This window comes from Pristiophorus japonicus, chromosome 9 (genome assembly GCF_044704955.1).
Source record: "Pristiophorus japonicus isolate sPriJap1 chromosome 9, sPriJap1.hap1, whole genome shotgun sequence".
NCBI lineage: Eukaryota > Metazoa > Chordata > Chondrichthyes > Pristiophoridae > Pristiophorus > Pristiophorus japonicus.
Genome location: NC_091985.1, coordinates 159,396,184 through 159,468,272, shown reverse-complemented (window position 1 = coordinate 159,468,272; position 72,089 = coordinate 159,396,184). Strand labels below are relative to the sequence as shown.

The 72,089-nt window shown below is 47.3% G+C and overlaps 1 long non-coding RNA gene across 1 annotated transcript; it reads left to right on the top strand.

The window, feature by feature from the left end:
- The first annotated feature begins 31,490 nt into the window (after window positions 1-31,490).
- On the top strand, window positions 31,491-38,204 carry LOC139272732 (uncharacterized). The gene is made up of 3 exons (XR_011594951.1): window positions 31,491-31,587; window positions 35,979-36,066; window positions 38,023-38,204. It is a non-coding gene; the product is annotated as an uncharacterized lncRNA (long non-coding RNA).
- Window positions 38,205-72,089: the final 33,885 nt, after the last annotated feature.

The following is a 72,089-nucleotide window of genomic DNA, read 5'->3' as shown; positions in this document are numbered from 1 at the left end:
TTAGAGAGAAACTGGAGAAAGATGTGAGGTCAGGGCAAGGGCAGGAGGGAACCTCAGAGGACGCTTGGCCTGGTGGGCTAGGGGAAGGAAGGGAAGAGGCAGAGCTGGCCGAACGGATGGTCTCAATCTTAGAGACAAGCTCCTTGTGATATATTCTTACAACATCACCAGGAAACACACTACACAAGATGTTTCCAATACAGAAACTGTCATCATGTGACCTTGCCACATGATCCTTTATTATTTACATCAGTAGTTGCAGTACATCAGTAGTCCACTGGGGGGAGCAGTAGCCCATTAGTGGGAGCTCTAGTACACTCTTCACATCGATTGTCGGAGGTGAGGGTGGAGACTGGGGAGAGGGGTTTAAAAAGGCAGTTAGCAGGGGAGAATAGGAGTCAGCGTTTATCTTTGCATTACAGGATGATTCTGGAATAGTGAGCAATTTTGGCAGACCAGAGCAGGACTCGATAGTGCTTTATGTGGTCCAGCCAGATCTGATGGCTAAATGGCTAAACCAGTTGTCCACCATATCCATTCAAGTCTGTGTCCCTTGGACTTAAGGGAGTGGAGATCAGGACTGTACCGGGGGAATGGCCAGGGTGAGAGAGAGTAAAGGTTTTAATAGGAACTGGGGCATCAAGGGGGATGGTGAGGGTGTGGTTGAGCAGATTGGTAGTTGCAGAAATGTCATGGTGAATGGAGGACCAAAGGCTGGGCAGTCGTGATTACATAAGTGCATTTGTAAGAGAGTTGGGAGAGAGCTTTTTCCAGGGGCGGACACAGAAGGAGGTATGGTTGGTGGTGGGGTGGGGCTGGGGGGGGGTGGAGAATGATTCGAGGAAGTGGTCAGAGATGGCCTTATCTGCGATTGTATGTGAAAAGTAATTGTTATGTATGTATGTAAAGCTCACAAATATGTAAGACTTGTCACTAGGGGGAACACCTGTGGGAGACCTAAGGGTCACCTGTGCACCCTGGGGCAAGCAGGTATAAAAGGTGATTCACCATGCTGGTTGTTATAAGAACATAAGAACATAAGAATTAGGAACAGGAGTAGGCCATCTAGCCCCTCGAGCCTGCTCCGCATTCAACAAGATCATGGCTGATCTGGCCGTGGACTCAGCTCCACTTACCCGCCCGCTCCCCGTAACCCTTAATTCCCTTATTGGTTAAAATCTATCTATCTGTGACTTGAATACATTCAATGAGCTAGCCTCAACTGCTTCCTTGGGCAGAGAATTCCACAGATTCACAACCCTCTGGGAGAAGAAATTCCTTCTCAACTCGGTTTTAAATTGGCTCCCCCGTATTTTGAGGCTGTGCCCCCTAGTTCTAGTTTCCCCGACCAGTGGAAACAACCTCTCTGCCTCTATCTTCTCTATCCCTTTCATTATTTTAAATGTTTCTATAAGATCACCCCTCATCCTTCTGAACTCCAACGAGTAAAGACCCAGTCTACTCAATCTATCATCATAAGGTAACCCCCTCATCTCCGGAATCAGCCGAGTGAATCGTCTCTGTATCCCCTCCAAAGCTAGTATATCCTTCCTTAAGTAAGGTGACCAAAACTGCACGCAGTACTCCAGGTGCGGCCTCACCAATACCCTATACAGTTGCAGAAGGACCTCCCTGCTTTTTTGTACTCCATCCCTCTCGCAATGAAGGCCAACATTCTATTCGCCTTCCTGATTACCTGCTGCACCTGCAAACTAACTTTTTGGGATTCATGCACAAGGAAGATGCCCCTCTCTTGGCGCAGGGCAGTCATCATCCTGCTGCCTAAGAAGGGCGATCTCCGACTCCTTAAGAACTGGCGCCCGGTCTCCCTCCTCAGCACGGACTACAAAATCTTCGCCAGGGCGATGTCTGCTCGCCTTGGTGCCGTGCTGGACCACATGATCCACCCCGACCAGTCCTACACGGTCCCGGGCCGGACAATCCACGATAACATCCATCTGGTCCGGGACCTCATCCATTGTTCCCAGGAGGCTGGTCTGTCGGTCGCCTTCCTATCCCTCGACCAAGAGAAGGCGTTCGACAGGGTGGATCACGACTATCTGCTCGGAACTCTGCGCGCTTTCGGGTTCGGGACGCATTTCGTCGCCCGGATCCGACTTTTGTACGCCGCCGCGGAGTGTCTGATTAAGGTTAACGGGTCCTTGACGGCGCCCCTTCGCTTTAGGAGAGGGGTGCGCCAGGGATGCCCCATGTCCGGCCAGTTATACGCTGTTTGCGTGGAGCCTTTCCTGCGCCTCTTGCGGACGAGGTTGACGGGACTGGCTCTGCAAGGGCCGGGCGTGGAGGTCGTCCTCTCGGCTTACGCCGATGACGTGCTCCTCGCGATAGAGGATCCCGCTGACCTGCGGAGGATGCGTGAGTGCCAGGAGATTTACTCGGCCGCGTCCTCCGCCAGGATCAACTGGGAGAAATGTTCCGGACTCCTGGTGGGTCAGTGGCGGGTGGACTCCCTGCCAGAGGAGCTCAGGCCTTTTGCCTGGAGCACGACCCATCTCCTCTATCTGGGAGTCTACCTTAGCCCCGACGAGGGAGCCTGGCCGGCGAACTGGCAGGAGCTGGAGGCCAAGGTCGCCGCTCGCCTAGGGCGCTGGACAGGACTGCTCCGAGTGCTGTCCTACAGGGGTCGAGCGCTAGTCATAAACCAGCTGGTGGCCGCAATGCTGTGGTACCGGCTGGTCACTTTGACCCCTCCCCCTGCGTTTGTCGCCAAGATACAGAAGAAGCTGGTGGACTTCTTCTGGAACAACAGGAAGCACTGGGTCTCTGCCGCGGTCTTGAGTCTCCCGCTTGAGGAGGGCGGTCAGTCGTTGGTGTGCGTCAGCGCCCAGCTCGCGACTTTCCGTCTTCAGACCCTGCAGAGATACCTTTACGTCGAGCCCCCTCCTAGGTGGTGCGCTCTGGTGAGGTATTTCTTCCGCCAGCAGCTCGACCTCAATTATGACACGCAGCTCCTGTTTGTGAACTTGGGGGGTGCCAGGACCGCCCTCCGGGAGCTGCCTGTCTTTTACAGGGAACTCATCAGGGTCTGGAACAAAGTCTCCACCAAGCGCAGCTCTCCGCCGGCTGGAGTGGCGGCCGTCCTGCAGGAACCGCTGCTCGGGAATCCGTACCTCCACGGCCGAGGTTTTATGTGGCGGTCGGAAGAGAGGGCTGTGGCTGGTGAGGTGACCAGGGTCAGGGACCTGCTCGATGGCGGAGGAGCGGGCTGGATGGCGCCAGACACGCTGGCGCGGCGCCTAAATTCTGCCAACGTCCGCCACGCGGCCGATGCCATCGAGTCGCTAAAAACAGCTCTGGGCCCTGACTCCGTTAGGTGCATCGAGGAGGCTCAAGCACGTGGGGAGATCCCGTCCGAACTGACCCCCGTCCGGACGGAATTCCTCATCGGCGCCAAACCCCGGAACCTCCCTCGGGGGCCGGCGCCTCACAACTTGAGCCGCCTCGGGGAAATCCCCTCCGTGCCTTTCAGTTCCGCGCGGAGGGTTTTCCTGTACGGGCTGCTCCTGCACACCCTCAACTTTGCCATCCTCGCCGGCCGTCCGGACACGCCATGGCGTACCATCTTGCCGTCCGGAGGAGGCGGGGGTCCCCGATGGAGGGCACTCTACGCAGGGGTCCTCCCACTATTCATCGGGGACTTGGCCTGGAGGGTGGTGCACGGAGCAGTGCCGTGCAACAAATTTTTAAGCCAGTTCACGGACTCCCAGGCCGCCTGCAATTTCTGCGGTCTGGAGGAGTCCGTGTTCCATGTTTTTATTGAGTGCACGAGGTTGCAGCCCCTGTTCCATTATTTGAAGGGGCTGCTCCTGAAATTCTGGCTGCACTTCAGTCCCACTCTCCTGATCTTTGGGCACCCTGTGCGGAGGGGAGCGGGTAGGTCCGAGGGCCTCCTCGTAGGACTGCTCCTGGGCACGGCCAAGGGTGCCATCAGCCGGTCCAGGCAGCGGGCGGTCGAGGGGGTCGTTCAACCTGACTGCCTGCCTCTCTTCCGCTCTTACATCCGGTCCAGGGTGTCCTTGGAGATGGAGCACGCGGTGTCCACCGGTACGCTCGCGGCCTTCCGCGAGAGGTGGGCACCGGAGGGACTGGAGTGCATCATCACGCCCGGCAACCAAATTTTAATTTGATTTTACGTTTTTAAGTTTAATTTGTTTTCATTGCCGGTGCTTTTAGTGTCCCCCTCCCCTTTTCTAGGGGGCACTGGAAAAATTTGATTTTAGCGCCCCCAAAAAAAAACCAAAAACCAAAAAAAAAGGGCCTTGAAAATGTCTGCTGTGTCACCCAGGTCGGGTGGCATGGTTTTAATGTTTTATGTTTTTGCAGGTTAACTCAAAAGAGTTTCATGCACAAGGAAGATGCCCCTCTCTTGGCGCAGGCCAGTCATCGTCCTGCTGCCTAAGAAGGGCGATCTCCGCCTCCTTAAGAACTGGCGCCCGGTCTCCCTCCTCAGCACGGACTACAAAATCTTCGCCAGGGCGATGTCTGCTCGCCTTGGTGCCGTGCTGGACCACATGATCCACCCCGACCAGTCATACACGGTCCCGGGCCGGACAATCCACGATAACATCCATCTGGTCCGGGACCTCATCCATTGTTCCCAGGAGGCTGGTCTGTTGGTCGCCTTCCTATCCCTCGACCAAGAGAAGGCGTTCGACAGGGTGGATCACGACTATCTGCTCGGAACTCTGCGCGCTTTTGGGTTCGGGACGCATTTCGTCGCCCGGATCCGACTTTTGTACGCCGCCGCGGAGTGTCTGATTAAGGTTAACGGGTCCTTGACGGCGCCCCGTCGCTTTAGGAGAGGGGTGCGCCAGGGATGCCCCATGTCCGGCCAGTTATACGCCATTTGCGTGGAGCCTTTCCTGCGCCTCTTGCGGACGAGGTTGACGGGACTGGCTCTGCAAGGGCCGGGCGTGGAGGTCGTCCTCTCGGCTTACGCCGATGACGTGCTCCTCGCGATAGAGGATCCCGCTGACCTGCGGAGGATGCGTGAGTGCCAGGAGATTTACTCGGCCGCGTCCTCCGCCAGGATCAACTGGGAGAAATGTTCCGGACTCCTGGTGGGTCAGTGGCGGGTGGACTCCCTGCCGGAGGAGCTCAGGCCTTTTGCCTGGAGCACGACCCATCTCCTCTATCTGGGAGTCTACCTTAGCCCCGACGAGGGAGCCTGGCCGGCGAACTGGCAGGAGCTGGAGGCCAAGGTCGCCGCTCGCCTAGGGCGCTGGACAGGACTGCTCCGAGTGCTGTCCTACAGGGGTCGAGCGCTAGTCATAAACCAGCTGGTGGCCGCAATGCTGTGGTACCGGCTGGTCACTTTGACCCCTCCCCCTGCGTTTGTCGCCAAGATACAGAAGAAGCTGGTGGACTTCTTCTGGAACAACAGGAAGCACTGGGTCTCTGCCGCGGTCTTGAGTCTCCCGCTTGAGGAGGGCGGTCAGTCGTTGGTGTGCGTCAGCGCCCAGCTCGCGACTTTCCGTCTTCAGACCCTGCAGAGATACCTTTACGTCGAGCCCCCTCCTAGGTGGTGCGCTCTGGTGAGGTATTTCTTCCGCCAGCAGCTCGACCTCAATTATGACACGCAGCTCCTGTTTGTGAACTTGGGGGGTGCCAGGACCGCCCTCCGGGAGCTGCCTGTCTTTTACAGGGAACTCATCAGGGTCTGGAACAAAGTCTCCACCAAGCGCAGCTCTCCGCCGGCTGGAGTGGCGGCCGTCCTGCAGGAACCGCTGCTCGGGAATCCGTACCTCCACGGCCGAGGTTTTATGTGGCGGTCGGAAGAGAGGGCTGTGGCTGGTGAGGTGACCAGGGTCAGGGACCTGCTCGATGGCGGAGGAGCGGGCTGGATGGCGCCAGACACGCTGGCGCGGCGCCTAAATTCTGCCAACGTCCGCCACGCGGCCGATGCCATCGAGTCGCTAAAAACAGCTCTGGGCCCTGACTCCGTTAGGTGCATCGAGGAGGCTCAAGCACGTGGGGAGATCCCGTCCGAACTGACCCCCGTCCGGACGGAATTCCTCATCGGCGCCAAACCCCGGAACCTCCCTCGGGGGCCGGCGCCTCACAACTTGAGCCGCCTCGGGGAAATCCCCTCCGTGCCTTTCAGTTCCGCGCGGAGGGTTTTCCTGTACGGGCTGCTCCTGCACACCCTCAACTTTGCCATCCTCGCCGGCCGTCCGGACACGCCATGGCGTACCATCTTGCCGTCCGGAGGAGGCGGGGGTCCCCGATGGAGGGCACTCTACGCAGGGGTCCTCCCACTATTCATCGGGGACTTGGCCTGGAGGGTGGTGCACGGAGCAGTGCCGTGCAACAAATTTTTAAGCCAGTTCACGGACTCCCAGGCCGCCTGCAATTTCTGCGGTCTGGAGGAGTCCGTGTTCCATGTTTTTATTGAGTGCACGAGGTTGCAGCCCCTGTTCCATTATTTGAAGGGGCTGCTCCTGAAATTCTGGCTGCACTTCAGTCCCACTCTCCTGATCTTTGGGCACCCTGTGCGGAGGGGAGCGGGTAGGTCCGAGGGCCTCCTCGTAGGACTGCTCCTGGGCACGGCCAAGGGTGCCATCAGCCGGTCCAGGCAGCGGGCGGTCGAGGGGGTCGTTCAACCTGACTGCCTGCCTCTCTTCCGCTCTTACATCCGGTCCAGGGTGTCCTTGGAGATGGAGCACGCGGTGTCCACCGGTACGCTCGCGGCCTTCCGCGAGAGGTGGGCACCGGAGGGACTGGAGTGCATCATCACGCCCGGCAACCAAATTTTAATTTGATTTTACGTTTTAAAGTTTAATTTGTTTTAATTGCCGGTGCTTTTCGTGTCCCCCTCTCCTTTTATAGGGGGCACTGGAAAAAATTTGATTTTAGCGCCAAAAAAAAAAAAAAAAAGGGCCTTGAAAATGTCTGCTGTGTCACCCAGGCGGGTGGCACGGTTTAATGTTTATGTTTATTTTCAGGTAAACTCAAAAGAGTTTCATGCACAAGGACCCCCAGGTCCCTCTGCACCTCAGCAGGTTGTAATTTCTCCCCATTCAAATAATATTCCCTTTTACTGTTTTCTTTCCCAAGGTGGATGACCTCACACTTTCCAACATTGTATTCCATCTGCCAAACCTTAGCCCATTCGCTTAACCTATCTAAATCACTTTGCAGCCTTTCTGTGTCCTCTACACAACCCGCTTTCCCACTAATCTTTGTGTCATCTGCAAATTTTGTTATATACACTCTGTCCCCTCTTCCAGGTCATCTATGTATATTGTAAACAGTTGTGGTCCCAGCACCGATCCCTGTGGCACACCACTAACCACCGATTTCCAACCCGAAAAGGACCCATTTATCCCGACTCTCTGCTTTCTGTTAGCCAGCCAATTCTCGATCCATGCTAATACATTTCCTCTGACTCTGCGTACCTTTATCTTATGTAGTAACCTTTTGTGTGGCACCTTATCGAATGCCTTTTGAAAATCTAAATACACCACATCCATCGGTACACCTCTATCCACCATGCTCGTTATATCCTCAAAGAATTCCAGTAAATTAGTTAAACATGATTTCCCCTTCATGAATCCATGCTGCGTCTGCTTGATTGCACTATTCCTATCTAGATGCCCCGCTATTTCTTCCTTAGTGATAGTTTCAAGCATTTTACCTACTACAGATGTTAAACTAACCGACCTATAGTTACCTGCCTTTTGTCTGCCCCCCTTTTTAAACAGAGGCGTTACATTAGCTGCTTTCCAATCCGCAGGTACCTCCCCAGAGTCCAGATAATTTTGGTAGATTATAACGAATGCATCTGCTATAACTTCCGCCATCTCTTTTAATACCCTGGGATGCATTTCATCAGGACCAGGGGACTTGTCTACCTTGAGTCCTATTAGCCTGTCCAGTACTACCCCGCTAGTGATAGTTATTGTCTCAAAGTCCTTCCTTCCCACATTCCTGGTGACCAGCAATTTTTGGCATGGTTTTTGTGTCTTCCACTGTGAAGACCGAAGCAAAATAATTGTTTAAGGTCTCAGCCATTTCCACATTTCCCATTATTAAATCCCCCTTCTCATCTTCTAAGGGACCAACATTTACTTTAGTCACTCTTTTCCGTTTTATATATCTGTAAAAGCTTTTACTATCGGTTTTTATGTTTTGCGCAAGTTTACCTTCATAATCTATCTTTCCTTTTTTTATTGTTTTCTTAGTCATTCTTTGCTGTCGTTTAAAATTTTCCCACTCTTCTATTTTCGCACTAACCTTGGCCACCTTATACGCATTGGTTTTTAATTTGATACTCTCCTTTATTTCCTTGGATATACACGGCTTGTTATCCCTTCTCTTACCGCCCTTCTTTTTCACTGGAATATATTTTTGTTGAGCACTATGAAAGAGCTCCTTAAAAGTCCTCCACTGTTCCTCAATTGTGCCACCGCTTAGTCTGTGTTCCCAGTATACTTTAGCCAACTCTGCCCTCATCCCACTGTAGTCCCCTTTGTTTAAGCATAGTACGCTCGTTTGAGACACTACTTCCTCATCCTCAATCTGTATTACAAATTAAATCATATTGTGATCACTCATTCCAGGAGGATCTTTTACGAGGAGATCATTTATTATTCCTGTCTCATTACACAGGACCAGATCTAAGATAGCTTGCTCCCTTGTAGGTTCTGTTACATACTGTTCTAAGAAACAATCCCGTATGCATTCTATGAATTCCTCCTCCAGGCTACCCCATGCTATTTGATTTGACTAATCGATATGTCGGTTAAAATCCCCCATGATTACTGCCGTTCCTTTTTCACATGCCTCCATTATTCCCTTGATTATTGCCCTCCCCACCGTGAAGTTATTATTTGGGGGCCTATAAACTACGCCCACCAGTGACTTTTTCCCCTTATTATCTCTGATCTCCACCCACAGTGATTCAACATTTTGTTCATGAGAGCCAATATCATCTCTCACAACTGCCTGATATCATCCTTTATTAACAGAGCTACCCCACATCCTTTCCCTTCTTGTCTATCTTTCCGAATCGTCAGATACCCCTGTATGTTTAATTCCCAGTCTTGGCCACCCTGCAACCACGTTTCTGTAATGGCCACCAAATCATACCCATTGTAATGATTTGTGCCGTCAACTCATTTACTTTATTTCGAATGCTGCGTGCGTTTAGGTAGAGTGTTTTAAAACTAGTTTTTAAACCATAATTTTTAGTTTTGATCCCTCCTGCAACCCCTTTATATTCAATGGCCCTTTTTGTTTTTTGCCTTGAGTTTCTCTGCCCTCCACTTTTACTCATCTCCTTTCTGTCTTTTGCTTTTGTCTCCTTTTTGTTTCCCTCTGTCTCCCTGCATTGGTTCCCATCCCCCTGTCATATTAGTTTAACTCCTCCGCAACAGCACTAGCAAACACTCCCCCGAGGACATTGGTTCCGGTCCTGTCCAGGTGCAGACCGTCCGGTTTGTACTGGTCCCACCTTCCCCAGAACCGGTTCCAATGCCCCAGGAATTTGAATCCCTCCCTGCTGCACCACTGCTCAAGCCACGTATTCATCTGAGCTATCCTGCAATTCCTACTCTTACTAGCACGTGGCACTGGTAGCAATCCTGAGATTACTACTTTTGAGGTCTTATGTTTTAATTTAGCTCCTAGCTCTTTAAATTCGTCTCATAGGACCTCATCCCTTTTTTTACCTATGTCGTTGGTACCAATGTGCACCACGACAACTGGCTGTTCACCCTCCCTTTGCAGAATGTCCTGCACCCACTCCGAGACATCCTTGACCCTTGCACCAGGGAGGCAACATACCATCCTGGAGTCTCGATTGCGGCCGCAGAAACGCCTATCTATTCCCCTTACAATCGAATCCCCTATCACTATCGCTCTCCCACTCTTTTTCCTGCCCTCCTGTGCAGCAGAGCCAGCCACGGTGTCATGAACTTGGCTGCTGCTGCCCTCCCCTGATGAGTCATCCCCCTCAACAGTACTCAAAGCGGTGTATCTGTTTTGCAGGGGGATGACCGCAGGGGACCCCTGCACTACCTTCCCTGCACTGCTCTTCCTGCTGGTCTTCCATTCCCTATCTGGCTGTGGACCCTTCACCTGCGGTAAGACCAACTTGCTACACGTGCTACTCACGTCATTCTCAGCATCGTGGATGCTCCAGAGTGAATCCACCCTCAGCTCCAATTCCGTAACGCGGACCGTCAGGAGCTGGAGGTGGATACACTTCCTGCACACGTAGTCGTCAGGGACACCGGAAGTGTCCCTGAGTTCCCACATGGTACAGGAGGAGCATATCACGTGACCGAGCTCTCCTGCCATGACTTAAACCTTAGATACACTTAAATTGGCAACAACAATGTTAAAGTTTACTCACTGATATAGAAGAGAAAAAAGAAAAACTACTTACCAATCACCAACCCCCTTGGCTGTGACATCACCTTTCTGTTTCTTTCTTGCCTTCTCCCTGTAGCTGCACCGGCTAGCCTTTTATAGGCCTCTCGCCAAAGTCCTGACTGCCTCACCACGTGCCTCTCTTGGAGTGTCATCCTAGATTTTTATTCTCAAGTCTCTGGATTGGGACTTGAACCCACAACCTTCTGACTCAGAAGCCAGAGTGCTACCCACTGAGCCACAGCTGTCATACTTTACTCTATAGTCTGAATAAAGAGACCAAAGTCACAACAGTTTGAGCTTACGGTACAGTCTTGAGGATTTATTCTGAACATAACAAATTGGCGACGAGGATGGGACGAAAGTGCGTCCAGACCACAGGACGAAAGTGCATCCAGGCCACGGGATGAGATTGCGTCCAGACCATGGGATGAAAGTGCAACCAAACCATGGGACGAAAGAGCGTCCAGACCACGGGATGTCACCACAATGGAACAGAGGCAGGTGTTGCCCAGCAAGGAAGAAGACTGGGTTTGGGGCAAAGGTAAAGGGGTGGCCGCTGAGAAGCCAGGAACCCACTAGGTTCCGATAAGTTGTTTGCACTATGTAACCCATGTGAGCGTTCTTTCGCGGCCAATGATGTACTATCATATGGGGTCGGGGGTACGTTATAACAAGCCAAAGTAGCGGGCGAACACAAACCAGTCGTATATGTATCTGACAAAGTACTTGTAACAAGTGATGTGTTATCACACGGAGTCAGACGTATTGTACAGCAAACCAAAGTAGCAGGCGAGCCCCAACCGGTTGTACATGTATCCAATAAGTTAACCAAAGCAGTAGCTTGGGTTCACAGGACTAAAGAGACGTACCAAAGAGTGTCCCAATATTTGCTCAGTCAGACAAGCTGCCCATCCCACAGTTTTGAGAGAGCAGAGGCATCATTATCGATGCGTTTCGAGAATGTCTAACACTGTCTGTGCACTGTAACGGGCCAGGCACTGAGAACGGCGCTAATGCCTTCATTTGGCTATCGTTGCCCACCACCGGGGTCTAAACGGCACAGCCTGCAGACCTACTCGTCATCATGGAAGTGCTAGAAAATGAGGGGTCAACCGTAACGCCCCCCAGTTTAGGACCTGGACCAGTCAGGATCCCACGTTACCGCCTGCCAACGGTGAACCGCTAGACGGGATGTTGCAGCTTATCGGTCGCAAAGACAAAAGGCTCATCCCATTCCTGCAACGTTGCAAAGAAAGGCAGGGAGGCTACACACAGTCGGTGGTCCGGGGCCTCCATACCATGGCCCAGGATCCACGGGGACCACGAGGCATCACGCCACGACTGAAAGTTTCAAGGCCATATTGGCCATCCTGGGCTTGCCAGACCTTAGGGTCAGTGACAATAGTCCGGAGCGGGCAGCCCAAATCACAAAGCCAAGCACCACACGTGTCACGGTCGACTCTCTACAGACCCGGCTATCCCGGGTGCTGTGCAGTCACCAGACAGAATCACTCAGAACCGAGCCTTCCGTATGCCATCAGCAGCGAATGTACCATGATCGCACGGCTTCTCCACGCGACATCAGGTTAAACAATGTAGACCATGTTCAGGGCCCCAGATGGGCCGCTAGCACTGTATTAGCCAAAGTGGGGGAATGGAGTGTTTGTGATGAAAATGGAGCATTTGATTGTGAAACCATGTACTGGGCAAATGCAGAAAGCATTTGGACCAGACCAAACTGCGAACTACAGATAACCGGGAACCACTGTGAAAGGACCTGGCCCCCAGCGACCCACTAACACAATCAACCTCGCCATCAACCACGAGGATGAAACCACCATGACGGGACTTCAACCCAGGCGATCGACCCGGGGACGCGGACTGCTAGATTGCCTCAACTTGCAAATAACTTGTACATAAGACTTTGGGGGGGAGTGATGTTATGTATGTATGTAAAGCTCACCAATATGTAAGACTTGCCACCAGGGGGCACACCTGTGGGAGACCTAAGGGTCACCTGTGCACCCTGGGGCAAGCAGGTATAAAAGGTGATTCACCATGCTGCTTCCTCACTCTGGAGTCGGAAATAAAGAGACCAAGGTCACAACAGTTTAAGCTTGCAATACAGTCCTGTGGATTTATTCTGAACATAACAGTAATGATGTTGCAAATCAGCAGTTTCTGTCCTGGGGATCAGTGAATTTTGTCAACTACTGATCCTGTAGTCCAGTAATTCTGCACATTCAGTATCAAATGGTGGTTCAACACTCAAGAGTATAGCATTTATCCACTAGACATATGGGTGTCTATGCCCGCAAGACATATTCGGAGCAATTCCATTGCTTTGAGACAGAATGCCAAACTGAAGATATGGTTTCCATGAGAACACTGAGTTGTCTTTGTTGCATCTATCTGTCTAGCTGGGAGGCAGACTGGACAGATGCTATCTGTAGCTGACAGATATTGTCTAACGCTGGCAATTATTTTTAAAGTATTCCATTATAATCTGCTTATTTTGAATAAAGTGGTTATTTTTTTATAACTAAAGGGGCATTTTCAATTCCGCTTATTATTCTCAACCCTGTCAGTAGGTGGCTGCAAAAAAAGGTGACCTTTCTATTGCGTTCCTAACACAGATGAGGCTGCACACAGAGAGGTTAAAGTAACAGTGACCTCAGTCTTTAATAAGACACTCCAGAGTGAGGAATAGGCCTGAGGGGCCGGCTTATATACAGTGCTCCCAAGGGATGCTGGGATCCCTTGGGACTTCAGGGGATGAGCTCCCTGGTGGCGGAACATGGGAGTGCATGCTTTACAGATACACAACACTTTCAATCTGCAGGATTTCTGCACGTCCCTTGCTGTAACTCCGGCGAAAGGCCAGAGGAATTACTGGAAAACAGAAAACAGCTGTACCAGGTATCCACTGTTTCTGGGTGCTGCTCTTCACAAGGCAAGTAGCATCAGGAAAGTGGAGCCAGGGTCAGGGATTCCTTACACTGGGATCCAATGTATCTCTGGAGGCCAGGATGCCAAGAGAGTTAAGGTATTCCAGTCTCAAAATGGGCGAAAATAGAATGTGACCTGTCCAAGACTGGGACATTGGTTGCACCCCGCCGATCACCACCAAAGAAAAGGGACGTTTATTAAAGAAAGAAATCCTGATCAATTGCTTTTGCAGGGGACTGTGGGGGACATATCTGGGGTCACGGAGGCACTGAGTAATGTACCGCCCTCCCCACCCCCCCCCCCCCCACCTCATCATCATCATAGGCAGTCCCTCGGAATCGAGGAAGACTTGCTTCCACTCTTAACATGAGCCCTTAGGTGGCTGAACAGTCCAATACGAGAACCACAGCCCCTGTCACAGATAGTGGTTGAGGGAAGGGATGGGTGGGACTGGTTTGCCGCACGCTCCTTCCGCTGCCTGCGCTTGGTTTCTGCATGCTCTCAGCGCTGAGACTCGAGGTGCTCAGCGCCCTCCTGGATGCACTTCCTCCACTTAGGGCGGTCTTTGGCCAGGGATTTCCAGGTGTCAGTGGGGATGTTGCATTTTATCAAGGGGGCTTCGAGGGTGTCCTTGAAATGTTTCCACTGTCCGTGAAGCAGTTCCGAGTAGAGCGCTTGCTTTGGGAGCCTCGTGTCTGGCATGCGGACGATAAATATGTACAGCAACACAGTAAGGCAGAACAGTATCACATCTATAAATATATTGGCCGGCATCTTGCATTAAGAATAATGGTGAGGCAATCAGTGCTCTCTGTTATTACAGAGTAAATCAGACAGCAACTCTCACTCTGGTTTCTCCACCAGCTTCAATCTAACAGTATCGCACCGAGAGAGTTCATATTCACCTACATGGAAGGGTGTGAAGTTGTGGTATTTACACTCCAGTTACCCACTAAACATGCCAGAAAAAGTTAGGGCTTGTCCATTCAAGTGTAAGTGAATTTTTAACAGCGTGATAAATCTTACGTTCAGCTAAACAACCTCTCTGGCCCTGAAAATTTACTGGAGTCTCATTCCTTCAGATGTTAATTATTGTTGGAGTTTAAAAAAAATTAAAATAAAATGATTTTGTTTTACTTTTTCTTTCTGTCTTTTTCTTAATCCCATCTTTCTTTCTCTTACTTTAATTAGCTTTCTGTACATGGTTTTTACATTGAATTAAATATTCAAATTTATACTTCCTGGTTTAGACGTTGCGGTCCAGAAATTCAATGGCCTAGAAATTCCGACATCCCCGGGTCCGCACGGAGTGTGTACGGAGTGTGTACGGACCCAGGAAGGCATCGCAAAAGTCGGTTGATGGCGCACAATGCACATGCGCTGAAAACCAACTTTTACGATCCGTCAAGCTCCAGCCTGGCAGATCCTCCGCATCTCGGGAGCGAGGAGATTTGCCAGGGCAAGATTGCGGGATTTACCCATATCTTGCCCAGCGGATGTCCTGAAAGCTCTTGCACCAGATAAAAGCAGGCGCATAGCCTACTTTTACAGGCATAAGAGTTTTAAAACATACAAAAACATAACATAACAAAATAAAAAGTAAAAAATTTAAAAAACACATTTTATTGTTAAAAACACTGCCCACTAAGGTACGTTTATTTTAAACCATAACTAACAAAACTTTTTTAAAAATTGGAAAAATATATATTTTTGATAAGACATTAATAACTTTAATTTAAATTAATCTTAAATATTCGATTTTTTTTCCTTTTTATTAGTGTTTTGGTGTTTGGGGTATGTTTCTCAATCATAAAGTTGAATGGCGGTGCAGGCTAGAAGGGCTGAATGGCCTGCTCCTGCACCTATTTTCTATGTTTCTATGTTTCTATAATCATGGAGCATAAAAGTAGGGAAGTCTTGCAACAGCTATACAGGGTATTGATGAGGCCACACCTGGAATATTGCGTGCAGTTTTGGTTTCCACATTTACGAAAGGATATACTTGCTTTGGAGGCAGTTCAGAGAAGGTTCACAAGGTTGATCCCGGAGATGAGGGGGTTGACTTATGAGGAAAGGTTGAGTAGGTTGGGCTTCTACTCATTGGAATTCAGAAGAATGAGAGGTGATCTTATGGAAACGTATAAGATTATGAAGGGGCTTGACAACATGGATGCAGAGAGGATGTTTCCACTGATGGGGGTGACTAGAACTAGAGGGCATGATCTTAGAATAAGGGGCCGCCCAGTTAAAACTGAGATGAGGAGATATTTCTTCTCTCAGAGGGTTGTAAATCTGTGGAATTCTCTGCCTCAGAGAGCTGTGGAAGCTGGATCATTGAATAAATTTAAGACAGAAATAGACAGTTTCTTAATCGATAAGGGAATAAGGGGTTATGGGGAGCGGGACAGGGGAAGTGGAGCTGAGTCCATGATCGGATCAACCATGATCGTATTAAATGGCGGAGCAGGCTCGAGGGGCCGTATGGCTTACTCCTGCTCATATTTCTTATGTTCTTATGTATGCAAGATAAATCAAAGCCTAAAAATACACAAATCTGTCAGATCTGAAAGAATGCGATCTGCAGTTTAACTAAAATCTATGTTTAATTCAATTGCTGGCACTGAAATATTTGGCCAACTTATTTGTCAAGTGCAATTATTAATCAAAAAAAGTCATAATTAACGGATTAAATGACTGCAATTTAGTTGGAGTCTAGCAGTGTGAGGTTCCAAGTACTTGAAGTTATGAAAACTCATCTATATGTGTCATCGAATTCCTGATTGCACCATCTAGTTCAAACAATATCAAAAATTATCTGAACCAGTGATCAGTGAGGAATGCAACCCTGTCACAGAGCCTGAGTTCGGTGGGGCTGCATGTACTCTACATGGTTATTGAAGACTGAGAGATCTATAGATCTCCTCCGCTTTCTCCCGGGTCCAAACTCTGGTAACGACAGCAGGCACCGGCATGCTTTGGAGAGAGCGGTAAAAGGATCGGCGACGCCCAAACTTGCTCAGCGTGCGTCAATTCAGTGTTGCACATCGATTGCCATCACGCTCTTGGGGCTAGACTTTGCATTAGTGTCCAGATCACCCAAAAGTGGGCGGTATTTCCAGCGTTAGTGTTTATATTGGTCTTTGTGATCACCGGAATAGCACCCATTTTCAAACCCGCTAGTTTCCGCTTTATAATTTGGGCATTAACTGTAGCGATGTGAAATGGGTGTTGCCGGTTTTTTCAGTTGTGCAAGGCCGCATCCGTAGCAACGGTCTTTTACCACATTTCAGGAGGTCAGGGGTCATCTGCACATGCGCAGAAGAGAGAGAGAGTGAGGAGCAAGAGGGAGGAGAAAGCTCGTGGAGAGATTGTAGTGTTTTGGAGAGCCTGGAGTAAATTTTGAGTTTTTCTTGTGATTATTTGATGTGGAACCAATGGAATGAAGTGAAAGAAGGATGAGTGAGGAGGAGGAGGAGGAAGGACTGGCGGAGATGGAGGCGGGAGAAATGGGAGGACGTAGGCGTGCAAAGCGCTTTACTGAGGAGACCAATGCTGCCTTAGTGGCAGAAGTGGAACGTGTGTGGGCACAATTAACCCGGGGTGGGCGTGGGGGAGGTATTGGATGTGAGCGCAGGCAACAGCAGTGCTGCCGATCTGCCCAATATGGCGTCCACGGCGTTCCACGCGGAAATGGGCAGAAGCAAGTCGGCCAGCCATTTTTTCTTCAAAACCGGCCTGAACGGTGCCAATTTCTAGTACTGCGTATCTCAGTGAGGTTTCTTCAACCTGCTTGGTTGAAGAGATAAACCGTTGGCTGCCCTGCTCTCCCTCGCCACAGAACCCCGGTAAAGAGCGCCATACTGAAAAGGATCTTTAGTAACCAAGGCCGGAATCTTCCCAGCCCTGCGATGCAGGTTTGGAGGGGGGCCCACTGTCAAAATGTCTGTGATTGACAGTGGGTCGGGGTCCCGCTCTGAACCCGCCTCAGTCTGAGTTTCTCAGCTGTCAGATCTGGGTTCGGATCGCAGACCCGACAGCAAGCGGTGGGACAGGTAACCAACGTCATTAAAAGGTACTTAAATGGTAAGAAGCTCAAAAGCCGGCACTTACAATTTTACCGACCTTTTGAGGGGTTTGCTGTGCCTCAGGTTTCACGCCAGGTAAGTGTGTGGGGTTCTCAGTGACTCTCCATCACTTTGGCTAGTTGACAGCTGCACAAGTGGTATAAAAGCTACCATTTCACAGCTGTTCACCTTCCAATGTCAGAAGCTGAAGCCTTCAGGCTTTGGAAAAGATTTTTGAGCTGTATGGACTTTGGAGGTATTTGCAGTGAACTCTCTGTTCACTGTCACCTCCTTGGAACAACCTCTCTCACCAATGACAGGGCGCTTCTGTCATCTCAACCTCACCTGCCATTGATTCCAGCAGTATCAGTATCCTTGAAAAAAATCTCACCTTGTTCCTTAGAATCCCACCATGATCAGCCCCAACACCAACATCACTAAACATACCAGCATCACCAACAGCAACACCAAACTTCTCCACAATCACCTGATGCTGCACAGGGCATCAATGCATTGCTATCTGGGAGGCCAGGGATGGCCTCACCATGGCCAGATTTACTTGACTTCACGCTGTACACCCTGGCTGCCACTTGATGTGCCAGGTTGGCACCACCCCACACCAACACCATAAAGCATCCCTGCAATGTCCAACCCATTCCTTTCACACTCATCACCATTTTTGGGGGTACTCTTGTGTCTCACCATTCACTACAACTCACTAAACCACTTCCAAAGGTGCCCACAAACCTGTCCAACAAGGCAAAGTGCTGAAAATAAAGATTTCAATGTTTGACAACACATCAACATCAACTATACATGAACATTGGTTAAACGACCCAAGTGCCTATCCTTGTGTGTTGTTAGCTGGTATGATTGGACAAGGATGAGGATGAGTGTGAGGGGTGGCGAGTGAAATGGGGAACTGATAATGTAGATAGAGAAAGAGGGATGGATGGAGGTGCAAGATACATTGGTGTGAGAAAGGATATGCAGGGTTAGGGTAGGGAATGCAGAGTGACGGGGATGTGATTGGAAAACTGCACATGTATCACCTCTATTTAAAAAAGGAGGCAGACAAAAAGCAGGAAACTATAGACCAGTTAGCCTAACATCTGTGGTTAGGGAGATGTTGCAGTCCATTATTAAAGAAGCAGTAGCAGGACTTGTGGGAAAGCATAATTCGGTCAGGCAGAGTCAGCATGGAATTATGAAGGGGAAGTGATGCTTGACAAATTTGCTAGAATTCTTTGAGGATGTAACGAACAGGGTGTATAAAGGGGAACCAGTGAATGTGGTGTATTTGGACTTCCAGAAGGCATTTGACAAGGTGCCACACAAAAGGTTACTACACAAGATAAAAGTTCATGAGGTTGGGGGTAATATATTAACATGGATAGAGGATTGGCTAACTAACAGAAAACAGAGAGTCGGGATAAATGGTTCATTCTCGGGTTGGCAATCAGTAAGCAGTGGGGCGCTGCAGGGATCAGTGCTGGGACCCCAACTATTTACAATCTATATTAACAACTTGGAGGAAGAGACCGAGTGTAATGTAGCCAAGTTGCCGATGATACAAAGATGGGAGGACAAGCAATGTGTGAGGAGGACACACAAAATCTGCAAAAGGACATAAACAGGCTATGTGAGTGGGCAAAAATTTGACAGATGGTGTATAATGTTGGAAAGTGTGAGGTAATGCACTTTGGCAGAAAAAAAATCAAAGAGCAAGTTATTATTTAAATGGAGAAAGATTGCAAAGTGCTGCAGTACAGCGGGACCTGGGGGTACTTGTGCATGAAACACAAAAGGATAGTATGCAGGTACAGCAAGTCATCAGGAAGGCCAATGGAATCTTGGCCTTTATTGCAAAGGGAATGGAGTATAAAAGCAGGGAAGTCTTGCTACAGTTGTACAGGGTATTGGTGAGGCCACACCTGGAATACTGCGTGCAGTTTTGGTTTCCATATTTACGAAAGGATATATTTGCTTTCAGGGCAGTTCAGAGAAGGTTCACTAGGTTGATTCCAGGGATGAGGGTGTTGATTTATGAGGAAAGGTTGAGTAGTTTGGGCCTCTATTCATTGGAATTCAGATGAATGAGAGGTGATCTTATCGAAACGTAAAAGATTATGATGGGGCTTGACAAGGTGGATGCAGAGAGGATGTTTCCACTGATAGGCGAGACTAGAACTAGAGGGCATAATCTTAGAATAAGAGACCACCCATTTAAAATTGAGATGAGGAGAAATTTCTTCTCTCAGAGGGTTGTAAATCTGTGGAATTCGCTGCCTCAGAGAGCTGTGGAAACTGGGACATTGAATAAATTTAAGACAGAAATAGACAGTTTCTCAAACAATAAGGGAATAAGGGGTTGTGGGGAGCGGGCAGGGAAGTGGAGCTGAGTCCATGATCGGATCAGCCGTGATCTTATTGAATGGCGGAGCAGGCTCGAGGGGCCGTATTCTCCTTCCTCTGCTCCTATTTCTTATGAAGTTGAGTGTGGCTTTGCAGTAACGTTTCGTGATCTAGTGAGATCATTGAAAGGTTTGCGGCACTGCAGCCTGGTCCTCCGGATCACATCCCTGCTTGTGCCCTCCTGTGTAATGTGCAGCCAGGCTGCCCATGGGAAGGGAAGAGAACCTCCCTGCGAGCTGCGACTCCCTCCATAAGCATGTGGAGGGAGTATGGGAGAGCCTGGGTGCAGCCGTGCCCCTCTGTGCCGTGTTTGTCAGTGTTTGCAGCACCTCTATGCTGCAGAATAGTAACAGAAGAACTGTCAAAATCATTGTGGGCATGGTCCCTCTCATAAAACCGGCTGATGACGCGTCATCAAATAATGTCATCAACAAAAGCAATCACACAAAATAATAAAAAATAAAAAACAGACCATACATATTGAAAATTAATTGCAATTAAAGTTATTGTGTCCTATAAAAATAAAATATTTTCCCAATTTTTAAAAAAGTTTTTTTAATTATGGTTAAAATAAACTTACCGTAGTGGGGAGGGTTTATAACAATAAACTATGGCCCTGAAATTCCGGCCTCCCTGGATCCGTATGGAGTTCCTACGAACCCGGAAGACATTGGAAATACCAGTTTCCAGTGCGCAATGCGTATGCGTTGGAAACCGGCATTTTCGAGCTGTCAAGTGTCTGGCTTGACAAATAGCATGCATCTCGGGGGCGAGGACATTTGTAAGTGGAAATTTCCGATATTTACGCTTACAAATGTCCTCAAAAATCTTGTGCCTGAAAAAGCAGACACATAGCCTACTTTTACAGGTGCAAGTATTTTAAAAAACACAAAAACATACAAAAACAAAGTTATTAAAACATATTTTATCATTAAAAACCCTTCCCACAATGGCAAGGTTATTTTAAAAAACTTTAAAAAAAAATCATGAAATTATTTTTTTTGACATTAATAACTTTAATTTAAATGAATGTAGTGTAATTATTTTCTATTTTTTATTCGTGTTTTGGGCATTTCGGGCTCTATCACAATCATAGTAATTGGAGTTTAGGACCGTGCAGAACTCCTATTACTATGATACTTTACCTGATTGGCTGCCCAAAGCCATGTGACTCCAGCTCGAGGCCTGCGCACGCCCCGACGTGCACGCGCTGCGACTCGCAGTCAGGAGAGGCCTCAGCATCCGAAAGTCCAACATGGACGGCAGCTTAAGGTAGGAGCGTAATTTTTTCTCTGGAATGCCCGCGGGAATGCCAAAACGAAATTTCAGGGCCATTGTGTTTATAATTTTATTTTACAATTGTTTTTGTGTGTTTCAAAACACTTGCGCCTGTAAAAGTAGGCTATGCGCCTGCTTTTTCAGGCGCAAGATTTTTGAGGACATTTGCCGGGCAAGATATGGGTAAATATCCCAATCTTGCCAGTACAAATGTCCTCGCTCCCGATCTGGCTACGATCTATCAAGTTCCAGCTTGACAGATCGGAAAAGCCAGTTTTCAGCGCATGCGCATTGCGCACTGAAAACCGTTTTTTCTGATGCCTTCCCGGTTCCGTAGAAACATAGAAACATTGAAAATAGGTGCAGGAGTAGGCCATTTGGCCCTTCGAGCCTGCACTACCATTCAATAAGATCATGGCTGGTCATTCCTTCAGTACCCCTTTCCTGCTTTTTCTCCATACCCCTTGATCCCTTTAGCCGTAAGGGCCATATCTAACTCCCTCTTGAATATATCCAATGAACTGGCATCAACAACTCTCTGCGGCAGGGAATTCCACAGGTTAACAACTCTCTGAGTGAAGAAGTTTCTCCTCGTCTCAGTCCTAAATGGCCTGCCCCTTATCCTAAGACTGTGTCCCCTGGTTCTGGACTTCCCCAACATTGGGAACATTCTTCCCTCATCTAACCTGTCTAGTCCCATCAGAATCTTACATGTTTCTATGAGATCCCCTCTCATCCTTCTAAACTCCAGTGTATAAAGGCCCAGTTGATCAAGTCTCTCCTCATATGCCAGTCCAGCCATCCCGGTAATCAGTCTGGTGAACCTTCGCTGCACTCCCTCAATAGCAAGAATGTCCTTCCTCAGATTAGGAGACCAAAACTGAACACAATATTCCAGGTGAGGTCTCACTAAGGCCCTGTACAACAGCAGTAAGACCTCCCTGCTCCTATACTCAAATCCCCTAGCTATGAAGGCCAACATACCATTTGCCTTCGTCACTGCCTGCTGTACCTGCATGCCAACTTTCAAGGACTGATGAACCATGACACCCAGGTCTCGCTGCACTCCCCTTTTCCTAATCCGCCGCCATTCAGATAATATTCTGTCTTTGTGTTTTTGCCCCCAAAGTGGATTACCTCACATTTATCCACATTATACTGCATCTGCCATGTATTTGCCCATTTGCCTAAACTGTCCAAGTCACCCTGCAGCCTCTTAGCGTCTTGCTCACTGCTCATACTGCCACTCAGTTTAGTGTCATTTGCAAACTTGGAGATATTACACTCAATTCCATCATCTAAATCATTAATATATATTGTAAAGAGCTGGGGTCCCAGCACTGAGCCCTGCGGCACTCCACTAGTCACTGCCTGCCATTCTGAAAAGGACCCGTTTATCCTGACTCTCTGCTTCCTGTTTGCCAGCCAGTTCTCTATCCACATCAGTACATTACCCCCAATACCATGCGCTTTGATTTTGCACACCAATCTCTTGTATGGGACCTTGTCAAAAGCCTTTGGTAAGTCCAAATGCTTCACATCCGCTGGTTCTCCCTTGTCCACTCTACAATTTGCATCCTCAAAAAATTCCAGAAGATTTGTCAAGCATGATTTCCCTTTCATAAATCCATGCTGACTTGGACCAATCCTATCACTGCTTTCCAAATGCATTGTTATTTCATCCTTAATGATTGATTCCAACATTTTCCCCACTACTGATGTCAGGCTAACCGGTCTATAATTACCCATTTTCTCTCTCCTTTTTTAAAAAGTGGTGTTACATTAGCTACCCTCCAGTCCATAGGAACTGATCCAGAGTCGATAGACTGTTGGAAAATGATCACCAATGCATCCACCATTTCTAGAGCATGTCCTTATGTACTCTGGGATGTAGACTATCAGGCCCTGGAGATTTATTGGCCTTCAATCCCATCAATTTCCCTAACACAATTTCCTGACTAATAAGAATTTCCTTCAGTTTCTCCTTCTCACTAGACCCTCGGCCTCCTAGTATTTCCGGAAGGTTAATTGTGTCTTCCTTTGTGAAGACAGAAACAAAGTATTTGTTCAATTGGTATGCCATTTCTTTGTTCCCCATTATAAATTCACCTGAATCCGACTGCAAGGGACCTACATTTGTCTTTACTAATCTTTTTCTCTTCACATATCTATAGAAGCTTTTGCAGTTAGTTTTTATGTTTCCGGCAAGCTTACTCTCATACTCTATTTTCCCCCTCCTAATTAAACCCTTTGTCCTCCTCTGCTGAATTCTAAATTGCTCCCAGTCCTCAGGTTTGCTGCTTTTTCTGGCCAATTTATATGCCTCTTCCTTGGATTTAACACTATCCTTAATTTTCCTTGTTAGCCACAGTTGAGCCACCTTCCCCATTTTATTTTTACTCCAAACAGGGATGTACAATTGTTGAAGTTTGTCCATATGATCTTTAAAGGTTTTCCATTGCCTATCCACCATCAACCCTTTAAGTATCATTTGCCAGTCTAATCTATCCAATTCGCGCCTCATACCGTCAAAGTTACCTTTCCTTAAGTTCAGGCCCCTAGTTTCTGAATTAACCTTGTCACTCTCCATCTTAATAAAGAATTCTACCATATTATGGTCACTCTTCCCCAAGGGGCTTTGCACAACAAAATTGTTAATTAATCCCTTCTCATTACACATCACCCAGTCTAGGATGGCCAGATCTCTGGTTGGTTCCTTGACATATTGGTCTAGAAAACCATCCCTAATACACTCCAGGAAATCCTCCTCCACCACATTGCTACCAATTAGGTTAGCCCAATCAATATGTAGATTAAAGTCGCCCATGATTACTGCTGTACCTTTATTGCACACATCCCTTATTTCTTGTTTGATGCTGTCCCCAACCTCACTACTACTATTTGGTGGCCTGTACACAACTCCCACTCGCTTTCTCTGCACTTTGGTATTCCGTAGCTCCACCCATACCGATTCCACATCATCCAAGCTAATGTCCTTCCTTACAATTGCATTAATTTCCTCTTTAACCAGCAATGCGACCCCACCTCCTTTTCTTTTCTGTCTATCCTTCCTAAATGCTGAATACCCTTGGATGTTGAGTTCCCAGCCTTGATCACCCTGGAGCCATGTCTCCGTGATGCCAATCACATCGTATCCGTTAACTGCTATCTGCGCAGTTAATTCGTCCACCTTATTCCGAATAGTCCTCACATTGAGGCACAGAGCCTTCAGGCTTGTCTTTTTAACACACTTTGACCTTTTAAAATTTTGCTGTAAAGTGGCCCTTTTTGTTTTTTTGCCTTGGGTTTCTCTGCCCTCCACTTTTACTTTTCTCCTTTCTATCTTTTGCTTCTGTCTCCATTTTGTTTCCCTCTGTCTCCCTGCATAGGTTCCCATCCCCCTGCCACATTAGTTTAACTCCTCCCAAACAGCACTAGCAAACATTCCCCCAAGGACATTGGTTCCGGTCCTGCCCAGGTGCAGACTGTCCGGTTTGTACTGGTCCCACCTCCCCCAGAACCTGTTCCAATGCTCCAAAAATTTGAATTCCTCCCTGCTGCACCACTGCTCAAGCCGCGTATTCATCTGAGCTATCCTGCGATTCCTACTCTGACTAGCACGTGGCACTGGTAGCAATCCTGAGATTACTACTTTTAAGGTCCTACTTGTTAATTTAACACCTTGCTCTCTAAATTCGTCTCGTAGGACCTCATCCCATTTTTTACCTGTATCGTTGGTACCTATATGTACTACGACAACTGGCTGTTCACCCTGTCTTTTTGAATGTCCTGCACCCGCTCCGAGACATCCTTGACCCTTGCACCAGGGAGGCAACATACCATCCTGGAGTCACAGTTGCGGCCGCAGAAACGCCTATCTATTCCCCCTACAATTGAATCTCCTATCACTATCGCTCTCCCACTCTTTTTCCTGCCCTCCTGTGCAGCAGAGCCACCCATGGAGCCATGGACTTGGCTTCTGATGCCCTCCCCTGATGAGTCATCCCCCTCAACAGTACCCAAAGCAGTGTATCTGTTTTGCAGGGGGATGACCACAGGGGACCCCTGCACTACCTTCCTTGCACTGCTCTTCCTGTTGGTCTTCCATTCCCTATCTGGCTGTGTACCCTTTTCCTGCGGTAAGACCAACTCGCTAAACGTGCTATTCACGTCATTCTCAGCATCGTGGATGCTCCAGAGTGAATCCACCCGCAGCTCCAGTGCCGCAATGCGGTCTGTTAGGACGTCGGAATTTCCATGCCAATGTCACTAACGCGAACTTAGACCCCAGCGCTGAATTCTACGCCGTTTAACCTGGTGGTGATGTCTGCAGCTCTTAAAAGGACACACACATCAATCTGTTAGGTTTGAATTTAAGATTTTTAACTGGGTTTTTTTGATTTTACTGAAGTTGTGGCTTGTTGCAATAGATGTAAAACGTGTTTTGAGTGTGTTGGGAGTGCTGCTGGATGCTTGCAAGGGCTCGGATCGTAAATTAAGGCCTTTGAGAAGACAGAATATGCTGCCAATACTCAGCAGATCAGGCAACATCAGTCGAGAGAGAAGCAGAGTTCACGTCTCAGGTCGAGATGCCGCCTGACCTGTTGAGTATTTCCATCATTTAAGCAGTCTTTTCAGATTTACAGCACCCGCTCGCAGAGGGAAGAGGAAGACGCAGAAGAGGAAGTTGAAGAGGAGAAAGCTGAAGAGGAGGAATCAGATGGAAGGATGCATCCCGGACAGCCCCTTTGCCTGGGATGGGAAAGAGCGACAAGTATGAGAATACCAGCATCTTGCATCCTTTCAGCCCCTCCACTGGCCAAGAATGGCCAGCATCGTCTCCTGCAAGGGAGTGAGGTATAGCTAGGAATGGGAGATGTTCCTCATTATTGCCGCAGATTGTTGGTAGGTGACTGACTGAGAGTTGTGCATTGAGCAGTGTGTGAGGCTAGTGGTGAGAAAGAAATAAAGAAAGAAAGAAATAAGACTTGGATTTATATAGCGCCTTTCATGGCCACCGGACGTCTCAAAGTGCTTTACAGACAATGAAGTACTTTTGGAGTGTAGTCACTGTTGTAATGTGGGAAACGCGGCAGCCAATTTGCACACAGCAAGCTCCCACAAACAGCATTGTGATAATGACCAGATAATCTGTTTTTGCTATGTTGATTGAGGGATAAATATTGGCCAAGACAGCAGGGGTAACTCCCCTGCGCTTCTTCGAAATAGTGCCATGGGATCTTTCATGTCCACTTGAGAGAGCAGACAGGGCCTCGCTTTAATGTCTCATCCGAAAGATGGCACCTCCAACAGTGCAGCACTTCCTCAGCACTGCACTGGAGTGTCAGCCTAGATTTTCTTTGTGCTCAAGTCCCTGGAGTGGGACTCGAACCCACAACATTCAGTTGGTAGGAGCTGGCTTTTGAAGATGCATTCACTGACCTTGACCAGGGGTCTGAGATCATGAAGCTTCTTTGGGCACTGGAACCAGGTGGTGTGGGGGTCACTGCTGGAAGTAATGGCCTCAGTGAAGTACTCCCACATCGTTCTTTCTGGAGGGCCTCCTGGCTCCTGTGGATAGAGGACCTGTCTTGCAGTGTTGACCCCCTGCACAAAGCTGGAGTGCTGTGTGCGAGACCCTTGGTGCCCCTTTCCTTGGCTCGCTGAGTCATTTGTGTTGGTGCTGAAGCAGTTTCCCCATTGGTTGAGGTTAGGAAGGTAATTCAGCTTTAACAGCTAAATATTCACACTTCTTTTAAAAATTGAATATTCCTTAAAAGGCAGCAAGGGCTGAAACATGTATTGATTCACTGCCTTTTATTTTGCATTGCTTCAGTGTGCATGGCCCCTTTAATCCTCAGACCTCTTCATTACCCACAATTCCCTGCAATCCCCACAGCCTCGCTCACAGAGGATGTGGGAAGCTGCAACGCCGCACCTGGACAGGAACTTCCTCTCAGATCCCTCCAGTAAGGATGGCGTTGCACCTGCGCCAACAATCTCCAGCACCCCCCCAGACCAATTTCACTCAGTTAGCATTGCGGCCATTTCCAGCGGCCGTTAACTGCGGTTCCCACTGACACCAGCAACTTTGCTGGCGAACACAAACTTTTCCCCCAGTATGTCTAGCCTGCACTTTGGGCAAGTGCCACATTTACATCTTGCAACACTTTCCCCAGGAGACTTTGTTGGTCTGACCGTCACCTTCAGTCAGTGGCCTGAATGATGATGCCATGTGCATTAAATGGCATAATGCTGCCATTCGTGTAATCAATTTCAAGAACCCTGTCTTTATTTTTTAATTATCCATCACCTCACTGTGCCCCCCGTGATCTGTGACCTGCTCCAGCTGTCTAGTCTAACCCACTCTCCTGTCTCTGGATTACTGCTTGCCCTCTCTCTCTGCTCCACCATGAGAGGGTAGTCTTTACAAATGTTGTTTATTTTCCTTCCTGTCACTTTTTTTCTCCCTCTCCTAATCCAGTCTTTCTTTCCCTCCCTTGATTTCTCTTGGTTTGATGTTGAATTCACCCACTCTCATTTGTTCCTCTATTTATGTTTCAATCCTTCGATCTGATTGGTTAAGGAGAAGAACTATTGCTTGCCCTGTTCACTCAGGTCCCAGGAGCCCCGTTTCCATTACCTGCTCGCACTTTCAGCAACCTGACCTACAAAAAATGTAAAAAAAAATCTAGGACTGGATTTTCGGTTCTGCTCATTTCGGGGCGGTAATGGCGGTGGGGCGGTAAAGTTAGCGCCCGGGAACAGTTTGCGCCTCAGTCAGCAAAATTCAGCAGCTGGGCCCTGAGTGTGGGGCGGGGCGCTAAGGGAGGCTTTGTACACCTCCCATAGGGCGCTAGGCCGGCTGAGCACGCGAAAATCCCCAGCTAAACAGCCGAACCCGGGAGCACTCTGAAAGGGGTCTGGGGAGAAAAAAAAATCCTGAAAAAAACCCACCCAAAACATTCCCAGTACATAGCCCATGCCACCACAACATAAATCGCAAAAAAAATTAAATAAAACACAGTCACACTTACCTGAGGTGGACATGACTTACCTCACTGCGGCCACGACAGCTCGGACCACCCGCTTTCACAGTCGGTCCCAGCAGGGCGTGCTACGGGGTGCTACAGATCTGGTGGGAGGCGAAAATTGAGCCAGTGTCGCAACCCAAGGGGCGTTGCACGCCGGCTCGCCTCTCCCGGGCGGTAATGCTCCCAATGTCTGAAAATCCAGCCTTAATGTGCAAGAGCAAGTCTAATTCATGGCAGAAGTCGTTAGCTGCCCTGCCGTCTCTGGGCCCACACTGTCCCTTCTGTCTGTCACCACAGTTAGATAGTGCAGTGAAAGGGGGACACTTTCCTGTTGTCAGAAGGTGAAGCGGACGATTTGGAGAGGAAGCAATGACCGTTGCACACCAGCCACCACACGGGCTTGACAGAGCTAGGCCTGCATCCAGTGGCAAGGGTTAACCAGGACGACTGGAGACCAAGCTCTGCTGCACGGACCCAGTGCGCACACATATCGCAGTGTGGGCTGGCCCGTGCTGCCCCTGGGCCCTCGGCTCTTCTGGGCCCCGAACCCTCATTCGCCGCACCTCCGCCACGATCCCTCGCCGCTCCTCCGCCACAAAACATTTGCCACACCTCCGCCACGATCTCTCACCGCACCTCCGCACCAAACATTTGCCACACCTCCGCCGGGATCACTCACCGCATTTCTGCCTCGATCTCTCGCCGCCTCTCCGCCTCAATCATTCGTCACACCTCCGCCATGGTCTCTCGTCGCTCATTTGCCCTGACCTTCGCGTTCCTCTGCTGTACCCGGGCCCCGCCGATGTTCCTGCCCACGCTCCATACGGCGACCTCAGTTTTGACGACGTCACCCAGTCACCCATCTCGAAGTCATCACACACTTGGAGCCTCTCGCACTGGACGTTGTAGTGGCATGCTCTTTTATCCTCCCGACCTGCGGTGGTGTCCTCTCGCAGGTCGGGGTGGCCCACAGAGTCTATCTGTAATGTTTCTCCCCCTCAGCCTGTCGAGGCCCAGATCGGTGCCTTGACAATGGGGGAGCAGCCGCTGGAGGGGAGGCAGGTATCAGTCGCTCCCTCCCATTATTCAGGTGTGGCCCGAGGGTCAGTTTCAGTCGTTCCTCGGGCTGCCCACTTCGGGCACAGGGATAGTTCCCTACAGCTGGTTTGTGGTGGTCTAACGGCACGAGTCAATTTCTACCCCCTATTCCCAGTGCCCATTGCCTGCTGATTCTTCATTCACTTCAAGCTTCCCAATCCCCCTCTCCCCACACCAGCAGCTCCACCATGCACTGCGTGGCCTTCATCATCATCATCATAGGCAGTCCCTCGAAATGAGGATGACTTGCTTCCACGCCAAAAAAAGATAAATTCACAGGTGTTTCAATGAAGGACCTAATAGTCCAGGTATTGAACTACATATTGAAGGGTGGAAGATACCTGTGCGTGGATTTTTTTAATGTGTGGTGGCCGTTGCACACCAGCCACCACACGGGCTTGACAGAGCTAGGCCTTGGTCCAGTGGCAAGGATTAACCAGGATGACTGGAGACCAGTTCTGCTGCACAGACCTAGTGTGCACACATATCGCAGTGTGGGCTGGCCCGTGCTGCCCCTGGGCCCTCGCCTCTTCTGGGCCCCGAACTCTCGCCTCTCCTGGGCCCCGATCACATCCCTCTACAAACTCTTGCTGCTCCTTCACCCCGACCTCGCCACTCCTGCTGTACCTGCCCGCACTGCAGTCAGTGACCTGGATTTGGGTGACGTTACCTTGGGTGTGTGACCTTAGGCCTTACCCCACTCCAGCCACACAAGGGCATGTGACATGATAAAAGCAGCGTAGGGTATACGAATATAAGTTCAGGAGGGTGGTTAGAGGGTCTTGGCTTGAATCAGTTAAATGACCCCAAGCTTTTTGATGGAAGTCCTGTTTGAGACTTGAGGCTGTCGACTGCGTTATCGCTTATCGCACTTCTCCCACTGTGGGAATTCGCACGGAGAACTTTAGTGATTCGTTGAAATACAATTAAATATTAAGCTTTGTTGGATTGTAGTTTAATATGAGCGTGCTAGTCGACAACTTTATTACTTTAGTTTTATTTCTCCTCTGTTAGAATTAGGGAAAGGAGCATGTTAAACCCTAGATTTTACTTCCTGTTTGTTATGTCTTCAAATGCTCTAATAATGACTCCTCCAGGCAATGTGTTGCACTTGAACTGTAGTGACCTTAGTCCTTTATTGATAACTCCAGAGTGAGGATCACACCTGGTGGCCTGCCTTCTATACTAGGCCTGGCACACCTGTACAGGTAACCTACAAGTCTCCCACTGCAGTGCCCTCTGGTGGCACATTTTGTAATAGTACAAGCAGTAACCATGTAGGATACATGACTGTCATGTATTCAACCAGCATTGTAACCCATGTATAAACTGACCTAAGTTGTACACCGTGAGAACACTGACCACTAGGTGGGAGACACTCCTAACCTGGACCTTCAGGTATAAAAGGGGAAGCTCCACCCACCTTCATCACTTGAGTGCTAAGGAATAAAGGACAGGTCACAGACTGACCTTCTCTCAAGCATGGGCCTCGTGTGCATTTACACTGTGTAGTAAGGACGTATCAATGACACTGTTAGAACTCTTTTTGTCCTCAAGATCCATAGGGTGTGTTATCAGCTGTAGAAACAGAAAACAAGCACAGAGAAAACTTGTGCTAAGGCTCCGAGACAGGCAAGAGTGGTTGGTGCAGGCGCACATAATTGGATGGAATTTTCCACAGTTCCGATTTTGGGGGAGTATTCGAGGGGGTTTGGGTCTCTGTCAGTGTTGAAGAGACAAGAAGGACACCCAGAGACAGGTGTGCAAGTGTATGTTAGCAGAAGGTACCGGGAATGGGTAAAGCCTTCTATCCAAAGATCAACAGAGTAACGTCATTCTCAATTGTTCCTTGTAAACTGCTGCTGAAATAATGCGTGGATTAATGCTCACTTGTGCTTAAATAAAAATCATTCTGTTACCAATATAGAGTCAGCTTCGAACTATTCAACAGATAGTCCAAAGGGGCATCAATCTATTACAAGGACAATTAGCGTAAGTGTTATCGGGAACTGAGAGAGGAGGGAAGGAGAAACAGCAATTAATGAGGTGGGGAAGAGTCACAGAGAGGTACAGCTGAGAGGGATAGGTAGCACAATTGGGATTATAAATATGGTGAGGCTAAGTAGATGGGAAGGGAATCCAGGGGTGTGCAAAAGGATGGTGCAGTGGGGGATAAGGTAGAGAGGAGATAGTGACAGTTCTGACGAAGAATCACAGACGCAAAATGTTAACTCTGCTTTCTCTCCGCAGATGCTGCCTGACCTGCTGAGATTTCCAGCATTTTCTGTTTTCATTCCAGATTCCAACATCCACAGTATTTTGCGTTTGAGGTAGTGAAGACCCAGAGACAGGCAAGAGTGGAACATAAGAACATAAGAACATAAGAAATAGGAGTGAGCCTGCTCCGCCATTCAATAAGATTATGGCTGATCTGATCATGGACTCAGCTCCACTTCCCCACCCACTCCCCATAACCCCTTAACCCCTTATCATTGAAGAAACTGTCTATTTCTGTCTTAAATTTATTCAATGTCCCAGCTTCCACAGCTCTCTGAGGCAGCGAATTCCACAGATTTACAACTCTCTGAGAAAAGAAATGTCTCCTCATCTCTCTTTTAAATGGGCTCACCCTTATTCTAAGATCATGCCCTCTAGTTCTAGTCTCCCCCATCAGTGGAAACATCCTCTCTGCATCCATCTTGTCAAGCCCTCTCATAATTTTATACGTTTCGATAAGATCACCTCACATTCTTCTGAATTCCAATGAGTCGAGGCCCAACCTACTCAACTTTTCCTCATAAGTCAACCCCCTCATCACCAGAATCAACCTAGCGAACCTTCTCTGAACTGCCTCCAAAGCAAGTATATCCTTTCGTAAATATGGAAACCAAAACTGCACACAGTATTCCAGTTTGTGGCCTCACCAATACCTTATATAGCTATAGCAAAACTGCCCTGCTTTTATATTCCATCCCCTTTGCAATAAAGGCCAAGATCCCATTGGCCTTCCTGATCACTTGCTGTACCTGCATACTAAACTTTTGTGTTTCATGCACAAGTACCCCCAGGTCCCGCTGCACTGCAGCACTTTGCAATCTTTCTCCATTTAAATAATAACTTGCTTTTTGGGTTTTTTTCTGCCAAAGTGCATGACCTCACACTTCCCAACCTTATACTCCGTCTGCCAAATTTTTGACACTCACTTAGCCTGTCTATGTCCTTTTGCAGATTTGGGGGGGGGGGGGTGAAATGATGGGGTGGACTAGAGATGAGGTGATGAGGGGTAATGATTGAACGTCACAGGGAGGGAGGGGGATTCATCTATGACATGAATCAGGAGATCCCATTCTCACTTCTTCCCACCATGCCCTCCGACATACCATGAGTAACACCACAGGAGATCAGCTAGTACATCACATATTTATTTTACCCCTATTAGAAATGACCATAAAATAATAAAATCTGTACAATTTCTGTTTATTTTGTGCTATTATACTGAAGTACCTTTCAAGCTAATTATTGAAAACACAATGGCCTAGAAATCGGATTGTGCCTAAGAATGCATGTGCAGGGGTCGGGGCGCAGACTGCATGCCTATTGGGGTGGGGGTGATACTGGGAGCCCAGGATGATACTTAAAGGCAGCCAGCATCTCTTAAAGGGGAGGCGTTTTCTCTCCGCAAGGACTCTGGGCGAGATTTTCGGCTTCATTGTCGGCGATTTTCTCGTTATTACAGCTGGTTTTTTTTTGCCCGGCGAGAGTTTGCACGCAAGTTTTTTCCTTGGTATCGCCCACATCTGAAGTCGCCCGCCGGGACCAAACTGCCCACGTGCATCGCCAAGAACACCCGCCAGGGCGTAAGTTTAGGCTCAACCGCCGGTGTCCAGATCGCCGAGAGACCTGCCCTGTAAAAGCTGCTTAAACAGGGCGGTAAGGGGGCCTACCATAGAAACATAGAAACATAGAAAATAGGTGCAGGAGCAGGCCATTCGGCCCTTTGAGCCTGCACCGCCATTCAATGAGTTCATGGCTGAACATGCAACTTCAGTACCCCATTCCTGCTTTCTCGCCATACCCCTTGATCCCCCGAGTAGTAAGGACTTCATCTAACTCCTTTTTGAATATATTTAGTGAATTGGCCTCAACAACTTTCTGTGGTAGAGAATTCCACAGGTTCACCACTCTCTGGGTGAAGAAGTTTCTCCTCATCTCGGTCCTAAATGGCTTACCCCTTATCCTTCGACTGTGACCCCTGGTTCTGGACTTCCCCAACATTGGGAACATTCTTCCTGCATCTAACCTGTCTAAACCCATCAAAATTTTAAACGTTTCTATGAGGTCCCCTCTCATTCTTCTGAACTCCAGTGAATACAAGCCCAGTTGATCCAGTCTTTCTTGATAGGTCAGTCCAGCCATCCCGGGAGTCAGTCTGGTGAACCTTCGCTGCACTCCCTCAATAGCAAGAATGTCCTTCCTCAGGTTAGGAGACCAAAACTGTACACAATACTCCAGGTGTGGCCTCACCAAGGCGCTGTACAACTGTAGCTACACCTCGCTGCTCCTGTACTCAAATCCCCTCGCTATGAAGGCCAACATGCCATTTGCTTTCTTAACCGCCTGCTGTACCTGCATGCCAACCTTCAATGACTGATGTACCATGACACCCAGGTCTCGTTGCACCTCCCCTTTTCCTAATCTGCCACCATTCAGATAATAGTCTGTCTCTCTGTTTTTACCACCAAAGTGGATAACCTCACATTTATCCACATTATACTTCATTTGCCATGCATTTGCCCACTCACCTAACCTATCCAAGTCGCTCTGCAGCCTCATAGCATCCTCCTCGCAGCTCATACTGCCACCCAACTTAGTGTCATCCGCAAATTTGGAGATACTACATTTAATCCCCTTGTCTAAATCATTAATGTACAATGTAAACAGCTGGGGCCCCAGCACAGAACCTTGCGGTACCCCACTAGTCACTGCCTGCCATTCTGAAAAGTACCCAATTACTCCTACTCTTTGCTTCCTGTCTGACAACCAGTTCTCAATCCATGTCAGCACACTACCCCCAATCCCATGTGCTTTAACTTTGCACATTAATCTCTTGTGTGGGACCTTGTCGAAAGCCTTCTGAAAGTTCAAATATACCACATCAACTGGTTCTCCCTTGTCCACTCTACTGGAAACATCCTCAAAAAATTCTAGAAGATTTGTCAAGCATGATTTCCCTTTCACAAATCCATGCTGACTTGGACCTATCATGTCACCTCTTTCCAAATGCACTGCTATGACATCCGTAATAATTGATTCCATCATTTTACCCACTACCGATGTCAGGCTGACCGGTCTATAATTCCCTGTTTTCTCTCTCCCTCGTTTTTTAAAAAGTGGGGTTACATTGGCAACCCTCCACTCTATAGGAACTGATCCAGAGTCAATGGAATGTTGGAAAATGACTGTCAATGCATCCGCTACTTCCAAGGCCACCTCCTTAAGTACTCTGGGATGCAGTCCATCAGGCCCTGGGGATTTATCGGCCTTCAATCCCATCAATTTCCCCAACACAATTTCCCGACTAATAAGGATTTCCCTCAGTTCCTCCTCCTTACTAGACCCTCTGACCCCTTTTATATCCGGAAGGTTGTTTGTGTCCTCCTTAGTGAATACCGAACCAAAGTACTTGTTCAATTGGTCTGCCATTTCTTTGTTCCCAGTTATGACTTCCCCTGATTCTGACTGCAGGGGACCTACGTTTGTCTTTACTAACTTTTTTCTCTTTACATACCTATAGAAACTTTTGCAATCCGTCTTAATGTTCCCTGCAAGCTTCTTCTCGTACTCCATTTTCCCTGCCCTAATCAAACCCTTTGTCCTCCTCTGCTGAGTTCTAAATTTCTCCCAGTCCCCAGGTTCGCTGCTATTTCTGGCCAATTTGTATGCTACTTCCTTGGCTTTAATACTATCCCTGATTTCCCTTGATAGCCCTGCAAAGAAAGGAAAGTGAAAGGTTCTTTATTTATTTGCTTTAAATGTTACCATGGCGATTAGGCTTATAACTGTATTGGGAATGCTTTGTATGTGTTTATTTTTTACAAGGATAAATTTTTCTTTCGGTTTTCCCTCCTCCGTAGGCCCAACCACAGCCTCGGCCTAAATTTTTGTATTTACCGCCCATTCCGGTAACGACCGCCCATTTGGCTAACTTTCCACTTGCCTGCCGAGTGTGTGACGCCGACTTTTTTCACTGGGCGATCAGTTCCACACATCTTTAACTTCAAACTGGAAATTCTCGCCCCTTTTTTTCGCCGAGCATTAGCAATCCTTCTCAGCGGGCGGTAGGGCATTGAGGGCCTTTCTGGAAAGTTTGGCCCGATCGAACAACTTACTTAAGAAGTGTTTGAAGGAGGGAGTGAGCAGATGCCAAAGTTCGCTGGCTGTTGCACTGGAGGCCTTACAAGGCAGGTGACATAGCTCGGCGATAGCCTCCATGGTGAAGCAGAAGCACCTCATACATTACTCCTCAGTGAGGTTGAGGTCAGAGAAGTGCTCCCTGAAGGCCGTTGTACATCCTCCCCTGTCTTCTGGCAGCTTCCTCTGCTCTGTGGCGTCTTTCTTGCTGCTGCTTCTCATCCTGCAGCCCCAAAGGCAGCCCCATGAGACCACCCGTGCCTGCAGGCAGACTATTTGTGAGGCAAAGAGTAACAACAGTGCAAAACCAACAGAACGTTTCTCTTTGCAGACAAAATGAATTCTCAGAGTGATACAACACAGAAAAAAACTACGAGAAGTCAAGCTGTATACTGAATTACTAAACCAGCAACTAACCTGTAAGTACTGCACGATCAGCATTGCTGAAAGTTAGTAAGTCACCTGGTCCAGATGGAATGTATCCTCGGTTGCTGAGAGAAGCAAAGGTAGAAATAGCATTGGTCACAATCTTTCAATCCTCATTGGATATAGGAGTAGTAGCGGAGGACTGGAATGTTGCTAATGTTGCAGCACTATTCAAGGGAAGAGAGATAAACCAGGAAACTACAGGCCAGTCATCCCAACACTGGTGCTGGGGAAGTCATTGGAAACCATCATCAGGGACAAAATAAACTTTCATTTGGAGAAGCAAGGGTTAATCAAGGAGACCCAGCATGGATTTGTTAAAGGTAAATCGTGTCTGAGTAACTTGATTGAATTCTTCGCTGCGGTAACAGAGAATGTTGATCAAGGTAGTGCAGTAGATGCTGTCTATATGGACTTCGAAAGGCATTTGAAAAGGTGCCACACAGGAAACGTGTCAGGACGTTGGAAGCCTAGGAGTTTAAGGGGAAATTGGCAGTATGGATAGGGAGTTAAAACTCAGTGATGGGAAGCAGAGGGTGATGGTGGGTGGATGTTTCTCAGACTGGGAGGTGATTTGCAGGGCGATGAGTTGATTTTTTGATGTAATATTAGATGGATAGATGCATAAAGTTGGATTGGAAAGTTTGCTTTGTGGTGGCCTTTATTTCGGCATTGTGGCCAAGAAGGCGCTGTGATGGTCAGTAACAGAGGGAAGGGTAAGGTGTGGGACTAATGTTGAAAGGGGAATTAGGTTGAGGTCACTAGTACCGCAGGCAGATGATTCCATTCCGGATATCCGTCCAGAAAGGGGCTGTCTGGGATGCTTCCTTCCTTCTGCTTCCTCCTCTTCAACTTCTTCCTCTTCCCTCTGCGAGCAGCTGCTGTAAATCTGAAATGACTCCATAAATGGTGGAAATACTCAGCTGGTCAGGCAGCATCTCGACCTGAGAGGCGAACTCTGTTTCTCTCTCCACGGATGTTGCCTGACCTGTTCATTATTTGCAGCACTTTCTGTTTTTTCAGAGGCCTTCCTTTACCTCTCGCACCTTGCAAGCATCCAGCAGCACTCCCTACCCACTGAAAATATTCTAACATCTATTGGAGCAAGCCACTTCAATAAAATCCAAAAATCCCAGTCCAAAAACTTAAATGCAAACTTACCTGTAAGATGTATGTGTGCCCCTTTATGAGGTGCCGACAGTGCCTCCGTCAATCTCTTTATACGCTGGGTTTCCCTGGCATGGTTATGACCCAGCTCCGAACTCAGCGTTAGGGTTGAAGTTCGGAATGGTGACATTAAGTTGGCGTTGCATCATCATCATAGGCAGTCCCTCGGAATCGAGGAATACTTGCTTCCACTCTAAAAATGAGTCCTTAGGTGGCTGAACAGTCCAATACGAGAACCACAGTCCCTGTAACAGATGGGACAGAGAGTCGTTGAGGGTAAGGGAGAGTGGGACAGGTTTGCCGCACGCTCCTTCCGCTGCCTGCGCTTGATTTCTGCATGCTCTCGGCGATGAGACTCGAGGTGCTCAGCACCCTCCCGGATGCACTTCCTCCAATTAGGGCGGTCTTTGGCCAGGGACTCCCAGGTGTCAGTGGGGATGTCGCACTTTATCAGGGAGGCTTTGAAGGTGTCCTTGTAATGTTTCCTCTGCCCACCTTTGGCTCGTTTGCCCTGAAGGAATTCCGAGTAGAGCACTTGCTTTGGGAGTCTCGTGTCTGGAATGCGGACAATGTGGCCTGCCCAGCGGAGCTGAGGAAGTGTGGTCAGTGCTTCAATGCTGGGGATGTTGGCCTGGTCGAGGACGCTAATGTTGGTGTGTCTATCCTCCCAGGGGATTTGTCGGATCTTGCGGAGACATCGTTGGTGGTATTTCTCCAGCGACTTGAGGTATCTAGCATTGCAGACCTACTGATGTCACCAATACACGATTTTTTTTTTGCAGGGCGCCAGTACTGACTGTCAGCGCGAAGGAGAGGAGCAAAATGGAGGATGGCACGGGACTCGCCCCCAGCTGGCAAAACAGCAGTGCCTGCTACCGATCTTTCGGCACTTTTTTGCCGGTAGCGGGTGGCAATAAGCCCCCAAATTCATTATGAAATACTATTAAACATTCCAAAATACTAACCCTCACTGGCTTGAGACCAATTCATATGTTTATATTTAATCCTGTATTTTCAGTGATCACTAAACTATGCACTTTGTATATAAATTATAATACTGCCTATCATTTTGTTTTAGGATTACACTGTCAGGATTATAGTTTTGGACTGGGAAGAGTGTAACATTTATTCATCATATGGTCTTCTATGCAAAATATTAAAGCGTTTTAAATGTGAGGATCTCCATGAGATAGCTAAATGAATTATAATCAACTTTTATTGATATCTTTTAAAAATTTCTTCTTCTAATCATATCTCGCTTGATACAATTAGTGATTGGTTTTGTTTTACCGACACGAGTTCTTGCCCTCAGTCATTAATTGCACAGTGGCATTTTCCCCCAATAGTTAATGCTTCAATGCCATCCCCTGATCTCTGTTCTGTCATTATAGCTCTCCTGATGGCTTCGGAGTTAAATGTACTGCTTAGTATATAAGCTGGGCCCACAGATTTCAGGTTTGATCTATGCTTAGCTGGGGTCGTGATGGAAGGCAGAGCTTACAATTTAATGTTGCCAGCATAGAAGTCTCACATAATCTTAGATCCATAGAATAGTACAGCACAGAAGGAAGCCATTCGACCCACCGTGCCTGTGCGGGCTCTTTGGTAAAGCGATCGAACTAGACCCTCTTCCCCCATAGCCCTGCAACTTTTATTTATTTTTGGTATTTATCCAATTCAGTTTTGAAAGTTACTATTGAATCTGCTTACAGTTCAGCAGAACGCCCTTGCTATGTGGGGGCGTAATTGCACCGCGCTGAGTTTGGGGCATATTCTGATTGATCAGATTTATTATCGCTCAGTGGCAGCAACATGCAGGAGTCCCAGAACTGAACACTTGGAGTTTCATAAATGATGCTGGCTGTTAGTGAAATAACTTATTCACCGGAATATGGAGTGAGCTTTGGGAATCATGAACGGTTTGTTAAACAGAGCGCTCTGAGAGAGACGCCATGGAATCCGCAGTCGCAGCAGCCGACTTCTCGTTTAAGCAGAGCGGAGCACAATCATTTATACATTGAAGTAAACAAGTGTAGAAAATCTTGTTATTGTACAGAAAATCTCATTATTGATAAGAAATCGCCTGACCCATGAGTCATATAACTGCCACCTCCTTTGTCTGTCTACATGACGTCTGTATATGATTATACGGTTAAATGGTTTATGCTAGAGTGTGACCTCATCCCAAGTTGTGCAACTGGGGATTTTCCACCCCCCTGCTGCCAAGCTGCCACCCATCCGACCTCCCAGCAAGCTCTATTTACTCCAACACTGGCGCTCTCGGGGAGCTCTCAGGGTGCTCGCGGGGTGGGAGGGAGGCGGGAGCGCAGTGCTGTCACTCAGCGCTGCGATGCGGACGTGCACCCTCACGCTGATGTGTCACAACATCCTTTCCCTTCTCTTAAAAGGGGAGGGATGCTGCGAATCCGAGGGCCGGCTCTGTGGCACCCACTGGGCTGCCAGGGAGGGTTTTGGGCGGGCCAGTGACAGAGACTGTGGCTCTCGTATTGGATTGTTCAGCCACCAAAGGACTCATTTTTAGAGTGGAAGCAAGTCTTCCTCGCTTCCGAAGGACTGCCTATGATGATGAGGGGTGCCGGGCTGTCTGTTGACGGCCCGGCCGAACCAGGAGCCACCATTGTCGGGCTGTCTCCAGAATCGGACGATAATTAAATGAAGTCCCAGCGCTAGACCTTCCCCTTTAAGGAAGGCTGCAACGCCCCAGCCACCGACTGCTTTGCGACCCATGTAGCTGTTGGTGGCAATGCCCGGTGCTAACCGCGCTCCAGCGGGGCAATTTTCCCCGTGCGGGCGCAAAGGGGTTGGCGCGGGGCGACAAGGGGGCGGGGTGCACTCCCCCACCCAGGGCGGCAACTATGGGGTGCGGCGCAAAGCCATTTACCCCCCGCAGCATCCCGGTGGCAATTCCAGGTGTCCCTGACGACTACGTGTGCGGGAAATGTATCTGCCTCCAGCTCCTGACAGTCCACGTTGCGGAATTGGAGCTGAAGGTGGTTTCACTCTGGAGCATCAACGATGCTGAGAATGACATGAATAGCACGTTTAGTGAGTTGGTCTTACCGCAGGTAAAGGGTCCACAGCCAGATGGGGAATGGAAGACCAACAGGAAGAGCAGTGCAAGGACGGTAGTGCAGGGATCCCCTGCGGTCATCCCCCTGCAAAACAGATACACCACCATGGGTACTGTTGAGGGGGATGACTCATCAGGGGAGGGCAGCAGCAGCCAAGTTCATGGCACCATGGCTGGCTCTGCTGCACAGGAGGGCAGGAAAAAGAGTGAGAGAGCAATAGTGATAGGGATTCAATTGTAAGGGGAATGGATAGGCGTTTCTGCAGCCGCAACTGAGACTCCAGGATGGTATGTTGCCTCCTTGGTGCAAGGGTCAAGGATGTCTCGGAGCAGGTGCAAGACATTCTGAAAAGGGAGGGTGAACAGCCAGTTGTCATGGTGCACATTGGTACCAACGATATAGGTAAAAAACGGGACGAGGTCCTACGAGAAGCTAGGAGCTAAATTAAAAAGTAGGACCTCAAAAGTAGTGATCTCAGGATTGCTACCAGTGTCACGTGCTAGTCAGAGTAGGAATCGCAGGATAGCTCAGGTGAATACATGGCTTGAGCAGTGGTGCAGAAGTGAGGGATTCAAATTCCTGGGGCATTGGAACCGGTTCTGGGGGAGGTGGGACCAGTACAAACCAGACGGTCTGCACCTGGGCAGGACCGGAACCAATGTCCTCAGGGGAGTGTTTGCTAGGGCTGTTTGAGAGGAGTTAAACTAATATGGCAGGAGGATGGAAACCTATGCAGGGAGACAGAGGGAAATAAAATGGAGTCAAAAGCAAAAGATAGAAAGGAGAATATTAAAAGTGGAGGGCAGAGAAACCCAAGGCATAAAAAAAAGGGCCACATTACAGCAAAATTCTAAAGGGGCAAAATGTGTTAAAAAGACAAGCCTGAAGGCTCTGTGCCTCAATGCAAGGAGTATTCAGAATAAGGTGGATGAATTAACTGCGCAGATAGCTGTTAACGGATACGATGTGATTGGCATCACGGAGACATGGCTCCAGGGTGACCGAGGCTGGGAACTCAACATCCAAGGGTATTCAGCATTTAGGAAGGATAGACAGAAAGGAAAAGGAGGTGGGGTGGCGTTGCTGGTTAAAGAGGAAATCAATGCAATTGTAAGGAAGGACATTAGCCTGGATGATGTGGAATCGGTCTGGGTGGAGCTGCGGAATTCCAAAGGGCAGAAAACGCTAGTGGGAGTTGTGTACAGACCACCGAATAGTAGTAATGAGGTTGGAGACAGCATCAAACAAGAAATTAGGGATGCGTGCAATAAAGGTACAGCAGTTATCATGGGCGACTTTAATCTACACATTGATTGGGCTAACCTAACTGGTAGCAATGCGGTGGAGGAGGATTTCCTGGAGTGTATTAGGGATGGTTTTCTAGACCACTATGTTGAGGAACCAACCTGGGAGCTGGCCATCCTCGACTGGGTGATCTGTAACGAGAAGGGACTAATTAGCAATCTTGTTGTGCGAGGCCCGTTGGGGAAAAGTGACCATAATGTGGTAGAATTCCTTCTTAAAATGGAGAGTGACAAAGTTAATTCGGAAACTATGGTCCTGAACTTAAGGAAAGGTAACTTTGATAGTATGAGGCGTGAATTGGCTAGAATAGACTGCCAAAGGATACTTAAAGGGTTGACGGTGGATAAGCAATGGCAAACATTTAAAGATCACATGGATGAACTTCAGCAATTGTACATCCCTGTCTGGAGTAAAAATAAAACTGGGAAGGTGGCTCAACCATGGCTAACAAGGGAAATTAAGGATAGTGTTAAAGCCAAGGAAGAGGTATATAAATTGGCTAGGAAAAGCAGCAAACCTGAGGACTGGGAGAAATTTAGAATTCAACAGAGGAGGACTAAAGGTTTAATTAGGAGGGGGAACATAGAGTACGAGAGGAAGCTTGCAGGGAACATAGAAACTGACTGCAAAAGCTTCTATATGTGAAGAGAAAAAGATTAGTAAAGACAAACATAGATCCCTTGCAGTCGGATTCAGGTGAATTTATAATGTGGAACAAAGAAATGGCAGACCAATTGAACCAATACTTCGGTTCTGTCTTCACGAAGGAAGACACAAATAACCTTCCGAATGTACTAGGGGACAGTGGGTCTCGTGAGAAGGAGGAACTGAAGGATATCCTTATTAGGCGGGAAATTGTGTTTGGGAAATTGATGGGATTGAAGGCCAATAAATCCCCGGGGCCTGATAGTCTGCATCCCAGAGTACTTAAGGAAGTGGCCCTAGAATAATGGATGCATTGGTGATCATTTTCCAACAGTCTATCGACTCTGGATCAGTTCCTATGGACTGGAGGGTAGCTAATGTAACCCCACTTTTTAAAAAAGGAGGGAGAGAGAAAACGGGGAATTATAGACCGGTCAGCCTGACATCAGTTATGGGGAAAATGTTGGAATCAATCATTAAGTCTGAAATAGCAACGCATTTGGAAAGCAGTGACAGGATCGGACCAAATCAGCAAGGATTTATGAAAGCGAAATCATGCTTGACAACTCTTCTGGAATTTTTTGAAGATGTAACTAGCAGAGTGGACAAGGTAGAACCAGTGGATGTGGTGTATTTAGACTTTCAAAAGGCTTTTGACAAGGTCCCGCACAAGAGATTGGTGTGCAAAATCAAAGCGCATAGTATTGGGGGCAATGTACAGACATGGATAGAGAACTGGTTGGTAGACAGGAAGCAGAGATGTGGGATAAATGGATCCTTTTCAGAATGGCAGGCAGTGACTAGTGGAGTGCCGCAGTGCTCAGTGCTGGGACCCCAGCTCTTTACAATATACATTAACGATTTAGATGAAGGAATAGTGTAATATCTCCAAGTTTGCGGATGACTCTAAACTGGGTGGTGGTGTGAGCTGTGAGGAGGACGTTAAGAGGCTGCAGGGTGACTTGGACAGGTTAGGTGAGTGGGCAAATGCATGGCAGATGCAGTGTAATGTGGATACATGTGAGTTTATAGAATCATAGAAACATAGAAAATAGGTGCAGGAGTAGGCCATTCGGCCCTTCGAGCCTGCACCGCCATTCAATGAATTCATGGCTGAACATGCAACTTCAGTACCCCATTCCTGCTTTCTTGCCATACCCCTTGATCCCCCTAGTAGTAAAGACTACATCTAACTCCTTTTTGAATATATTTAGTGAATTGGCCTCAACAACTTTCTGTGGTAGAGAATTCCACAGGTTCACCACTCTCTGGGTGAAGAAGTTTCTCCTCATCTCGGTTCTAAATGGCTTACCCCTTATCCTTCGACTGTGACCCCTGGTTCTGGACTTCCCCAACATTGGGAACATTCTTCCTGCATCGAACCTGTCTAAACCCGTCAGAATTTTAAACATTTCTATGAGATCCCCTCTCATTCTTCTGAACTCCAGTGAATACAAGCTCAGTTGATCCAGTCTTTCTTGATATGTCAATCCCGCCATCCCGGGAATCAGTCTGGTGAACCTTTGCTGCACTCCCTCAATAGCAAGAATGTCCTTCCTCAAGTTAGGAGACCAAAACTGTACACAATACTCCAGGTGTGGCCTCACCAAGGCCCTGTCCAACTGTAGTAACACCTCCCTGCCCCTGTACTCAAATCCCCTCGCTATGAAGGCCAACATGCCATTTGCTTTCTTAACCGCCTGCTGTACCTGCATGCCAACCTTCAATGACTGATGTACCATGACACCCAGGTCTCGTTGCACCTCCCCTTTTCCTAATCTGTCACCATTCAGATAATAGTCTGTCTCTCTGTTTTTACCACCAAAGTGGATAATCTCACATTTATCCACATTATATTTAATCTGCCATGCATTTTCCCACTCACCTAACCTATCCAAGTCACTCTGCAGCCTCATAGCATCCTCCTCGCAGCTTACACTGCCATCCAACTTAGTGTCATCCGAAAATTTGGAGATACGACATTTAATCCCCTCATCTAAATCATTAATGTACAGTGTAAACAGCTGGGGCCCCAGCACAGAACCTTGCGGTACCCCACTAGTCACTGCCTGCCATTCTGAAAAGTATCCATTTACTCCTACTCTTTGCTTCCTGTCTGACAACCAGTTCTCAATCCACATCAGCACACTACCCCCAATCCCATGTGCTTTAACTTTGCACATTAATCTCTTGTGTGGGACCTTGTCGAAAGCCTTCTGAAAGTCCAAATACACCACATCAACTGGTTCTCCCTTGTCCACTCTACTGAAAACATCCTCAAAAAATTCCAGAAGATTTGTCAAGCATGATTTCCCTTTCACAAATCCATGCTGACTTGGACCTATCACGTCACCTGTTTCCAAATGCGCTGCTATGACATCCTTAATAATTGATTCCATCATTTTACCCAATACCGATGTAAGGCTGACTGGTCTATAATTCCCTGTTATCCATTTTGAGGGCAAAAATATGAAGGCAGAATATTATCTGAATGGTGGCACATTAGGAAAAGGGGAGGTGCAACGAGACCTGGGTGTCATGGTTCATCAGTCACTGAAAGTGGGCATGCAGGTACAGCAGGCGGTGAAGAAGGCAAATGGTTTGTTGGCATTCATAGCTAGGGGATTTGAGTATAGGAACAGGGCAGTCTTAATGCTGTTGTACAGGACCTTAGTGAGGAATATTGTGTTCAGTTTTGGTCTCCTAGTCTGAGGAAGGACGTTCTTGCTATTGACGGAGTGGAGCGAAGGTTCACCAGACTGATTCCCAGGATGGCTGGGCTGTCATATGAGGAGAAATTGGATCAACTGGGCCTTTATTCACTGGAGTTTAGAAGGATGAGACGGGATCTCATAGAAACATATAAGATTCTGATGGGACTGGACAAGTTAGATGCGGGAAGAATGTTCCCGATGTTGGGGAAGTCCAGAACCAGGGGACACAGTCTTTGGATAAGAGGTAGGCTATTTAGGACTGAGATGAGGAGAAACGTCTTCACTCTGAGAGTTGTTAACCTTTGGAATTCCTTACCGTAGAGAGTTGTTGATGCCAGTTCGTTGGATATATTCAAGAGGGAGTTAGATATGGCACTTACAGTTAAGGGGATCAAGGGGTATGGAGAGAAGGCGGAAAAGGGGTACTGAAGGAATGATCAGCCATGATCTTATTGAATGGCAGTACAGGCTCGAAGGGCCGAATGGCCTACTCCTGCACCTATTTTCTATGTTTCTATGTTTCTAGGCATTCGTAAGATCCAGTTTTGAGAAGATCTGACCACCTGTCAGTATTGTGAACAAATCTTCTATATTCGGCAATGTATTGGGGACATTACCCTCTAGAACCTGGTTTACGGTTACTTTATAATCACAATCTTACCTTACCATCGGACTTAGGTACAACAACAATGGGTGTAGCCCAATTACATCGATCTATCTTCAAAATAATGTTCTCAGTCTCTCGTCTTTTGAGTTCTTGCTCAACTTTCTCCTTAAGTGCATATGGTAAGAAACGTTGCTTGCAGTAAACCGATCTAGTGTCCTTCTGTACCCTGACATTCACCTTCAAGCCTTGGATCGGACTGCCCGTTTCACAGAACACCTTCGGATAACTCTTGATAACATCATCTGTTGATGAAAATCTCGTTTCAACACAAAAAATCTCACTCCAATCCAACTTCAGTGATCTCAACCAATTTCTTCCTAGTAAGGCAGGCTTGTCTCCTTTCACTACTTTTAGAGGCAAGTTCTGAAATTGATCCTTGTATTTCACCGGTACGGTGATATGACCTACCACAGGAATTTTCTCTTCTGAGTAGTCTTGCAGCTCCATCTTAGATTTCTCTAAAGGCAAATCCTGCAATTTGTCAAGGTATAGCGACTCCGGTACTACACTCACGGATGCACCCGTGTCAATTTCCATTGGTATCTTGAATCCCGCAACATCTATGTGGATTTTGATACTCTCTGAATCGCTGTCCGTTAACCTCGTGCTCCTGATGACATGTAACTCTAACATCTCCACGTCCTGTTGTTGTTCTTCCATACTATGTAGTCTCTGGGGATTTCTACTCATAGCTTTTAATGCTGGACTCATAGCTTTGAAAGCTGGTTTACCCTTCAGTCGGCATGCCTTCGCAAGATGCCTAGTCTTTCTGCAGAAGAAACACTCTGCCTTCACATATGGACAACTTTGAGCAATGTGTTGTCCCAGGCACCTATAGCATGACTTCGATGCTCTGTTAGAATTTCCAGTTTCTGAGACTTTGGGCCCCCACCACCTTTTACTTTGAACCTGCAGGCAATTCACCTCGATTGACTGATGACCGTAATTATTATGCAATTCTCGGGAATATTGTTCGGCCATGCCCATCGACCTCACTGTCTGACAAGCAAGCTTAAAAGTCAAGTCATCCATTGTCAATAACTTCCTTCTGATCGCATCATTTTTCACCCCACAAACAAAACGAACCCGCAATGCTCGGTTTTGAAAGTTTCCGAAATGATAGTGAATAGATAGCTTTTTTAATGCTACAATGTAATCACTGATATTTTCGTCAGACTTTTGATTCTGTATCCTGAACGATAGCTTTCAGAAATTTCTAATGGTTTGGGGTTATAGTGCTGCTCCAGCTTCGTTAAAATCTCTTTAAGTGTTGTGTCCTTTGGCTCGTCAGGCACAAGCAGATTTATCAGTGTTTCATACAATTCCGGAGTAGCTTCCGATAAGAAGATCGCTTTCTTACGTTCCAATATTGCCTGATTCTGGACTGCATTCTCTGGAACTTCGATTATGTTATTTGCAGTGAAATACATTTCTAGCCAATCCACATACGCTTTAAACCTTTCCTGATCGCGTCTATATTCACCCAAATGTCCCATTACACCTGCGGCTGCTGCCATTTTAATTTCTAGCTGTTCACACAGTGTGCTATATTTTACCTCGGATTTTGTAGCTTTTTCCAAAGACAGAGAAGCTTCCAAAGTCTCGTTGTTGGCTGGCTGAATCCTTCACCAACAAAATTTTAGCTTGAAATCATCCGAAAAATCCCATCCTCATTGCCAAAACGTGATATATTCACAGAGTACAAGCACACACAACTTTCTAACATGGCAGGCAGCTCTCTCAGAAGTCTCCGTACCTCCCTGGTTCTGTTTAATTATTAACTCTGTAGTTGCAGTACACAATATGTCCACATCCACTGTGTGGAGCTACAAACAGTACAAGCTCACAGACATTACACTCTCGATGTCATCCTGAAATCTCACTGTTTACTATATTTCCGAGTATTGCGTCATCTGCAAACTTTGAAATTTGTCCCCTGTACCCAAGTCCAGGTCATTAATATATATCAAACAGAGCAGTGGTCCCAATACCAACCCCTGGGGAACACTGCTCTCTACTTCCCTCCAGTCTGACAAACAATCATTCACCACTACTCTCTTGATGAGGTCTGAAAAGTCATCGACCTGAAACGTTAACTCTGTTTCTTTCTCCACAGATGCTGCAGACTTGCTGATTATTTCCAGCATTTTTTGTTTTTATTTTTTTCATAGTTGTTTGTTTTTGTTTTTACTTGATTATCAATTGTTAAATTCATTTGATAGTCCAAAGTTTAATGTTGTGAAGCCCTGCTGCTGTTTTAGATAGGAGAAAGTAACCGTGGAGGCAATGGATAATTGCATCACCTAATGGAATTAACCTGTTTACCCTGGGCAGGAAAAGCTTACCTAAATACCATGGCTAGTGAAGATCGTCCTGAGGTCATAAGGAGTTGGGACGCATGTATGAGAGTAATCTCAAATACAGAGTAAGAAGGGTAGAAAGGACCCAGAACATAACAACAATTTGCATTAATATAGCACCTTTAACTTACTAAAAGTCCAAAGGCTCCTCACAGGAGTTTAATCCGATAAAAATTCACACCGAGCCAAAGAAGGAGATATTAGGACTGATGGGTGAGTGGGAATCAGTGTAAGTTAAGATATGGGAAGCAGAGTTTTGGATGAGCTTAAGTTTATGGAAGATGGAAGGCGGGAGGCCGACCTGGAGTGCATTGACATAGTCGAGGCTGGAAGTAACAAAAGCATGGATTTGGGTTTCAGCAGAAGACGGTAAGAGCGGAGACGGGTGTTACTACAAAGGTGGAAGTAGGCGATCATTGCAATGGAGAGGATGAAGACTATGGCTTCAGTCTTCCCAATGTTGAACTGGGCTCACCCAAGACTATATGTTGGTCAAATCTCTGACAATAGAAAACCAGCAGAAGAAGATGGGGTTGAGGTAGAGCTGCCATCATCAGCGTAATAGACACCTCAAATCGCTGGAGAAATACCACCAACGATGTCTCCATAGACATGGGGTCAGGTTCCATATATCACTCATAGGCAGTCCCTTGGAATCGAGGAAGACTTGCTTCCACAAAAAAATGAGTCCTTAGGTGGCTGAACAGTCCAGTACAAGAACCACAGTCCCTGTCACAGGTGGGACAGACAGTCATTGAGGGAAAGGGAGGGTGGGACAGTTTGCCGCACGCTCTTTCCGCTGCCTGTGCTTGATTTCTGCACGCTCTCGGCAATAAGACTCGAGGTGCTCAGCGCCCTCCCGGATGCACTTCCTCCACTGAGGGCGGTCTTTGGCCAGGGACTCCCAGGTATCATTGGGGATGTTGCACTTTATCAGGGAGGCTTTGAGGGTGTCCTTGTAACGTTTCTGCTGCCCACCTTCGGCTCGTTTTCTGTGTAGGAGTTCCGAGTAGAGCGCTTGCTTTGGGAGTCTTGTGTCGGGCATGCGGACAATGTGGCCTGCCCAGCGGAGCTGATTGAGTGTGGTCAGTGCTTCGATGCTGGGGATGTTGGCCTGAATTTTTAATGTCGAAATAGCGACAAAAAAAAAAGACCCAAGTTTCACCAAAAGTTTGTTTAATTTTGGCGTAGCCTTAAAATACCTCCGTTTTTAAGGACGGAGCTAAATTTTTTGTCCTTAAAAATAATGCCCGTACTGCGCATGCCCAACACAGCGTATCCTTGAGGCTCTAAAGTTAAAATGCAGGCAGAGAGATTACTCTAACCGAAAAAAAAATTATTCTCTGCTTTGATGCTGGTGAATGGATATTTAGATATCTTTTAGTGAAGCTTGTTCTATAAAATAAACATGGCCTGACCGCATAGAATTTTGAGTTCAATCTCGCTCTGTCTCATTTCATTCTCTCTCTGTCTCTTTCCTTTCTCTCTCTCTCTCTCTCTCTCTCTCTGGTAACCACAGTCCCTAAACCCCTTTAACGAGTCCGCCTCGGTTGGAAATGAGACTGAAATGTCCATGTAGTTTCATGACCTTGGGCTGCGCTCTTTATTTCCCCGCTGCCGGTGGTGATGTTGCCTCCCAGGTCGGGTACTGAGGCCAGTTACGACCCGTGTGCCTGCTTTGAGGAGGAAATTGCTACAGTACAGTATGGCTGAAAACAAAATAACCAAAAAGTTTACATTTTTGAAATTGCTGCATCGTAGTCAAAGTAGTCCGTTAACTTTTAAAACTTTTAAAACTTTTAAGTAGTTTTTAAATATAAAATATAGGTTTTATTCCCTCCCAAAGCTTTAACTTTTAACTCCATTTCCCAAGATGGCGCAGTTATCACCGATTTCGATCGGACTCGACCAGGTAAAGCAAGCTTTTTAAAAGTGGTATTTAGCACTGTCCTTAAAAATCTCCTTATTGGAGAAACTCGCAAAAATGGCGTTTTCGTTGGGTTTGACCGCGAGTGGTGTCACAGAAACGGTTCTCAAAAAAATCGGGTCTTATTATTTAAGGACAGCATTACATCACTGGTGAAACTAGCAAAATGGTCCTAAATTAAAAAACTTTTAGCTCCAAAGCAATTCTTACGGTGGAGAATTTCTAGCCCTTAGACTTTGGAATCAAAAACACAATTTCTAAATTAACGGATGACATCAAATTGAGGGGCGACAGTCAATACTGAGGACGACTGCAACAAATTACAGGAGGACATTAATAAACTTGCAGAATGGGCATATAATTGGCAAATGAAGTTCAAAACAGATAAATGTGAGGTATTACATTTTGGTCGGAAGAATAGGGAGGTCATTTAATACTTGGAGGGTGTGAGAATACACAAATCACTAAAAGTTACCACACAGGTTAGCAAACCAAGCACTAGGATTTATTACTAGAGGTATAGAATTGAAAAGTAGAGAAGTTATGCTAAACCTGTATCAAACATTGGTGAGACCACACTGCGTACAGTTCTGGTCATCATATTATAAAAAGGATATAGAGGCACTGGAGAAAAGATTTACAAGGATGATACCAGAAATGCGAGGGTACACCTATCAGGAAAGGATGAACAGGCTGGGTCTTTTTTCTCTTGAAAAGAGAAGGCTGAGGCCTTTAAAATTATGAGAGGTTTTGATAGAGTGGATACAGAGAGAGTGTTTCCACTTTGTGGGGAAGAGCATAACTAGAGGCTATCAATATAAGATAATCACCAAGAATCCAATGGGGAATTCAGAAGAAACTTCTTTACCCAAAGACTGGTGAGAATGTGGAACTCGCTCCCACAGGGAGTGGTTGAAGCAAATAGTATCGATACATTTAAGGGGAGGCTGGACAAGCACATGAGTGAGAAGGGAATAGAGGGTTATGTGGATAGAGTTAGATGAGGAAAGACAGGGGAAGATTCAAGTGGAGTATAAACGCCGGCATGGACAGGTTGGGCCGAATGGCCTGTGTCTGTGCCGTATATCCTGTGTAATCCTGTGTAATCATTACTTCATTTCAGGCTGAGAGGAAAAGCAACACTAACTGAAAAAAATGATGGACCTTCTTTTTTCTCCTCAAACTGTACACATACAGGAAACGATATCCACTAATGAAACGATCTGAGGAATGGTACCATTTATTTTTAATAAGACCATTGGTCTCTCCGACCATGCTGAGTACAGATGAATCACCGGTAATTTCTTCAGACCTTAATTAGATGTTCAGACTTTAATAAAGTTCCGGTTAAATTCAATTGCTGATGGAGGGACATATGCCTCTGGATGTGCTCTCACAAGCTGATGAAGTGTCGGATCAGGAGATCGATCAGCATAGAAGACCTCAAAGCAAACCCTTCATAGTGGAACAAAAGCTTAGAGAATTCAATCTCTAATTTGTATGAAAGTCTTTTTGAAAGAACAAATACACTAAAATGCTTGCTGGGTGAGAGGACCTATTTACAGATTGCATGCTTGGAAATTCTGCAAACTGCCCGCGCTTGAATTTGCATCTGGGGCGCAAATCCATTACGTGGTCCAGAGGATTGTGGAATTTTGGGCGTAAGAGAGTTATACGCCTCGCTACAATACGCCCACCTCTCCTTCAACTTTTACAGCTGTCTACCGATTCCTCCGCCCAAATGCATCTCCGCTGTTATGTATGTATGTAAACCTCACCAAAATGTAAGACTTGCCACTAGGGGGCACACCTGTGGGAGACCTAAGGGTCACCTGTGCACCCTGGGGCAAGCAGGTATAAAAGGTGATTCACCATGCTGCTTCCTCACTCTGGAGTCTGAAATAAAGAGACCAAGGTCACAACCGTTTGAGCTTACAATATAGTCCTGTGGATTTATTCTGAACACAACAGTCCCCACCTCCAAGTTACAGAACCTTATACCCTGTATATACATTTCATACAATTACACGCACTCAGAGGCTTTCTTACAATTATAGGTTATCAGGAAACAAGATAATTTTTCTGCTGTTTTATTGCAATTTTTTGAGTGTTCTTTTATTTATTCTCGCTGAGACCTGCTCTGTATTTTCTTTTTCTTTGAATGCATATTGCTGGCATAAGTAAATATAAGTACATTCTAAACTAGAGAACTTCCCCACTGTGCATCAGTGATGGTTGAATCAGTTGAAACTTCATGCCTAAATAAAATAAATATAGAGCGGGGAATATTAACACCAGAAAACAGGTGAGTTGGGGTCGGGTGGGAGTATAAAGGATAAAAAATGTGAATCCAGACCCCAACCTAGTTCTAACCTGCCTGCCTCTGGTTTAACGAAGGCAGGTGGGAGGGGCAGGCAGCCAACCAGCTCCCAGGAGACGGATTCACATTTTAAATATTATAATGAGGCTGGACGCAATGTTCCCTTTAAGCAGCAGCCCCCAAGCAGCCGGCTCACCGGCTTTTAAATAGAAAAAAATTAGCATTGCGGGGTATTTTGAATGGGCCACGCAGCCCTTAAAGGGCCCGTGCACCCAAAAACAAATTAAAAGGGAGCATTGGCGGGAAGCCTCTGATTAAACCTGCTGTGCAGTTTTCACTGCAGCCAGCCGTGATCCTGGGCCTCGGGATTCCCAGCAGCTGCAGCGAGGCGAGGAAACCTCGGGGAGCATTCCTTGTGGGGCGGGAGGAGTAGAAATGATTCCTCCCAGCTACCAGCTTCCCTACTATTAACTCCACCCCCGACCCCCAGGCTAGCCAGCCCAGACGGCTGTCCGTGCCGAGGTGGTGCAGCCTGATGCCGGGTCTACTAGGCCCAGAGCTGCTCGAGGTCATCCTGCAAGGCCATCTGCAGTGTCCCTCGCTGAGAGTCAGCAGCCTTCCACCAGCCTTGCTGCAGTCACTGGGGGAGCACTGTGTAGGAGCACTAGGGCAGGCAAAGGCAGATGGGAGGCAAGCACTGAGGGATTGCACAAGGGTGGTTAGATGACTTGGATTTGATGAGATTTATAGATTATGTTTGGAATGTTTGTTTTGAGGTGACTCTCATTTCAGCGTTGTGCCCAGGGGGACGCTGTGATGTTCGGTGACAGAGGGAGGGTAAGGTGGGGAAATGATGAGCAACAGGGATCTGGGGTTTCATACACTGGAGCAGGAGTCTGATGAGGCGCTCACGGACAGCCCATCCAGAATGGGGATCTGCTACCTGCCTCCTCCCTCCTCTTCATCTTCCTCATTCTGTTTCTCCTCTTCCGCTTCCTCTTCCTCTTCCTCCTCCCTCCTCTCCACCGTCCTCTTCCTGAGATGATCCTGCAATCCCTGTTGGCAAGGGCTGGGCCCTCATGATGGCCAAGTTGTGGCCAATGCAGCAGACCACCACAAAATGGGACACTCGCTCCGATGTATACTGGGGAGCTCCTCCCGAGCGGTCAAGGCAACGGAACCGTTGCTTGAGCACCCGATAGTCAGCTCGATGAGGTTCCTCGTGGCAGCATGGCTGTCATCATAAGAGTGCTGGCCACGAGTGGTGGGGTTGTGGAGGGGAGTCATCAGCCAGGTGTAGGGCGGAGAGCCCTCATCTCCGAGCAGCCACCCTCGAGTTTGCTGCGGGGGCTGGAACAGAGCTGGCACATCAGACTGGTGCAGGATGAAGGCATCGTGGCTGCTGCCAGGATGGCGGGCATTCAGCATGAGGAAGCACTGGGTATGGTCGCACACCAACTGCACATTCAGCGAGTGGCAGCCTTTCTGGTTACGGAAGATCTCAGGATTTGTATACGCGCTCACGAAGCCACATGCGTGCAGTCGATGGCGCCCTGCACCATGGGGAATCCCGCTATCCTGGCAAAGCCACATGCCTGCTTGTCCTGGTTCTCAGTGCTCAAAGAGAAGCAAATGTATTCCCTTCTCCTGGTGTAGAGAGTTTCAGTGACCTCCCGGATGCAGCGACAGATGGTGAATTGGGAAATGTTAGCTATGTCTCCTGCTGCAGACTGGAAGGATCCGCTGGTGAAGAAATTGAGGGCCACATGACCATGACTGCCGCTGGGACCACCGTGGTCACCCTGCTCTCAGGCTGCAGGTCTGGTTGCAGGAGGTGGCAGAGTTCTGTGACCACCTCCTTGGTGAAGCGGAGCCTCCGAACACACTGCTCCTCGCTTCAGTGGATATAAGAGAAGTGCTCTCTGAAGCACCTAGGTGGGTAATGCTTCCTGTTAAGCAATCTCCTGGCCCTCCTCCCTCTGCGAGCAGCTTGTCCTCTTCATCTCTGCCTCCGCTCCCTCATTGTATCGTAGCAGAGGGTGAGAGGGGCTGCAAGTAAAGCCCCAAGACAGGGAGCAAGTGGTGTGAACAGGACCCTTTAAATGAGAAGCAAGGCCTCCTCCACTCGCAGCAACACTCCCTGTCACCTTAGAACCTTGCAGTAAGTTTCTAAAGCTGCTGGAGTTGCACAAAGTTACACAGAGCCGGTCAAACTGCAGAATCATGTCAGCTGCAGGTTGTCGCTGATGATCCCTGTAAATAGCGCTGCTATAGGCTCCTTCCTGCTGCTGGATACTTGCTCACTGGTCGGGATTAACACAGACCAGTAAGTGGAGCGGCGCATGGGAAAATGGCAGAGTGAACGTGGAACACACACTGACATCACTATCTGCATAATCTACATATCCCCAACAAGTACAGACATCCCGAGCGCTACCTACCAAACATTTTTTTTAACCAAAATGGGCCTCAATGGCCGGTGCTATTACCTCCAATTTCTAGACCTTAATCATTAATGTGTTCAAGCAATTCATAGATGGAGGCATGGGAAATCAAGGTCTAAATCATTAATATAAACTACAAAAAGTAAGGGACCGAGTACTGAGCCCTGCGGACCCTACAGCCTTCCAGTCACCTCAACCATTACCCTTTGCTTCCCCCACTGAGCCAATTTTGGATCCAATTTGTCACTCTCCCTTGGATCCCATGGGCTTTTACTTTTTTGATCAGCCTGCTATGTGGGACCTTGTCAAAAGCCTTGCTAAAAATCCATGTAAACTACATCAAACGCACTGCCCTCATCGACCCTCCTTGTTACCACCTCAAAGAACTCAATCAAGTTAGTCAGACACGACCTTCCCTTAACAAATCCATGCCGACTGTACTTGATTAATCTGTGTCTTTATAAATGAAGGTTTATACTCTCCCTCAGAAATGATTCCAGTAATTTGCCCACCACCGAGGTTAAACTAACTGGTCTGTAATTACTCGGTTTATCCCTTCCTCCCTTTTTAAACGATGGTACAATGTTAGCAGTTCTCCAATCCTCTGGCACCACTCCTGTAGCCAGGGAGGTTTGCAAAATTATTGTCAGTGCCTTCGCAATTTCCTCCCTTGCGTCAATTAGTAGCCTCGGATATATTTCATCCGGTCCTTGCGATTGATCTGCTTTCAAGGATGCTAAACCCCTGAATTCTTCCTCTCTTACTATGTTTATCCCATCCAATATTTCACTATCTTCCTCCTGAACTTCAATGTCAGCATCGTGCCCATCTTTTGTGAAGACTGCTACAAAGTATTCATTTACCCACATCCTCCGCCTTATAGATCACCATTTTGGTCACTAATAGGCCCGACTCTTTCCTTTGTTATCCTCTTGCTCTTAATGTAATTGTAAAACATCTTTGGGTTTTCTTTGATTCTACTTGCCTGTACTTTTTCATGCCCTTTTTTGCTTTCCTAATGTCCTTCTTAATTTCACCCTTCACTTTCTGTACTTTTCTAGGCCTCTGAGCTCGCGATAGAACTCGAGAGCATGACCTTAGAATAAGGGGCTGCCCATTTAAAACTGAGACAAGGAGGAACTTCTTCTCTCAGAGGGTTGTAAATCTGTGGAATTCTCTGCCCCAGAGAGCTGTGGAGGCTGGGTCATTGAATATATTTAAGACAGAAATAGACAGTTTCTTAAAAGATAAGGGGATAAGGGGTTATGGAGAGCGAGCAGGGAAGTGGAGTTGAGTACATGATCAGATCAGCCATGATCTTATTGAATGGCGGAGCAGGCTCTCAGGGCCATATGGCCTACTCCTGCTCCTATTTCTTATGTTCTTATTTCTGATATAGGCGTCCATTTTTTGCCTTATCTTACCCTTTATGCACCTTGTCATCCAGGGGGCTCTACCTTTGGCAGTTCTACCCTTTATCTTTGTGGAATATGTTTACCCTGAACTCCATGTACCTCCCTCTTGAAAGCCTCCCAGTGCTCCGACACTGATTTACCTCCCAGTAGCTGTTTCCAGTCCACTTTTGCTAAATCCCTTCTCAGCCTACTAAAGTTGGCTTTCCCCCAATTTAGAACCCTTACTCCTATTTTTCTCTTTGCCCTTATCCATAATTATGCTAAAACTAACTGATTTATGATCACTCCCACAGAAATGCTCTCCCACTGATAATCCTTCCACCTGCCCACCTTCGTTCCCTAACACTAAATCCAGAACTGCCCCCTCGTGTTAGGCTTGCTATGTATTGGTTAACAAAGTTCTCCAGAATGCAGTTTCGGAATTCTGTGCCCTCTGTACATTTACACTGATAGAATCTCAGATAATATTTGGGTAATTGACATCCCCCACTATTACTGCCCTATTGTTTTTGGCACTTGTCAGTAATTTGCTGACCTATTTGCTCTTCCATCTCTCTTGGACTGTTTGGGGGTCTATAGTACTCTCCCAGTCATGTGATCGCCCCTTTTTTGTTTTTTAGTTCAACCCACATGGCCTCATTTGATGACCCCTCTAACATATCATCCCTTCTCACAGCTGTAATTGTTTCTTTAATTAATACTGTGACCCTCCCCCCTCCTTTGTTACCCCCCTCTTTATATCCCATCTGGAAACCCTGTAACCAGGAATGTTGAGCTGCCAAACCTGCCCTTCTTTCAGCCACGTCTCAGTAATAGCTATAATATTATAATCCCACATGTCTATCTGTGCCCTTAGCTCATCTGCCTTATTTCCTCGACTCCTTACATTAGCATTGCCAAACTGCCTTGTTGTCCATTTTCCAGCCTTCGTTTCCCCTGCCTTGCAAACTTGCTAACTAATTTTCTGCTTTCCATGTCTAGCTTGGCTTCTCTCCCCTCTGACAATGCTCTCAGGTTCCCACAGCCTTGCCAAGCTCACAAACAGCACTAGCAACCCCCACCCCACAAGGATATTGGTCCCGGCTCTGTTGAGGTGCAACCCATCCGGCAAATAGGTCGGCAAATTACTGACAAGTGCAAAAACAATAGGGCAGTAATAGTGGGTCAATTACCCTAATATTATCTGAGATTCTATCAGTGTAAATGTACAGAGGGCACAGAATTCCGAAACTGCATTCTGGAGAACTTTGTTAACCAATACATAGCAAGCCTAACACGAGGGGGCAGTTCTGGATTTAGTGTCCCACCTCCCCCAGAAATGGTCCCAGTGCCTCAGGAATCTAAAGCCCTCCCCGCTGCACCATCGCTACACCTTTGAGGTCCTGCTTTTTAATCTCTCTCCTCACTCCCTAAACTCTGCCTGCAGGACCTCATCCCTCTTTCTACCTCTGTCAATGGTACCGATATGGACCACAACCTCTGGCTGTTCACCCTCCCCCCTCAGAATGTCTTGCAGCCGCTCAGTGACATCCTTGACCCTGGCACCATGGAGGCAACATACCATCGTGGAGTCACGTCTGCGGCCGCAGAAAAGCCTGTCTGCTCCCCGGACTATTGAATCCCTTACCACTCTTCCACTCTGCTTCCTCCCCCCCACCCCCCCCACTCTCCTCCACCCACCCCTCCGACCCCCCCCTCCCATGCAGCTGAGCCACCCATGGTGCCGTGGACTTGGCTCCGGCTGCACTCCCCAGAGGCACCATCGCCCTCACCAGTACTCAGAACAGAATACTGGTGGGAGAGCGAGATGGACTCAGGGGTCTCCTGCACTACCTGCCTGGTCCTCCTCCTCTGTCTGGTGGTCACCCATTCCCACTCAGCCTGCCCACTCTTAAGCTGCGGGGGTGACCACCTCTAGAAACGTGCTTTCCACGTAGCTCTCAGTCTCACGGATGCACCGCAGTGACTCCAGCCGCCGCTCAAGCTTCAAAACACGGAGCTCAAGTTGCTGTAACTGGTGACACTTCCTGCACACGTGGTCATCCAGGCCATGAGAAACATCCAGGACTTCCCACATGGCACAGGATGTGCACTCCACGGGGCTGAGATGCTCTGCCATGCCTCTATTTAATAGATTAAGAACTAATTCAGCAGAAATAAACAAAACTAAAAAAAAACCACTCACCAGCTACTCACCAATCAGCTCCTTTCCTTTTGTCGACATCATTTTTTCTACTCTGATGTCACTCTTTCGAATTCTGCCTCTGTTGAGTTGCTGCCGCTCTCGCTCTGCTCCTGCTCTGGTCTCACCCAGGTCCGCTGTCTCCTCAGAGGTGTCGTGTAATCAGGAGTGAGCATTGGCGATGGTGCCTCCCAGCCATTAAAGGGGAGGGTCACTGGAGTCTGCCCACCAGCCCCCAATGATTCAGGGAGCGCAGAACGGCGATATTCTGTGGGATGAAATGCAAAGTCCTTTGACGGCCCGTAACACTCCAGGGAATAGGAGCCTTTACTTGACTGTAGGTACGTCCTGTGCTCTCTGTCAATCATGTCTGACCTTTTCAATGGGAGTTCCTTGACAGCTGGGGCGTGTGCCTTTAAGTAGCGCCCCGCCAGCCGGCTGGTTCATGCCTCCGCTCCCTGGTGCTGTCGGTGTGAGGCAGTAAAGTGGGGGACGTTACTGAAGTTTACAGACCGGGTACTCAGTGAGCATTGCACACTCACTGATGTCACGATCTGCATGGCAAAAGATGCCAAGGTGCCAACTGTTATCGCCGGCCTAAATAACATAACCAGTTTTATTTGCAGCTTAATTAAAACACAGACACAAAATGATACACGATACGGAATCAGCACAAAAATGATTGGATAAGCAGTGAGAGTTTTGGGTGAATCAGTCAAGTTTGTCTCCTGGTCAGCTTTCCATGGATGATGTGAATCTCACTTCATCCACCTACTTTAAATCTATTGTCAGAAATAAAGGCCCAGATATCCGTGGCCGCCCGAAAGTTGCCGGTATCGCCGCAGCCTGGGGTTACCATCACGTGGCAATAACATCACTGTCTAAAAGCAAAATCAATTTTATGAACAGGAAGGGAATTCATTTACTGAATGTGTGGATAGTGAGTGATGCAAAGCACCTGATTCAACATATAAATGCATATTACCCTGGAAACAGCAATAATTCTTTTATTTTCAGACAATGCACAATACTTGCACTGCACAGCCAGAGCAGAAGGTTGATTTCAGCAATGGCCGATGATCCCTTTTCCAAGGAGCAAGGCCAGAATATGATACCAGGAAGCAGTGAATGCCACACAGATAATTGTTGAGCAAGCTGTCAGAATTCAGAATTGGTTTCAATGGAAAGGATAATCAATGGGGCATAAACTGGGTGTCTGACTCATTACTGCCCATTTCAGCCTGGTGGGTCAACTCCAGTATGTCAGGGTGGCTGATCGGAGACAAGACTACCCACGTCAGTGATGGCCGACGATTCCTTTCCATCATCCGAGGACTAAGGCTGAAAATTTTTACAATACAACATTGAATGCCACATAAATATCTGTGAGCAAATCATCTGGGTTCTCAAGTCCTACTTCTATTGCCCTGATAGGTAGGGGACCTCACAATAAAGTCCATCAAGTGTCTTCAAGCTTAGAGCGGCATGCTCCATCTTTTATAAATAGACCGTTACAGAGGGTTTGTGCCTCCCCCCTCCAGATAAAGAGGAAAAACGTGGAGACAATCATTCCCCCGATCAGGAAGAGGATGCCCAGGAGTGAGGAGGTGGCATAAGACAATCTCGTGACAGCAACATGGGACATCATGCTGGACATCAATGCCAACTTCTCCCTGGAACTCTGCTGCCCATATCCTAACTCGCACCAAGTCCTGTTTATCAATCACTCTTCTGCTCGTTGACCTACATTAGCTCCTGGTCCTGCAATGCCTCAATTCTAAAATTCTCATCCTGGCTTTCTCCATGGCCTCGCCGCTCCCTATCTCTGTAACCCCCTCCAGCCTTACACCCCTCCCTATCTCTATAACCTCCTCCAGCCCCTACACCCCTCCCTATCTCTGTAACCCCCTCCAGCCCCTACACTCCTCCCTATCTCTGTAACCTCCTCCAGCCCCTACACCCCTCCCTATCTCTGTACCCTCCTCCAGCCCTACATCCCTCCCTATCTCTATAACCTCCTCCAACCCCTACACCCCTCCCTATCTCTGTAACTCCCTCCAGCCCCTACACCCCTCCCTATCTCTGTAACCTCCTCCAGTCCTACACCCCTCCCTATCTCTGTAACCCCCTCCAGCCCCTACACCGCTCCCTATCTCTGTAACCTCTTCCAGCTCTACAACCCCCCGAGATCTCTGCATTCCTCCAATACTGGCCTCTTGCGCATCTTCAATTTTCTTTGCATCAGCATTGGCGGTATGTCTTCAGCTGCCTAGGCCCTAGACTCTGGCATTCCACCCTTACACCTCTCTGCCTCTCCACCGCACTCTCTTCCTGTAAGATGCTCCTTAAAACTTTTAGTCTCTTTTCCTAATATTTCCTTAGTTCGGTGTCAAATTTTGTTTGATAACAATAGTGTTTAACTACATTAAAGGTCCAAAATAAAATGCAAATTATTGTTAAAGAAAGGGTGCATTCTGTCTGCATAAAACAAAAAGTGCATGATTATTCCTTGACTTGACTCAGATAATATTTATCCAACTCTGTGACACCTCTAATATCCTCTCAGTTAGAGGAGATTTACAAACATAAATCACCATGTGAGAAGGATAATAGGAGGCCTCCATTGAAATGATTGAATTGCTAAATATTTACATATTAACTTCCATATTGTCCCTTCATTATACCCTACCACTACTAATACTGCTACGATTTATCACCATGCCTATCTCTCGTGCCTCAAGTTCTTTTGACACGAGAATCTAACCTCTCCTACATGGAGCTACCTGAGTGTCAGGGGTTTTTTGAGGTTTGAGGCTGAAAGTTTACCTATGGAGCCCTTGAGGTAGCACTCATTTCAGTGATGGTGATGTCTTTACTGAACCTACTTCCAGTGTCATGTCACTTGTGTGTCCAGATGCCTACCATGCCCAGGCCAGCAGTTTCTTGCTATGCTGGCATTGAAGGGGGATTCATTGATTCAGCCACCTTGAAATGGAGACATCTGCCCCCACTAGTGCTCGGTTGGGCAACTAGTTCCAATGATGTCTTAAAGCACTGAGCCGGGGTGCTCGTCAGGATGTTTATGGAAGCAGTCATTGCTGCAACTCAGAAGCAACAATGGTCCTGAGGACTATCACACTAAACAGGGTGTTCTTCAGGTGATGCCATAACTCCTTCATGCTGTAATATATTCTCTACGACATCATAAACACACACGTACAAGATGGCGCTACAGGAACTTGTTAGGTGACCATCTCACATGATGATTTTATTGTTTTTACAGCAGCAGTTTCATTACCACAGTAGTCCACTAGGTGGAGCAGTAGTCCACTAGGTGGAACTTGAAATTACACTTCTCGCTCCTTAATGAAGAAGTAATCATAACAAAATAATTATCATACATAACTTGCATGGTTATACATAACAAAAGATATGGATTTATTTTGCCATATTTACAAATAAAACTTAACTACTCATTTTCGGTCTCGAAGCGGATACCTTTGCTCTCAAACAGAACTTTCCAAATTTGGTGTCGAACTTCGACTCATTCTAGGCTGAGCCTGAGGAAAGTTTTTCTCCAAGGACAACCCTTGATTTACATTTTGATTCTCTACAACTTCAGACTGTTAGTCTGCCTGACTCGGACTCATACTTAAATTCTGACTTTCTCTTGGACTTGTTTTGGTACATCTGATGTAGGATTTGCTACTGGTACTGTACTTGTAACAAGACTATCTGATTCATCAGGAATAATCAAATCATTCCAACTTTGAACTCCTTCCACGTCTGTAGATAAAATATGATCAATGTGAACAAACCTAACTTTTCCATGATCAAACATCTTGACCAAATATGTGCAAGGGCCACATACCTTCACTACTCTTTCTGGTAACCACTTTAAACATTTAGGGTGATGGTTCTTCACTCTAACCTTCTGATTCAATTTCATATATCTCCCTCTTACTCAACCTCTATCATAATTCTCTTTCTGTCTTAATTGTTCGCTTCTATTGACAGTGCCAGGTTTGTTTTTAACAACGAAAACATGGTTCATGGCTGTTGTTTGAGAAACAGCCCTGCTGGTGTTCTACCAGTAGTTGTGTGAGGAGTATTACGATACGTAATTAGAAAATTTGCCAAGTTTTGGTCCAACGACAACTGCTGTTTCTTTGGATTTGGATCCAATATTTGCTTAATGGCATGTTTTATAATTTATACTGTGCGCTCTGCTGCATCATTTGAAGCAGGGTGGCACGGTGGAACCTAGATATGTTTCACACTATTTCTGCTTGTGAACTGTGCAAATTCTTCTGAAAAAAACAGTGGCCCATTATCAGCCACAATTTCTTCTGGGAGGCCATATGAAGAAAACAATCTTTGCAAATTGTCTAATGTTTTACTTATTGTTATTTTCCACATCGAAAACACCTCTACGCACTTTGAATTGCTATCAATCACAATGAATTGCTGTCATTCTAGCTCAGCAAAATCTACATGTGTGATATCTTCACAGAACACAGCACACACAGCTTCCAAACATGGCAGGCAGCTCTCTCGGAAATCTACATGGTTCTCTTTATTATTAACCTTGCACTTGCAGTACACAATACGTCCACATCCACAGTGTGGAGCTACAAACATTATAAGCTCACAGGCAGAAAATCTTACTCCAATCCAGCTTCAGTGAGCTCAACCAATTTCTTCCTAGTAAGGTAGGCTTGTCTCCTTTCACTACTATTAGAGACAAGTTCTGAAATTGATCTTTATATTTCACCGGTGTGGTGATACGACCTACCACAGGAATTTTCTCTCCCGAGTAGCCTCGCAGCTCTATCTTGGATTTCTCCAGTTGGAAATCATGCAATTTGTCGAGGTACAGTGACTCCGGTACTACACTCACGGATGCACCCGTGTCAATTTCCATTGGTAGCTTGAATCCCACAACATCTATGTGGATTTTGATGCTTTCCGAATCGCTGTCCGTTAACCTCGTGCTCCTGATGACGTGTAACTCTAACATCTCCTCGTCCTGTTGTTGTTCTTCCATGCTATGTAGTCCCTTGGGATTTCTACTCATAGCTTTGAATGCTGGACTCATAGCTTTAAAAGCTGGTTTACCCTTCAGTTGGCATGCCTTCGCAAGATGCTCAGTCTTTCTGCAGAAGAAACACTCTGCCTTCACGTATGGACAACTTTGAGCAATGTGTTGTCCCAGGCACCTATAGCATGACTTCGATGCTCTGGTAGAATTTCCAGTTTCTGAGACTTTCAGCCATGCCCGTCTTTTACTTTGAACCTGCAGGTGATTTACCTCGGTTGACTGACGACCGTAATCATTATTTAATTCTCAGAAATATTGTTCAGCCATGCTCATCAACCTCGCTGTCTGACAAGCAATCTCAAAAGTCAAGTCATCCATCATCAATAACTTCCTTCTGATCGCATCATTTTTCACCCATCAACAAAACGATCCCATAATGCTCAGTTTTGAAAGTTTTCAAAATTACAGTGCATCGATAGCTTCTTTAATGCAACGATGTAATCACTGATACTTTAGTAAGACTTTTGATTCTGAATCCCGAAACGATAGCTTTCAGTAATTTCTAACGGTTTGGGGTTATAGTGCTTCTCCAGCTTCGTTAAAATCTCTTTAAGCGTTGTGTCCTTTGGCTCGTCAGGCACAAGCAGATTTACAAGAGTGTCATATAATGCCATACCTACCTCCGATAAGAAGATCGCTTTCTTACGTTCCAACACAGCCCGGTTCTGGACTGCATTGTCTGGAACTTCGATTATGTTATTTGCAATGAAATACATTTCTAGCCGATCCACATACGCTTTAAAACGTTCCCGGCCGTGTCTATATTCTCCCAAATGTCCCAATACACCTGCCATTTTAACCTCTAGCTGTTCACACCGTGTGCTGTATTTTACCTCGGATTTTGTAGCTTTTTTCCAAAGACAGAAACTTCCAAAGTCTCTCTGTCGGCTGGCTGAATCCTTCACCAACAAAATCATCCGAAAAATCCCATCTCAGTAACCAACTGTGATAACATGTAACCTTTGCTTTACCCTGGGAGGCCATTTCCAAGGCTGTAATGGTACTGATGGTGATTTCTTGCTTACCGATTGACATGTCGTACACTGATTAATGATGTAGGGCTAGGTTTTACACTTTTGTGCAGATCGCCCAAAAATGGGCATTATTTCCGGCGTGGGCGGTAAAAATGGATTTTCAGATCGCCGGCTTCTTGCCCATTCTCAAAACACCTAGTCTCCATTTTTGAAATTGGGCGTTACCGTGAGCGATATGAAATGGGCATTAGCATTAAATCTCTCTGAACTTCTGCTGTAAAATGTCAATCGTCTTTAGCAATGGCATGGCAATGCTCGATTCCCATGATTCAGGAGGTCAAGGGTCATCATGACATGTGCAGAAGAGGAGACAGAGAGTAAGGAAGCTGAGAGGGATGAAAGTGTGTGTGGGTGTGGTGTGTGCTTGTTGGCTGTTGTGGGAGGAACGACGGAGATTCCCCAGCAGCAAAAAGCCCACTAAGCACCACATAGTTGGCTCCAAGTTTTTGTCCAACATATAATATATAACATGGAAGAGATGGAGGAGGCCCTGGAGCTGGCAGCCAGGAACACTGGTGGCAGAGGGTTCCCAGTGGTCCCGGAGCACGGCACTGCACCCCAAGGTGCCGCACCCCCATTGCCAATGACACATCAGAGCCAGCAGCAACATCTTGCTTCTGGCTTGGAGCACGTTCCCACCTCGGGACCATCCTCTCCCGTATCCGTCCACGCAGCACTTCGGCCGTCATCCCCCCTCCCCCGCAATGAAGCATCACCTGAGAACCTCCTCGGCCAGGCAGCTTGGAGTCAGGTGGGGAAGGGGAAGGGGTAGAGGTGGGGAGGAGAAGCGGGAGCGGGGGGGGCGGGGAAAGGGTTGGTTTTTACAGAAATACAGATGATTTCAGACAACTGTTCGGTTTAAATGTTTTTTATTTAACAAAACCTTGTTGCGCATTGGCTCAGATAGCTGCACCGTTACACACTGGTGATTCCTTAACATCAATGGGTATAATTACACTTAACTTCAATCAACTTAAACTTTGCTGTCACCAAGGTGATGCCCACCATTGATGTATGAGCTGCACACCCAGCAGTGTATCAGCCTTGTAAATAACACCAACGTTCTTTCAGGCAAAGCGATCATTGATGAGCTCCTGACGTAAGGCTCTTGCAGCTATCGTGCCACCATCGGCCCTTTCATGCGGTCAACGGGGGGGCTGGGGGCATGACTTCAGCATCAGCCTGATTGTCTGGCCTGATGTCAGTGTCCACCTCCTTGTCCTCCTCTTCCTCTCTCTGGTGAGGTGGATTGTCAGACTCATCAGGCAATTCGTGTCCCCTCCTGATAGCCAAGTTGTGTAGCATGGAGCACACCACCATGAAATGAGCTACCTGCTCAGGGTGGTATTGGAGCTCGCCTCCTGAGTGGCCCAGACATCTAAAGCGCTGCTTAAGCACTCCAATGGTTTTCTCCACGATATTACAAGTGGCTCTGTGGCTCTCGGCTTCGGTGTGGGTGTCACGCAGAGGGGTCATCAGCCAGGTGGCAAGGCCATATCCTTTGTCATCAAGCATCCAGCATTGACCTTGTGGCTGACTGGGAAACAAGTCAGATACAGTGCTCTCATGCAGGATGTGAACCTCATGGATGCTGCCCGGAAATTTAGCATTCACTGCCATTATAATTTGCTGGTGGTCGATTATGAGTTGGACATTCAGGGAGTAGAATCCCTTGCGGTTCCTGAAAACCTCTGCATCCTGAAAAGGTGCCCGCATCGCGATGTGCATACAGTCTATTGCTCCTTGCACCTTGGGGAAGTTTGCAATTCTGGAAAATCCTAAAGCCCTCTCAGTCTGAGCCTCCCCGGTTACAGGGAAGCTGGCAAAGTCCCTCCTGTGTGTGCACAGGGCTTCAGTGACCTGTCTAATGCAGCAATGATTGGCATGCTGAGACAGACTGCAAATTTCGCCAGCTGAGGCCTGAAAAGAACCCGAGGCGTAGAACGACAGTGCCGCGGTGACTTTGACCTCAACGGACAGTGCAGTTCTGATGGTGCTGGCAGGCTGCAGGTCTCTCCTTAGGAGCTGGCTTACCTCAGTGATAACCTCCTTGTGGAAGCGCAGTCTCCGAAGGCAGGTGGTGTGGGGCAAGTCGAGGTAAGACCACTTCTACCTGTAATTGCGGGGGGTATAATGTCTGGTGTTCCTCATCAGTCTGGCATGCCTTACATTGGGGCACATAATGCTGTGGAGTGTACCATCTGCCATCTCGAGTCTGCAACATGTAATTGGTCATCAAGAGAGGGTGAGAAAGGACAGGCCCCATTGTAATAGCACTCTGTTTTCCACCGATTGGTAAAAAGAATGAATGTCTCGACGAAGGCACCTGTTAAATTCCAATCATTCACAGTATGATAAAGATGTTTGTACATATTCACATCACCTCCAAAGAGCTCCAGAGTACATCCAAACTCCCCTGAGGTTGAAGCACAGCAGCCTTTTAAATGATGTGACATGTGATGTAGAACATGGCGTCCATAACGCTGTGATTAGTTACAGTTAGTTCCACTTTTTCCGGGCAGTTTTTTGGGAGAGCGATATTGTGGGCAATATGTGTGCGAGGTGGTGAAAGTGACACTGGGTGATCTCCTTGCCGGCAAAAGTGATGTTTACGACAAAAAAAAATGGGCAGGCGGTATTACTGAATCTCGGCGTTAATTCCGTGCGGAAACTAACGCTGGGCGATATTCTGGGCGTTGATTTCGCCCATTCTGAGGATTGCGCCCCAAAAAAGTAGGCGGGGGTATTATTTTTTCCCGGCGTTACGGACATGAGGGAAGTAACGCTCGCCGATAAGTTTCCGAAAAATGTTTCCATTTTGTGGCTAAATGGGCGAAAATGGGCGTTATACATCATTTCAGCAGTAAAATGGATGTTAGGTGGGCATTAAGCATGCAAAAAAAAGTGGAAAATCTAGCCCTATATCTTTATCTGAACCATGCATAAGTAACTGCATGCAAAACTATTGATCAAACACATTCCCAGGTGCTGGTCATGAAGACCTCCTAATAATTTGGATCTGAACTTATTTGGAATAACTACTCTTGTACCCCACATGATACAATCTTTATCCACTGATAAGTCATCCCTACAAATGAAGTATGGATGAATATATTTCTCTAATAGCTTGTTTGGCCAGCCGTTTGCAATGTAATCATACACCTTTGACATAACTGAGTCATGTTTGGTTGCTCTACCAATCTCTTCAGCTGTGATTGGCAGTTCATCAATGTATGAAAAGTAGAATATTTCTTCTACCTTAGAGATAATAGGCAAGATTTTACACTTTTGTGCAGATCGCCCAAAAATGGGCGTATTTCCGCCATGATCGGTAAAAATGAGTTTTCAGATCGCTGGCTTATCGCCCATTCTCAAAGCCCCTAGTCTACATTTTTTAAATTGGGCGTTGCCGCGAGCGATATTAAATGGGTGTTAGCGTTAAATCTCTCTGACTTTCTGTCGTAAAGTGTCGCCGTCCTTAGCAACAGCATGGCAACGTTCGATTCCCGCGATTCAGGAGGTCAAGGGTCATCATGACATGCGCAGAAGAGGAGACAGAGAGGGAGCTGAGAGGGAGCGAAGGCATGTGTGGGTGTGGTGTGGCAGCTTTGGGAGGAAGGAGGGAGAGTTTAGAGCTTTAGAGCAAATAGGGAAACAAAAATTAGCTGTTACCAGCCAGATATTTGCCCGAATTTGGCCTACAATGGAGAGAGAGGAGGAGGCGTCACAGCACGCTGTGGAGACTGACGCTGGAGAGAGCAATGAGCTGGGAAAGGAGCCATTGGAGGGCACAAAAGAGCGAGGAGCTTCTCGGTCGAGGCAAATGACTCACTCCTGCAGGAGGTCGAGTCATGCTGGGGTGATTTGACCCAGTAATGGGAAGCCCACCCCAAAGGCCTACCAGAAGATATGTGGTCTCGTCGGCGACCAACAAGGTGTGTGAAGGCAACCAATGCCGCAAACGATGGAACGGCCTTGTGGGATCCTCAAGAGTAAGTATTACATTGATTTACATGTATTTATGTATTTGTATAATTTGATTTGTAAGAGTCATGAGTGACTATCAGCAGATGTCTTTCACTTTTACTGAGAATGTTGTAGTCACGGTCACGGTGTACGTCTTTAGGTAAAGAATGATAATTATCATCATAAGGATATTAGGAATGCTAAGAGAGAGCACGAGAAATTCATGGCCAGTAAAATTAAGTAAAACCCTAATATGTTCTATAAATATATTAAGAGTAAGAGGGTAACTAAAGAAAGGCTAATTTTTGTTTCCCTATTTGCTCTAAAGCTCTAAACTCTCCCTCCTTCCTCCCAAAGCTGCCACACCACACCCACACATGCCTATGAGAGACCATGAGGGTAATCTTTGTGTGGAGGCGGAAGATGTTGTCAAGATTCTGAACGAATACTTTGCATCTGTTTTCACAAATGAAAGAGGCAATACAGATACTGCTATCGAAGAGGAGTGTGATATTCTAGATGAAATAAATATAGTGAGAGAGGAAGTATTAAGGGGTTTAGCAGCTTCGAAAGTGGATAAATCCCCAGGCCCGGATGAAATGCATCCCAAGCTGTTGAGTGAACTAAAAGAGGAAATAGCAGAGGCCTTGACCATCATTTTACAGTCTGCCTTGGATCTGGGTATGGTGCCAGAGGATTGGAGGACTGCTAATATAAGAACATAAGATCATAAGAAATAGGAACAGGAGTAGACCATACGGCCCCTTGAGCCTGCTCTGCCATTCAATAAGATCAGGGATAGGTCGAGTAATTACAGGCCTGTCAGCCTAACCTCAGAGGTGGGAAAATTATTGGAAAAAATCCTAAAAGACAGGATAAATCTACATTTGGATAGGCAAGGATTAATTAGGGACAGTCAGCACAAATTTGATAAGAGAAGATCGTGTTTGACTAACCTGATTGAATTTTTTGAGGAGGTAACTAAGAGGGTTGATTAGGGTACTGCAGACGATGTAGTATTTATGGACTTTAGCAGGCTTTTGATAAGGTCCCACATGGTAGATTGGTTATGAAGGATAAAGCCCTTGGGATCCAGGGCAAAGTGGCAAGTTGGATCCAAAATTGTCCTGGAGGTAGGAAGCAAAGGGTAATGATTGATGGATGTTTTTGTGACTGGAAGGATGTTTCCAGTGGGGTTCTGCAGGGCTCAGTACTGGGTTCCTTGCTTTTTATGGTATATATCAACGATTTAGATTTGAATATAGGGAGTATGATTAAGAAGTTTGCAGACGACACTAAAATTGGCTGTGTGGTTGATAATAAAGAGGAAAGTTATGGGCCGCAGGAGGATATCAATCTACTGGTCAGGTGGGCAGAACAGTGGCAAATGGAATTTAATTCAGATAAGTGTGAGATGATGCACTTTAGGAGGGCTAATATGGAAAGGGTATACACATTAAGCGGTAGGCCACTTAATAATGTAGATGAACAAAGGGACCTTGGAGTGCTTGTCCACAGATCCCTGAAAGTAGCAAGCCCGGTGGATAAGGTGGTTAAGAAGACATACAGAATGTTTGCCTTTATTGGCCGAGGCATAGAATATAACAGCAGGGAGGTTATGCTTAAATTGTACAATACTTTGGTTAGGCCACAGCTGGAGTACTGCGTGCAGTTCTGGTCACTGTATTATAGAAAGGACATGATTGCACTAGAGAGGGTGCAAAGGAGATTTACTAGGATGCTGCCTGGAATGGAGAATCTTAGTTATGAGGATAAATTGGATAGGCTGGGTTTGTTCTCATTGGAACAGAGGAGGTTGAGAGGAAACCTCATTGAGGTGTACAAAATATTGAGGGGCTTGGACATAGTGGATAGTAAGGGCTTATTTCCATTGGTGGAAGGGTCTATTATGAGGGGGCATAGTTTTAAGGTGGTTGGTGGAAGGTTTAGAGGGGATTTGAGCGGGGGGGCTTCTTTATGCAGAGGGTTGTGGGGATCTGGAACTCGCTGCCTGGAAGAGTGGTGGATGCAGAAACCCTCACCACTTTTAAGAGATGGTTGGATGGGCACTTAAAGTGCAGTAACCTGCAGGGTTACGGACCTAGAGCTGGTAATTGGGATTAGACTGGATGACCTTTTGTTGGACGGAGCAGATATAGTAAGTACTGCAGGAAATAGAATATGGCCAGGGTGATCTCCTGGGCTAGTTTCGATCGCCTGGATGGGTCGGAAAGGAATTTTCCCAGATTTTTTCTCCCTAAATTGGCCTGGGTTTTTATCTGGTTTTTCCTCTCCCAGAAGATCACATAGCTCCGGTTGGAGTGGAGTGTAAGATGTTTCAGTTTAAGGGGTGTCGCGGTTGTGTGAGGCGGACTGGTTGGGCTGGGTGCTCTTTGCCTTTCCGTCATTGTTCATTGGTTTATATGTAACCGTCAGAGCTGCTGACCGAGGGCTGTGTGGCTCTTTATCGGCCGACGTGGACACAATGGGTCGGAATGGACTCCTTCTGCGCTGTAAACTTCTATGTTTCTTCTACGTTTCTAATCATGATTACATCTGTCAATTATGTGTTGTATCAGCCTCTGTGATAGTACCTAGCAATGATATCACGCAATGATCTCATGCTATGTTTCCTGTCACTTTTTACAGAAGAAGCTCTAGATGATGAGGTCCGTGCAGAGGCGGTCGGGTGGGGGGCCACCAGTCCCCAGCGACATCACTGACATGGAGGAGCGGGTGCTTGCACTCGTGGGGAAGCACCCCCGCAAGCATCTACAGATGCTGAAGTGATGCCACGTGAGTAAAGTTTACACCATCGTGTGATGTAAAGTCTATAGATGCCACACCCACTCATATTCGAACAATCATATATGATAGATAATATCTAAAATTGTCCTAGAAATAATGCTGGCCTAATGAAAATCATTGCAATGCACAATGTGTTGATGGTGATGAAATATGATGTCTGTGATGATCTTGATAGCGGTGGTGCTTTTCTCGTGCATATGCTGTGTGTAGCGCTGGACTCACCTTGTGACCCTAGCACCTCCTTCTCCTCTAATAACCTCATTTGTGTTTTGCAGCTCAGCCAGCAGTACGGCGCCAGGCAAGACCACAGAGACCAGAAGGTGGGGGCACGGGGCCGGACTTGGCGGACGATCCTACATCTGCTGAGGAGCTCCGATTCTCGCCCGTCAATCCGCTGGGACTGTTCTCTACGGATGAGAGTGCGGACTTCGAGGAACCTGCATCGCCATGCTCCAGAAGCCATTCCACCCCAAGGCCATCTAGTGGTTCTCCGGTCATTCCCAGCTCCACTCTGGAGGTACCGGCCCCAAGCACCTCGCCACAGGGCACCCCATTTGTCCCCAGGACGGCGACGACCCCACGGAGGCCTCGTGGACGCGGCAGGTCTGTTCCACAAGCGCGACATGACAGCGGAGAGATGGTACAGTTGTCCAGGAGGACTGTAGACCTTGGTGACCAGCTCATCGAAGCTTTGGGGGATATATCCCAACAGCTGGCCACCATGACTGAGTATGTTCTGCAGATGGCGGAGGCCCTGGATGAGATAGCCAGGGGCACTGCTGGCACAGGCCTCCCAGTGTTCCCCGAGCACAGCACTCCACCCCTAGGTTCCGCACCACCACTGCGAACGACAGATGAGAGCAAGGACC